Source organism: Chiloscyllium punctatum, chromosome 37 (genome assembly GCF_047496795.1).
Source record: "Chiloscyllium punctatum isolate Juve2018m chromosome 37, sChiPun1.3, whole genome shotgun sequence".
Classification (NCBI taxonomy): Eukaryota; Metazoa; Chordata; class Chondrichthyes; order Orectolobiformes; family Hemiscylliidae; genus Chiloscyllium; species Chiloscyllium punctatum.
Window position 1 is genome coordinate 2,850,348 of NC_092775.1, and position 72,089 is coordinate 2,922,436.

The following is a 72,089-nucleotide window of genomic DNA, read 5'->3' on the forward strand; positions in this document are numbered from 1 at the left end:
CTGGGAGTGATGATCATCCAGTTTCAGGGAGTGATGATCAGCCAGTTTCTGGGGGTGATGATCACAGAGTTTCTGGGAGTGATGATCAGCCAGTTTCTGGGAGTTATGATCACTCAGTTTCTGGGAGTGATGATCTGCCAGTTTCTCTAAGTGATGATCATCCAGTTTTTGTGAGTGATGATCATGCCGTTTCTGGGAGTGATCATCAACCTGTCTCCGGAAGTGATGATCACCCTGTCTCTGGGAGTGATGATTATGTAGTTTCTGGGGGTGATGATTACGCAGTTTCTGGGAGTGATGATCACACAGTTTCTGGGAGTGATGATCACGCAGTTTCTGGGAGTGATGATCACTCAGTGTCTGGGAGTGATGATCATCCAGTTTCTGGGAGTGATGATCCTGCAGTTTCTGGGTTTGATGATCATCCAGTTTTTGTGAGTGATGATTGCCTGGTTTCTGGCAGTGATCATTAACCTGTTTCTGGAAATGATGATCATGCAGTTTCTGGGAGTGATGTTCACGCAGTTTCTGGGAGTGATGATGAACCTGTTTCTGGGAGTGATGATCAGTCAGTTTCTGGGTGTGATGATCACCCAGTGTCTGGGAATGAGATCAAGTGGTTTCTGGGAGTGATGATCAGCCAGTTTCTGGGAGTGATGATCAGCCAGTTTCTGGGAGTGATGAACATGCAGTTTCTGGGTGGGATGAACGCCTGGTATCTGGGAGTGATGATCAGCCAGTTTCTGGGAGTGAGATCAGCTCGTTTCTGGGAGTGATGATCACGCAGTTTCTGGGAGTGATGGTCACTCAGTTTCTGGGAGTGATGGTCATCCACTTTCTGGGAATGATGATCAACCTGTTTCTGGGAGTGATGATCACGCAGTTTCTGGGAGTGATGATCACGCAGTTTCTGGGAGTTATGATCACTCAGTTTCTGGGAGTGATGATCAGCCAGTTTCTCTAAGTGATGATCATCCAGTTTTTGTGAGTGATGATCATGCCGTTTCTGGGAGTGATCATCAACCTGTCTCCGGAAGTGATGATCACGCAGGTTCTGGAAGTGATGATCATGCAGTTTCTGGGTGTGATGATCACTCAGTGTCTGGGAGAGATGATCACCCAATTTCAGGGATTGATGATCACCCAGTTTCTGTGAGTGATGATCATCCAGTTTCTGGGAGTGATGATCACTCTGTTTCTGGGAGTGATGTTCACGCAGTTTCTGGGAGTGATGATCAGCCAGTTTCTGGGAGTGATGATCACCCACTTTCTGTGAGTGATGAACACCCATTTTGTGGGAGTGATGATCATCCAGTTTCTGGTAGTGATGATCATCCAGTTTCAGGGAGTGATGATCACCCAGTTTCTGGGAGTGATGATCATGCAGTTTCTGGGTGTGATGATCATCCAGTTTTTGTGAGTGATGATTGCCTGGTTTCTGGCAGTGATCATCAACCTGTTTCTGGAAATGATGATCATGCAGTTTCTGGGAGTGATGTTCACACAGTTTCTGGGAGTGATGATCAACCAGTTTCTGGGAGTGATGATCAGCCAGTTTCTGGGAGTGATGATCATCCAGTTTCAGGGAGTGATGATCAGCCAGTTTCTGGGGGTGATGATCACAGAGTTTCTGGGAGTGATGATCACTCAGTTTCTGGGAGTGATGATCTGCCAGTTTCTCTAAGTGATGATCATCCAGTTTTTGTGAGTGATGATCATGCCGTTTCTGGGAGTGATCATCAACCTGTCTCCGGAAGTGATGATCACCCTGTCTCTGGGAGTGATGATTATGTAGTTTCTGGGGGTGATGATTACGCAGTTTCTGGGAGTGATGATCACGCAGTTTCTGGGAGTGATTATCAACCTGTCTCTGGGAGTGATGATCATGCAGTTTCTGGGAGTGATGATCATGCAGTTTCTGGGAGTGATGATCAACTTGTCTCTGGGAGTGATGATCATGCAGTTTCTGGGGGTGATGATCATCCAGTTTCTGGGAGTTATGATCACTCAGTTTCTGGGAGTGATGATCAGCCAGTATCTCGAAGTGATGATCATCCAGTTTTTGTGAGTGATGATCATGCCGTTTCTGGGAATGATGATCAACGTGTTTCTGGAAATGATGATCATGCAGTTTCTGGGAGTGATGTTCACGCAGTGTCTGGGAGTGATGGTCACTCAGTTTCTGGGAGTGATGGTCATCCACTTTCTGGGAATGATGATCAACCTGTTTCTGGGAGTGATGATCTCGCAGTTTCTGGGAGTGATGATCACGCAGTTTCTGGGAGTTATGATCACTCAGTTTCTGGGAGTGATGATCTGCCAGTTTCTCTAAGTGATGATCATCCAGTTTTTGTGAGTGATGATCATGCCGTTTCTGGGAGTGATCATCAACCTGTCTCCGGAAGTGATGATCACCCAGTTTCTGGGAGTGATGATCACTCAGTTTCTGGGAGTGATGATCACCCACTTTCCGGGAGTGTTGGTCACGCAGGTTCTGGAAGTGATGATCATGCAGTTTCTGGGAGTGATGATCGCCCGGTTTCTGGGTGTGATGATCAGCCAGTTTCTGGGAGTGATGATCACCCACTTTCAGGGAATCATGATCACCCGGTTTCTGGGAGTGATGATCACCCAGTTTCAGGGAGTCATGATCACCCAGTTTCTGGGAGTGATGATCATCCAGTTCCTGGGAGTGATGATCATCCAGTTTCTGAGAGTGATGATCACTCAGTTTCTGGGCGTGATGATCAACCTGTTTCTGGGAGTGATCATCACACAGTTTCTGGGAGTGAGATCAACTGGTCTCTGGGAGTGATGATCAGCCAGTTTCTGGGCGTGATGCTCATGCAGCTTCTGGGAGTGATGATCAGTCAGTTTCTGGGTGTGATGATCACCCAGTGTCTGGGAGTGATGATCAGCCAGTTTCTGTGAGTGATGAGCATGCAGTTTCTGGGTGTGATGATCAACCTGTTTCTGGGAGTGATCATCACACAGTTTCTGGGAGTGATGATCATTCAGTTTCTGTGAGTGATGATTGCCGGGTTTCTGGGAGTGATGATCAACCTGTTTCTGGGAGTGATGATCATGCAGTTTCTGGGAGTGAGATCAACTGGTTTCTGGGAGGATGATTAGTCAGTTTCTGGGAGTGATGATCAGCCAGTTTCTGGGAGTGATAATTTCCTGGTTTCTGGCAGTGATGATCACACAGTTTCTGGAAGTGATGATCACGCAGTTTCTGGGAGTGATGATCATGCAGTTTCAGGGAGTGATGATCATCCAGTTTCTGGGCTTGATGATCACGTAGTTTCTGGGAGTGATGATCATCCAGTTTCAGGGAGTGATGATCAGCCAGTTTCTGGGGTTGATGATCACCCACTTTCAGGGAGTGATGATCAGCCAGTTTGTGGGAGTGATGATCATCCAGTCTCAGGGATTGATGATGACCCAGTTTCTGGCAGTGATGATGAACCTGTTTCTGGGAGTGCTGATCACCCAGTTTGTGGGAGGGATGATCATCCAGTTTCTGGGTGTGATAATCATCCAGTTTCTGGGAGTGATGATCATCCAGTTTCTGTGAAAAATGATCATCCAGTTTCTGGGAGTGATGATCACCCTGTCTCTGGGAGTGATGATTATGTAGTTTCTGGGGGTGATGATTACGCAGTTTCTGGGAGTGATGATCACGCAGTTTCTGGGAGTGATTATCAACCTGTCTCTGGGAGTGATGATCATGCAGTTTCTGGGAGTGATGATCACTCAGTTTCTGGGAGTGATGATCATGCAGTTTCTGGGAGTGATGATCAACTTGTCTCTGGGAGTGATGATCATGCAGTTTCTGGGGGTGATGATTACGCGGTTTCTGGGAGTTATGATCACTCAGTTTCTGGGAGTGATGATCAGCCAGTATCTCGAAGTGATGATCATCCAGTTTTTGTGAGTGATGATCATGCCGTTTCTGGGAATGATGATCAACGTGTTTCTGGAAATGATGATCATGCAGTTTCTGGGAGTGATGTTCACGCAGTGTCTGGGAGTGATGGTCACTCAGTTTCTGGGAGTGATGGTCATCCACTTTCTGGGAATGATGATCAACCTGTTTCTGGGAGTGATGATCAAGCAGTTTCTGGGAGTGATGATCTGCCAGTTTCTCTAAGTGATGATCATCCAGTTTTTGTGAGTGATGATCATGCCGTTTCTGGGAGTGATCATCAACCTGTCTCCGGAAGTGATGATCACGCAGGTTCTGGAAGTGATGATCATGCAGTTTCTGAGTGTGATGATCACTCAGTGTCTGGGAGAGATGATCACCCAATTTCAGGGATTGATGATCACCCAGTTTCTGTGAGTGATGATCATCCAGTTTCTGGGAGTGATGATCACTCTGTTTCTGGGAGTGATGTTCACGCAGTTTCTGGGAGTGATGATCAGCCAGTTTCTGGGAGTGATGATCACCCACTTTCTGTGAGTGATGAACACCCATTTTGTGGGAGTGATGATCATCCAGTTTCTGGTAGTGATGATCATCCAGTTTCAGGGAGTGATGATCACCCAGTTTCTGGGAGTGATGATCATGCAGTTTCTGGGTGTGATGATCATCCAGTTTTTGTGAGTGATGATTGCCTGGTTTCTGGCAGTGATTATCAACCTGTTTCTGGAAATGATGATCATGCAGTTTCTGGGAGCGATGTTCACACAGTTTCTGGGAGTGATGATCAACCAGTTTCTGGGAGTGATGATCAGCCAGTTTCTGGGAGTGATGATCATCCAGTTTCAGGGAGTGATGATCAGCCAGTTTCTGGGGGTGATGATCACAGAGTTTCTGGGAGTGATGATCAGCCAGTTTCTGGGAGTTATGATCACTCAGTTTCTGGGAGTGATGATCTGCCAGTTTCTCTAAGTGATGATCATCCAGTTTTTGTGAGTGATGATCATGCCGTTTCTGGGAGTGATCATCAACCTGTCTCCGGAAGTGATGATCACCCTGTCTCTGGGAGTGATGATTATGTAGTTTCTGGGGGTGATGATTACGCAGTTTCTGGGAGTGATGATCACACAGTTTCTGGGAGTGATTATCAACCTGTCTCTGGGAGTGATGATCATGCAGTTTCTGGGAGTGATGATCAACTTGTCTCTGGGAGTGATGATCATGCAGTTTCTGGGGGTGATGATCATCCAGTTTCTGGGAGTTATGATCATCCAGTTTCTGGGAGTGATGATCAGCCAGTATCTCGAAGTGATGATCATCCAGTTTTTGTGAGTGATGATCATGCCGTTTCTGGGAATGATGATCAACGTGTTTCTGGAAATGATGATCATGCAGTTTCTGGGAGTGATGTTCACGCAGTGTCTGGGAGTGATGGTCACTCAGTTTCTGGGAGTGATGGTCATCCACTTTCTGGGAATGATGATCAACCTGTTTCTGGGAGTTATGATCACTCAGTTTCTGGGAGTGATGATCAGCCAGTTTCTCTAAGTGATGATCATCCAGTTTTTGTGAGTGATGATCATGCCGTTTCTGGGAGTGATCATCAACCTGTCTCTGGAAGTGATGAACACCCAGTTTCTGGGAGTGATGATCACGCAGTTTCTGGGAGTGATGATCACCCACTTTCCGGGAGTGTTGGTCACGCAGGTTCTGGAAGTGATGATCATGCAGTTTCTGGGAGTGATGATCGCCCGGTTTCTGGGTGTGATGATCAGCCAGTTTCTGGGAGTGATGATCATGCAGTTTCTGGGAGTGATGTTCACGCAGTTTCTGGGAGTGATGATCAGCCAGTTTCTGGGTGTGATGATCACTCAGTGTCTGGGAGTGATGATCATCCAGTTTCTGGGAGTGATGATCCTGCAGTTTCTGGGTTTGATGATCATCCAGTTTTTGTGAGTGATGATTGCCTGGTTTCTGGCAGTGATCATCAACCTGTTTCTGGAAATGATGATCATGCAGTTTCTGGGAATGATGATCAACGTGTTTCTGGAAATGATGATCATGCAGTTTCTGGGAGTGATGTTCACGCAGTGTCTGGGAGTGATGGTCACTCAGTTTCTGGGAGTGATGGTCATCCACTTTCTGGGAATGATGATCAACCTGTTTCTGGGAGTGATGATCACGCAGTTTCTGGGAGTGATGATCACTCAGTTTCTGGGAGTGATGATCTGCCAGTTTCTCTAAGTGATGATCATCCAGTTTTTGTGAGTGATGATCATGCCGTTTCTGGGAGTGATCATTAACCTGTCTCCGGAAGTGATGATCAGCCAGTTTCTTTGAGTGATGATCAGCCAGTTTCTGGGAGTGATGAACATGCAGTTTCTGGGTGGGATGAACGCCTGGTATCTGGGAGTGATGATCAGCCAGTTTCTGGGAGTGAGATCAGCTCGTTTCTGGGAGTGATGTTCACGCAGTGTCTGGGAGTGATGGTCACTCAGTTTCTGGGAGTGATGGTCATCCACTTTCTGGGAATGATGACCAACCTGTTTCTGGGAGTGATGATCACGCAGTTTCTGGGAGTGATGATCACTCAGTGTCTGGGAGTGATGATCATCCAGTTTCTGGGAGTGATGATCCTGCAGTTTCTGGGTTTGATGATCATCCAGTTTTTGTGAGTGATGATTGCCTGGTTTCTGGCAGTGATCATTAACCTGTTTCTGGAAATGATGATCATGCAGTTTCTGGGAGTGATGTTCACGCAGTTTCTGGGAGTGATGATGAACCTGTTTCTGGGAGTGATGATCAGTCAGTTTCTGGGTGTGATGATCACCCAGTGTCTGGGAATGAGATCAAGTGGTTTCTGGGAGTGATGATCAGCCAGTTTCTGGGAGTGATGATCAGCCAGTTTCTGGGAGTGATGAACATGCAGTTTCTGGGTGGGATGAACGCCTGGTATCTGGGAGTGATGATCAGCCAGTTTCTGGGAGTGAGATCAGCTCGTTTCTGGGAGTGATGATCACGCAGTTTCTGGGAGTGATGGTCACTCAGTTTCTGGGAGTGATGGTCATCCAGTTTCTGGGAATGATGATCAACCTGTTTCTGGGAGTGATGATCACGCAGTTTCTGGGAGTGATGATCACGCAGTTTCTGGGAGTTATGATCACTCAGTTTCTGGGAGTGATGATCAGCCAGTTTCTCTAAGTGATGATCATCCAGTTTTTGTGAGTGATGATCATGCCGTTTCTGGGAGTGATCATCAACCTGTCTCCGGAAGTGATGATCACGCAGGTTCTGGAAGTGATGATCATGCAGTTTCTGGGTGTGATGATCACTCAGTGTCTGGGAGAGATGATCACCCAATTTCAGGGATTGATGATCACCCAGTTTCTGTGAGTGATGATCATCCAGTTTCTGGGAGTGATGATCACTCTGTTTCTGGGAGTGATGTTCACGCAGTTTCTGGGAGTGATGATCAGCCAGTTTCTGGGAGTGATGATCACCCACTTTCTGTGAGTGATGAACACCCATTTTGTGGGAGTGATGATCATCCAGTTTCTGGTAGTGATGATCATCCAGTTTCTGGGAGTGATGATCACGCAGTTTCTGGGAGTGATTATCAACCTGTCTCTGGGAGTGATGATCATGCAGTTTCTGGGAGTGATGATCACTCAGTTTCTGGGAGTGATGATCATGCAGTTTCTGGGAGTGATGATCAACTTGTCTCTGGGAGTGATGATCATGCAGTTTCTGGGGGTGATGATCATCCAGTTTCTGGGAGTTATGATCATCCAGTTTCTGGGAGTGATGATCAGCCAGTATCTCGAAGTGATGATCATCCAGTTTTTGTGAGTGATGATCATGCCGTTTCTGGGAATGATGATCAACGTGTTTCTGGAAATGATGATCATGCAGTTTCTGGGAGTGATGTTCACGCAGTGTCTGGGAGTGATGGTCACTCAGTTTCTGGGAGTGATGGTCATCCACTTTCTGGGAATGATGATCAACCTGTTTCTGGGAGTGATGATCACGCAGTTTCTGGGAGTGATGATCACGCAGTTTCTGGGAGTGATGATCACTCAGTTTCTGGGAGTGATGATCACCCACTTTCCGGGAGTGTTGGTCACGCAGGTTCTGGAAGTGATGATCATGCAGTTTCTGGGAGTGATGATCGCCCGGTTTCTGGGTGTGATGATCAGCCAGTTTCTGGGAGTGATGATCACCCACTTTCAGGGAATCATGATCACCCGGTTTCTGGGAGTGATGATCACCCAGTTTCAGGGAGTCATGATCACCCAGTTTCTGGGAGTGATGATCATCCAGTTCCTGGGAGTGATGATCATCCAGTTTCTGAGAGTGATGATCACTCAGTTTCTGGGCGTGATGATCAACCTGTTTCTGGGAGTGATCATCACACAGTTTCTGGGAGTGAGATCAACTGGTCTCTGGGAGTGATGATCAGCCAGTTTCTGGGCGTGATGCTCATGCAGCTTCTGGGAGTGATGATCAGTCAGTTTCTGGGTGTGATGATCACCCAGTGTCTGGGAGTGATGATCAGCCAGTTTCTGTGAGTGATGAGCATGCAGTTTCTGGGTGTGATGATCAACCTGTTTCTGGGAGTGATCATCACACAGTTTCTGGGAGTGATGATCATTCAGTTTCTGTGAGTGATGATTGCCGGGTTTCTGGGAGTGATGATCAACCTGTTTCTGGGAGTGATGATCATGCAGTTTCTGGGAGTGAGATCAACTGGTTTCTGGGAGGATGATTAGTCAGTTTCTGGGAGTGATGATCAGCCAGTTTCTGGGAGTGATAATTTCCTGGTTTCTGGCAGTGATGATCACACAGTTTCTGGAAGTGATGATCACGCAGTTTCTGGGAGTGATGATCATGCAGTTTCAGGGAGTGATGATCATCCAGTTTCTGGGCTTGATGATCAGCCAGTTTCTGGGAGTGAGATCAGCTCATTTCTGGGAGTGATGATCACGCAGTTTCTGGGAGTGATGGTCACTCAGTTTCTGGGAGTGATGGTCATCCAGTTTCTGGGAATGATGATCAACCTGTTTCTGGGAGTGATGATCACGCAGTTTCTGGGAGTGATGATCACGCAGTTTCTGGGAGTTATGATCACTCAGTTTCTGGGAGTGATGATCAGCCAGTTTCTCTAAGTGATGATCATCCAGTTTTTGTGAGTGATGATCATGCCGTTTCTGGGAGTGATCATCAACCTGTCTCCGGAAGTGATGATCACGCAGGTTCTGGAAGTGATGATCATGCAGTTTCTGGGTGTGATGATCACTCAGTGTCTGGGAGAGATGATCACCCAATTTCAGGGATTGATGATCACCCAGTTTCTGTGAGTGATGATCATCCAGTTTCTGGGAGTGATGATCACTCTGTTTCTGGGAGTGATGTTCACGCAGTTTCTGGGAGTGATGATCAGCCAGTTTCTGGGAGTGATGATCGCCCACTTTCTGTGAGTGATGAACACCCATTTTGTGGGAGTGATGATCATCCAGTTTCTGGTAGTGATGATCATCCAGTTTCTGGGAGTGATGATCACGCAGTTTCTGGGAGTGATTATCAACCTGTCTCTGGGAGTGATGATCATGCAGTTTCTGGGAGTGATGATCACTCAGTTTCTGGGAGTGATGATCATGCAGTTTCTGGGAGTGATGATCAACTTGTCTCTGGGAGTGATGATCATGCAGTTTCTGGGGGTGATGATCATCCAGTTTCTGGGAGTTATGATCATCCAGTTTCTGGGAGTGATGATCAGCCAGTATCTCGAAGTGATGATCATCCAGTTTTTGTGAGTGATGATCATGCCGTTTCTGGGAATGATGATCAACGTGTTTCTGGAAATGATGATCATGCAGTTTCTGGGAGTGATGTTCACGCAGTGTCTGGGAGTGATGGTCACTCAGTTTCTGGGAGTGATGGTCATCCACTTTCTGGGAATGATGATCAACCTGTTTCTGGGAGTGATGATCACGCAGTTTCTGGGAGTGATGATCACGCAGTTTCTGGGAGTTATCATCACTCAGTTTCTGGGAGTGATGATCTGCCAGTTTCTCTAAGTGATGATCATCCAGTTTTTGTGAGTGATGATCATGCCGTTTCTGGGAGTGATCATCAACCTGTCTCTGGAAGTGATGAACACCCAGTTTCTGGGAGTGATGATCACGCAGTTTCTGGGAGTGATGATCACCCACTTTCCGGGAGTGTTGGTCACGCAGGTTCTGGAAGTGATGATCATGCAGTTTCTGGGAGTGATGATCGCCCGGTTTCTGGGTGTGATGATCAGCCAGTTTCTGGGAGTGATGATCATGCAGTTTCTGGGAGTGATGTTCACGCAGTTTCTGGGAGTGATGATCAGCCAGTTTCTGGGTGTGATGATCACTCAGTGTCTGGGAGTGATGATCATCCAGTTTCTGGGAGTGATGATCAACCTGTTTCTGGGAGTGATGATCACGCAGTTTCTGGGAGTGATGATCACACAGTTTCTGGGAGTTATGATCACTCAGTTTCTGGGAGTGATGATCTGCCAGTTTCTCTAAGTGATGATCATCCAGTTTTTGTGAGTGATGATCATGCCGTTTCTGGGAGTGATCATCAACCTGTCTCCGGAAGTGATGATCACGCAGGTTCTGGAAGTGATGATCATGCAGTTTCTGGGTGTGATGATCACTCAGTGTCTGGGAGAGATGATCACCCAATTTCAGGGATTGATGATCACCCAGTTTCTGTGAGTGATGATCATCCAGTTTCTGGGAGTGATGATCACTCTGTTTCTGGGAGTGATGTTCACGCAGTTTCTGGGAGTGATGATCAGCCAGTTTCTGGGAGTGATGATCACCCACTTTCTGTGAGTGATGAACACCCATTTTGTGGGAGTGATGATCATCCAGTTTCTGGTAGTGATGATCATCCAGTTTCAGGGAGTGATGATCACCCAGTTTCTGGGAGTGATGATCATGCAGTTTCTGGGTGTGATGATCATCCAGTTTTTGTGAGTGATGATTGCCTGGTTTCTGGCAGTGATCATCAACCTGTTTCTGGAAATGATGATCATGCAGTTTCTGGGAGTGATGTTCACACAGTTTCTGGGAGTGATGATCAACCAGTTTCTGGGAGTGATGATCAGCCAGTTTCTGGGAGTGATGATCATCCAGTTCCAGGGAGTGATGATCAGCCAGTTTCTGGGGGTGATGATCACAGAGTTTCTGGGAGTGATGATCACTCAGTTTCTGGGAGTGATGATCTGCCAGTTTCTCTAAGTGATGATCATCCAGTTTTTGTGAGTGATGATCATGCCGTTTCTGGGAGTGATCATCAACCTGTCTCCGGAAGTGATGATCACCCTGTCTCTGGGAGTGATGATTATGTAGTTTCTGGGGGTGATGATTACGCAGTTTCTGGGAGTGATGATCACGCAGTTTCTGGGAGTGATTATCAACCTGTCTCTGGGAGTGATGATCATGCAGTTTCTGGGAGTGATGATCATGCAGTTTCTGGGAGTGATGATCAACTTGTCTCTGGGAGTGATGATCATGCAGTTTCTGGGGGTGATGATCATCCAGTTTCTGGGAGTTATGATCACTCAGTTTCTGGGAGTGATGATCAGCCAGTATCTCGAAGTGATGATCATCCAGTTTTTGTGAGTGATGATCATGCCGTTTCTGGGAATGATGATCAACGTGTTTCTGGAAATGATGATCATGCACTTTCTGGGAGTGATGTTCACGCAGTGTCTGGGAGTGATGGTCACTCAGTTTCTGGGAGTGATGGTCATCCACTTTCTGGGAATGATGATCAACCTGTTTCTGGGAGTGATGATCTCGCAGTTTCTGGGAGTGATGATCACGCAGTTTCTGGGAGTTATGATCACTCAGTTTCTGGGAGTGATGATCTGCCAGTTTCTCTAAGTGATGATCATCCAGTTTTTGTGAGTGATGATCATGCCGTTTCTGGGAGTGATCATCAACCTGTCTCTGGAAGTGATGAACACCCAGTTTCTGGGAGTGATGATCACGCAGTTTCTGGGAGTGATGATCACCCACTTTCCGGGAGTGTTGGTCACGCAGGTTCTGGAAGTGATGATCATGCAGTTTCTGGGAGTGATGATCGCCCGGTTTCTGGGTGTGATGATCAGCCAGTTTCTGGGAGTGATGATCATGCAGTTTCTGGGAGTGATGTTCACGCAGTTTCTGGGAGTGATGATCAGCCAGTTTCTGGGTGTGATGATCACTCAGTGTCTGGGAGTGATGATCATCCAGTTTCTGGGAGTGATGATCAACCTGTTTCTGGGAGTGATGATCACGCAGTTTCTGGGAGTGATGATCACGCAGTTTCTGGGAGTTATGATCACTCAGTTTCTGGGAGTGATGATCAGCCAGTTTCTCTAAGTGATGATCATCCAGTTTTTGTGAGTGATGATCATGCCGTTTCTGGGAGTGATCATCAACCTGTCTCCGGAAGTGATGATCACGCAGGTTCTGGAAGTGATGATCATGCAGTTTCTGGGTGTGATGATCACTCAGTGTCTGGGAGAGATGATCACCCAATTTCAGGGATTGATGATCACCCAGTTTCTGTGAGTGATGATCATCCAGTTTCTGGGAGTGATGATCACTCTGTTTCTGGGAGTGATGTTCACGCAGTTTCTGGGAGTGATGATCAGCCAGTTTCTGGGAGTGATGATCACCCACTTTCTGTGAGTGATGAACACCCATTTTGTGGGAGTGATGATCATCCAGTTTCTGGTAGTGATGATCATCCAGTTTCAGGGAGTGATGATCACCCAGTTTCTGGGAGTGATGATCATGCAGTTTCTGGGTGTGATGATCATCCAGTTTTTGTGAGTGATGATTGCCTGGTTTCTGGCAGTGATCATCAACCTGTTTCTGGAAATGATGATCATGCAGTTTCTGGGAGTGATGTTCACACAGTTTCTGGGAGTGATGATCAACCAGTTTCTGGGAGTGATGATCAGCCAGTTTCTGGGAGTGATGATCATCCAGTTTCAGGGAGTGATGATCAGCCAGTTTCTGGGGGTGATGATCACAGAGTTTCTGGGAGTGATGATCACTCAGTTTCTGGGAGTGATGATCTGCCAGTTTCTCTAAGTGATGATCATCCAGTTTTTGTGAGTGATGATCATGCCGTTTCTGGGAGTGATCATCAACCTGTCTCCGGAAGTGATGATCACCCTGTCTCTGGGAGTGATGATTATGTAGTTTCTGGGGGTGATGATTACGCAGTTTCTGGGAGTGATGATCACGCAGTTTCTGGGAGTGATTATCAACCTGTCTCTGGGAGTGATGATCATGCAGTTTCTGGGAGTGATGATCATGCAGTTTCTGGGAGTGATGATCAACTTGTCTCTGGGAGTGATGATCATGCAGTTTCTGGGGGTGATGATCATCCAGTTTCTGGGAGTTATGATCACTCAGTTTCTGGGAGTGATGATCAGCCAGTATCTCGAAGTGATGATCATCCAGTTTTTGTGAGTGATGATCATGCCGTTTCTGGGAATGATGATCAACGTGTTTCTGGAAATGATGATCATGCACTTTCTGGGAGTGATGTTCACGCAGTGTCTGGGAGTGATGGTCACTCAGTTTCTGGGAGTGATGGTCATCCACTTTCTGGGAATGATGATCAACCTGTTTCTGGGAGTGATGATCTCGCAGTTTCTGGGAGTGATGATCACGCAGTTTCTGGGAGTTATGATCACTCAGTTTCTGGGAGTGATGATCTGCCAGTTTCTCTAAGTGATGATCATCCAGTTTTTGTGAGTGATGATCATGCCGTTTCTGGGAGTGATCATCAACCTGTCTCCGGAAGTGATGATCACCCAGTTTCTGGGAGTGATGATCACTCAGTTTCTGGGAGTGATGATCACCCACTTTCCGGGAGTGTTGGTCACGCAGGTTCTGGAAGTGATGATCATGCAGTTTCTGGGAGTGATGATCGCCCGGTTTCTGGGTGTGATGATCAGCCAGTTTCTGGGAGTGATGATCACCCACTTTCAGGGAATCATGATCACCCGGTTTCTGGGAGTGATGATCACCCAGTTTCAGGGAGTCATGATCACCCAGTTTCTGGGAGTGATGATCATCCAGTTCCTGGGAGTGATGATCATCCAGTTTCTGAGAGTGATGATCACTCAGTTTCTGGGCGTGATGATCAACCTGTTTCTGGGAGTGATCATCACACAGTTTCTGGGAGTGAGATCAACTGGTCTCTGGGAGTGATGATCAGCCAGTTTCTGGGCGTGATGCTCATGCAGCTTCTGGGAGTGATGATCAGTCAGTTTCTGGGTGTGATGATCACCCAGTGTCTGGGAGTGATGATCAGCCAGTTTCTGTGAGTGATGAGCATGCAGTTTCTGGGTGTGATGATCAACCTGTTTCTGGGAGTGATCATCACACAGTTTCTGGGAGTGATGATCATTCAGTTTCTGTGAGTGATGATTGCCGGGTTTCTGGGAGTGATGATCAACCTGTTTCTGGGAGTGATGATCATGCAGTTTCTGGGAGTGAGATCAACTGGTTTCTGGGAGGATGATTAGTCAGTTTCTGGGAGTGATGATCAGCCAGTTTCTGGGAGTGATAATTTCCTGGTTTCTGGCAGTGATGATCACACAGTTTCTGGAAGTGATGATCACGCAGTTTCTGGGAGTGATGATCATGCAGTTTCAGGGAGTGATGATCATCCAGTTTCTGGGCTTGATGATCACGTAGTTTCTGGGAGTGATGATCATCCAGTTTCAGGGAGTGATGATCAGCCAGTTTCTGGGAGTGATGATCACCCAGTGTCTGGGAGTGATGATCAGCCAGTTTCTGTGAGTGATGAACATGCAGTTTCTGGGTGGGATGAACGCCTGGTATCTGGGAGTGATGATCAGCCAGTTTCTGGGAGTGAGATCAGCTCGTTTCTGGGAGTGATGATCACGCAGTTTCTGGGAGTGATGGTCACTCAGTTTCTGGGAGTGATGGTCATCCACTTTCTGGGAATGATGATCAACCTGTTTCTGGGAGTGATGATCACGCAGTTTCTGGGAGTGATGATCACGCAGTTTCTGGGAGTTATGATCACTCAGTTTCTGGGAGTGATGATCAGCCAGTTTCTCTAAGTGATGATCATCCAGTTTTTGTGAGTGATGATCATGCCGTTTCTGGGAGTGATCATCAACCTGTCTCCAGAAGTGATGATCACGCAGGTTCTGGAAGTGATGATCATGCAGTTTCTGGGTGTGATGATCACTCAGTGTCTGGGAGAGATGATCACCCAATTTCAGGGATTGATGATCACCCAGTTTCTGTGAGTGATGATCATCCAGTTTCTGGGAGTGATGATCACTCTGTTTCTGGGAGTGATGTTCACGCAGTTTCTGGGAGTGATGATCAGCCAGTTTCTGGGAGTGATGATCACCCACTTTCTGTGAGTGATGAACACCCATTTTGTGGGAGTGATGATCATCCAGTTTCTGGTAGTGATGATCATCCAGTTTCTGGGAGTGATGATCACGCAGTTTCTGGGAGTGATTATCAACCTGTCTCTGGGAGTGATGATCATGCAGTTTCTGGGAGTGATGATCACTCAGTTTCTGGGAGTGATGATCATGCAGTTTCTGGGAGTGATGATCAACTTGTCTCTGGGAGTGATGATCATGCAGTTTCTGGGTGTGATGATCACTCAGTGTCTGGGAGAGATGATCACCCAATTTCAGGGATTGATGATCACCCAGTTTCTGGGAGTGATGATCAGCCAGTTTCTGGGAGTGATGATCACCCACTTTCTGTGAGTGATGAACACCCATTTTGTGGGAGTGATGATCATCCAGTTTCTGGTAGTGATGATCATCCAGTTTCAGGGAGTGATGATCACCCAGTTTCTGGGAGTGATGATCATGCAGTTTCTGGGTGTGATGATCATCCAGTTTTTGTGAGTGATGATTGCCTGGTTTCTGGCAGTGATCATCAACCTGTTTCTGGAAATGATGATCATGCAGTTTCTGGGAGTGATGTTCACACAGTTTCTGGGAGTGATGATCAACCAGTTTCTGGGAGTGATGATCAGCCAGTTTCTGGGAGTGATGATCATCCAGTTTCAGGGAGTGATGATCAGCCAGTTTCTGGGGGTGATGATCACAGAGTTTCTGGGAGTGATGATCACTCAGTTTCTGGGAGTGATGATCTGCCAGTTTCTCTAAGTGATGATCATCCAGTTTTTGTGAGTGATGATCATGCCGTTTCTGGGAGTGATCATCAACCTGTCTCCGGAAGTGATGATCACCCTGTCTCTGGGAGTGATGATTATGTAGTTTCTGGGGGTGATGATTACGCAGTTTCTGGGAGTGATGATCACGCAGTTTCTGGGAGTGATTATCAACCTGTCTCTGGGAGTGATGATCATGCAGTTTCTGGGAGTGATGATCATGCAGTTTCTGGGAGTGATGATCAACTTGTCTCTGGGAGTGATGATCATGCAGTTTCTGGGGGTGATGATCATCCAGTTTCTGGGAGTTATGATCACTCAGTTTCTGGGAGTGATGATCAGCCAGTATCTCGAAGTGATGATCATCCAGTTTTTGTGAGTGATGATCATGCCGTTTCTGGGAATGATGATCAACGTGTTTCTGGAAATGATGATCATGCACTTTCTGGGAGTGATGTTCACGCAGTGTCTGGGAGTGATGGTCACTCAGTTTCTGGGAGTGATGGTCATCCACTTTCTGGGAATGATGATCAACCTGTTTCTGGGAGTGATGATCTCGCAGTTTCTGGGAGTGATGATCACGCAGTTTCTGGGAGTTATGATCACTCAGTTTCTGGGAGTGATGATCTGCCAGTTTCTCTAAGTGATGATCATCCAGTTTTTGTGAGTGATGATCATGCCGTTTCTGGGAGTGATCATCAACCTGTCTCCGGAAGTGATGATCACCCAGTTTCTGGGAGTGATGATCACTCAGTTTCTGGGAGTGATGATCACCCACTTTCCGGGAGTGTTGGTCACGCAGGTTCTGGAAGTGATGATCATGCAGTTTCTGGGAGTGATGATCGCCCGGTTTCTGGGTGTGATGATCAGCCAGTTTCTGGGAGTGATGATCACCCACTTTCAGGGAATCATGATCACCCGGTTTCTGGGAGTGATGATCACCCAGTTTCAGGGAGTCATGATCACCCAGTTTCTGGGAGTGATGATCATCCAGTTCCTGGGAGTGATGATCATCCAGTTTCTGAGAGTGATGATCACTCAGTTTCTGGGCGTGATGATCAACCTGTTTCTGGGAGTGATCATCACACAGTTTCTGGGAGTGAGATCAACTGGTCTCTGGGAGTGATGATCAGCCAGTTTCTGGGCGTGATGCTCATGCAGCTTCTGGGAGTGATGATCAGTCAGTTTCTGGGTGTGATGATCACCCAGTGTCTGGGAGTGATGATCAGCCAGTTTCTGTGAGTGATGAGCATGCAGTTTCTGGGTGTGATGATCAACCTGTTTCTGGGAGTGATCATCACACAGTTTCTGGGAGTGATGATCATTCAGTTTCTGTGAGTGATGATTGCCGGGTTTCTGGGAGTGATGATCAACCTGTTTCTGGGAGTGATGATCATGCAGTTTCTGGGAGTGAGATCAACTGGTTTCTGGGAGGATGATTAGTCAGTTTCTGGGAGTGATGATCAGCCAGTTTCTGGGAGTGATAATTTCCTGGTTTCTGGCAGTGATGATCACACAGTTTCTGGAAGTGATGATCACGCAGTTTCTGGGAGTGATGATCATGCAGTTTCAGGGAGTGATGATCATCCAGTTTCTGGGCTTGATGATCACGTAGTTTCTGGGAGTGATGATCATCCAGTTTCAGGGAGTGATGATCAGCCAGTTTCTGGGAGTGATGATCACCCAGTGTCTGGGAGTGATGATCAGCCAGTTTCTGTGAGTGATGAACATGCAGTTTCTGGGTGGGATGAACGCCTGGTATCTGGGAGTGATGATCAGCCAGTTTCTGGGAGTGAGATCAGCTCGTTTCTGGGAGTGATGATCACGCAGTTTCTGGGAGTGATGGTCACTCAGTTTCTGGGAGTGATGGTCATCCACTTTCTGGGAATGATGATCAACCTGTTTCTGGGAGTGATGATCACGCAGTTTCTGGGAGTGATGATCACGCAGTTTCTGGGAGTTATGATCACTCAGTTTCTGGGAGTGATGATCAGCCAGTTTCTCTAAGTGATGATCATCCAGTTTTTGTGAGTGATGATCATGCCGTTTCTGGGAGTGATCATCAACCTGTCTCCAGAAGTGATGATCACGCAGGTTCTGGAAGTGATGATCATGCAGTTTCTGGGTGTGATGATCACTCAGTGTCTGGGAGAGATGATCACCCAATTTCAGGGATTGATGATCACCCAGTTTCTGTGAGTGATGATCATCCAGTTTCTGGGAGTGATGATCACTCTGTTTCTGGGAGTGATGTTCACGCAGTTTCTGGGAGTGATGATCAGCCAGTTTCTGGGAGTGATGATCACCCACTTTCTGTGAGTGATGAACACCCATTTTGTGGGAGTGATGATCATCCAGTTTCTGGTAGTGATGATCATCCAGTTTCTGGGAGTGATGATCACGCAGTTTCTGGGAGTGATTATCAACCTGTCTCTGGGAGTGATGATCATGCAGTTTCTGGGAGTGATGATCACTCAGTTTCTGGGAGTGATGATCATGCAGTTTCTGGGAGTGATGATCAACTTGTCTCTGGGAGTGATGATCATGCAGTTTCTGGGTGTGATGATCACTCAGTGTCTGGGAGAGATGATCACCCAATTTCAGGGATTGATGATCACCCAGTTTCTGTGAGTGATGATCATCCAGTTTCTGGGAGTGATGATCACTCTGTTTCTGGGAGTGATGTTCACGCAGTTTCTGGGAGTGATGATCAGCCAGTTTCTGGGAGTGATGATCACCCACTTTCTGTGAGTGATGAACACCCATTTTGTGGGAGTGATGATCATCCAGTTTCTGGTAGTGATGATCATCCAGTTTCAGGGAGTGATGATCACCCAGTTTCTGGGAGTGATGATCATGCAGTTTCTGGGTGTGATGATCATCCAGTTTTTGTGAGTGATGATTGCCTGGTTTCTGGCAGTGATCATCAACCTGTTTCTGGAAATGATGATCATGCAGTTTCTGGGAGTGATGTTCACACAGTTTCTGGGAGTGATGATCAACCAGTTTCTGGGAGTGATGATCAGCCAGTTTCTGGGAGTGATGATCATCCAGTTTCAGGGAGTGATGATCAGCCAGTTTCTGGGGGTGATGATCACAGAGTTTCTGGGAGTGATGATCACTCAGTTTCTGGGAGTGATGATCTGCCAGTTTCTCTAAGTGATGATCATCCAGTTTTTGTGAGTGATGATCATGCCGTTTCTGGGAGTGATCATCAACCTGTCTCCGGAAGTGATGATCACCCTGTCTCTGGGAGTGATGATTATGTAGTTTCTGGGGGTGATGATTACGCAGTTTCTGGGAGTGATGATCACGCAGTTTCTGGGAGTGATTATCAACCTGTCTCTGGGAGTGATGATCATGCAGTTTCTGGGAGTGATGATCATGCAGTTTCTGGGAGTGATGATCAACTTGTCTCTGGGAGTGATGATCATGCAGTTTCTGGGGGTGATGATCATCCAGTTTCTGGGAGTTATGATCACTCAGTTTCTGGGAGTGATGATCAGCCAGTATCTCGAAGTGATGATCATCCAGTTTTTGTGAGTGATGATCATGCCGTTTCTGGGAATGATGATCAACGTGTTTCTGGAAATGATGATCATGCACTTTCTGGGAGTGATGTTCACGCAGTGTCTGGGAGTGATGGTCACTCAGTTTCTGGGAGTGATGGTCATCCACTTTCTGGGAATGATGATCAACCTGTTTCTGGGAGTGATGATCTCGCAGTTTCTGGGAGTGATGATCACGCAGTTTCTGGGAGTTATGATCACTCAGTTTCTGGGAGTGATGATCTGCCAGTTTCTCTAAGTGATGATCATCCAGTTTTTGTGAGTGATGATCATGCCGTTTCTGGGAGTGATCATCAACCTGTCTCCGGAAGTGATGATCACCCAGTTTCTGGGAGTGATGATCACTCAGTGTCTGGGAGAGATGATCACCCAATTTCAGGGATTGATGATCACCCAGTTTCTGTGAGTGATGATCATCCAGTTTCTGAGAGTGATGATCACTCTGTTTCTGGGAGTGATGTTCACGCAGTTTCTGGGAGTGATGATCAGCCAGTTTCTGGGAGTGATGATCACCCACTTTCTGTGAGTGATGAACACCCATTTTGTGGGAGTGATGATCATCCAGTTTCTGGTAGTGATGATCATCCAGTTTCAGGGAGTGATGATCACCTAGTTTCTGGGAGTGATGATCATGCAGTTTCTGGGTGTGATGATCATCCAGTTTTTGTGAGTGATGATTGCCTGGTTTCTGGCAGTGATCATCAACCTGTTTCTGGAAATGATGATCATGCAGTTTCTGGGAGTGATGTTCACACAGTTTCTGGGAGTGATGATCAACCAGTTTCTGGGAGTGATGATCAGCCAGTTTCTGGGAGTGATGATCATCCAGTTTCAGGGAGTGATGATCAGCCAGTTTCTGGGGGTGATGATCACAGAGTTTCTGGGAGTGATGATCACTCAGTTTCTGGGAGTGATGATCTGCCAGTTCCTCTAAGTGATGATCATCCAGTTTTTGTGAGTGATGATCATGCCGTTTCTGGGAGTGATCATCAACCTGTCTCCGGAAGTGATGATCACCCTGTCTCTGGGAGTGATGATTATGTAGTTTCTGGGGGTGATGATTACGCAGTTTCTGGGAGTGATGATCACGCAGTTTCTGGGAGTGATTATCAACCTGTCTCTGTGAGTGATGATCATGCAGTTTCTGGGAGTGATGATCATGCAGTTTCTGGGAGTGATGATCAACTTGTCTCTGGGAGTGATGATCATGCAGTTTCTGGGGGTGATGATCATCCAGTTTCTGGGAGTTATGATCACTCAGTTTCTGGGAGTGATGATCAGCCAGTATCTCGAAGTGATGATCATCCAGTTTTTGTGAGTGATGATCATGCCGTTTCTGGGAATGATGATCAACGTGTTTCTGGAAATGATGATCATGCACTTTCTGGGAGTGATGTTCACGCAGTGTCTGGGAGTGATGGTCACTCAGTTTCTGGGAGTGATGGTCATCCACTTTCTGGGAATGATGATCAACCTGTTTCTGGGAGTGATGATCTCGCAGTTTCTGGGAGTGATGATCACGCAGTTTCTGGGAGTTATGATCACTCAGTTTCTGGGAGTGATGATCTGCCAGTTTCTCTAAGTGATGATCATCCAGTTTTTGTGAGTGATGATCATGCCGTTTCTGGGAGTGATCATCAACCTGTCTCCGGAAGTGATGATCACCCAGTTTCTGGGAGTGATGATCACTCAGTTTCTGGGAGTGATGATCACCCACTTTCCGGGAGTGTTGGTCACGCAGGTTCTGGAAGTGATGATCATGCAGTTTCTGGGAGTGATGATCGCCCGGTTTCTGGGTGTGATGATCAGCCAGTTTCTGGGAGTGATGATCACCCACTTTCAGGGAATCATGATCACCCGGTTTCTGGGAGTGATGATCACCCAGTTTCAGGGAGTCATGATCACCCAGTTTCTGGGAGTGATGATCATCCAGTTCCTGGGAGTGATGATCATCCAGTTTCTGAGAGTGATGATCACTCAGTTTCTGGGCGTGATGATCAACCTGTTTCTGGGAGTGATCATCACACAGTTTCTGGGAGTGAGATCAACTGGTCTCTGGGAGTGATGATCAGCCAGTTTCTGGGCGTGATGCTCATGCAGCTTCTGGGAGTGATGATCAGTCAGTTTCTGGGTGTGATGATCACCCAGTGTCTGGGAGTGATGATCAGCCAGTTTCTGTGAGTGATGAGCATGCAGTTTCTGGGTGTGATGATCAACCTGTTTCTGGGAGTGATCATCACACAGTTTCTGGGAGTGATGATCATTCAGTTTCTGTGAGTGATGATTGCCGGGTTTCTGGGAGTGATGATCAACCTGTTTCTGGGAGTGATGATCATGCAGTTTCTGGGAGTGAGATCAACTGGTTTCTGGGAGGATGATTAGTCAGTTTCTGGGAGTGATGATCAGCCAGTTTCTGGGAGTGATAATTTCCTGGTTTCTGGCAGTGATGATCACACAGTTTCTGGAAGTGATGATCACGCAGTTTCTGGGAGTGATGATCATGCAGTTTCAGGGAGTGATGATCATCCAGTTTCTGGGCTTGATGATCACGTAGTTTCTGGGAGTGATGATCATCCAGTTTCAGGGAGTGATGATCAGCCAGTTTCTGGGAGTGATGATCACCCAGTGTCTGGGAGTGATGATCAGCCAGTTTGTGGGAGTGATGATCATCCAGTCTCAGGGATTGATGATGACCCAGTTTCTGGCAGTGATGATGAACCTGTTTCTGGGAGTGCTGATCACCCAGTTTGTGGGAGGGATGATCATCCAGTTTCTGGGTGTGATAATCATCCAGTTTCTGGGAGTGATGATCATCCAGTTTCTGTGAAAAATGATCATCCAGTTTCTGGGAGTGATGATCACCCTGTCTCTGGGAGTGATGATTATGTAGTTTCTGGGGGTGATGATTACGCAGTTTCTGGGAGTGATGATCACGCAGTTTCTGGGAGTGATTATCAACCTGTCTCTGGGAGTGATGATCATGCAGTTTCTGGGAGTGATGATCACTCAGTTTCTGGGAGTGATGATCATGCAGTTTCTGGGAGTGATGATCAACTTGTCTCTGGGAGTGATGATCATGCAGTTTCTGGGGGTGATGATTACGCAGTTTCTGGGAGTTATGATCACTCAGTTTCTGGGAGTGATGATCAGCCAGTATCTCGAAGTGATGATCATCCAGTTTTTGTGAGTGATGATCATGCCGTTTCTGGGAATGATGATCAACGTGTTTCTGGAAATGATGATCATGCAGTTTCTGGGAGTGATGTTCACGCAGTGTCTGGGAGTGATGGTCACTCAGTTTCTGGGAGTGATGGTCATCCACTTTCTGGGAATGATGATCAACCTGTTTCTGGGAGTGATGATCAAGCAGTTTCTGGGAGTGATGATCACGCAGTTTCTGGGAGTTATGATCACTCAGTTTCTGGGAGTGATGATCTGCCAGTTTCTCTAAGTGATGATCATCCAGTTTTTGTGAGTGATGATCATGCCGTTTCTGGGAGTGATCATCAACCTGTCTCCGGAAGTGATGATCACGCAGGTTCTGGAAGTGATGATCATGCAGTTTCTGAGTGTGATGATCACTCAGTGTCTGGGAGAGATGATCACCCAATTTCAGGGATTGATGATCACCCAGTTTCTGTGAGTGATGATCATCCAGTTTCTGGGAGTGATGATCACTCTGTTTCTGGGAGTGATGTTCACGCAGTTTCTGGGAGTGATGATCAGCCAGTTTCTGGGAGTGATGATCACCCACTTTCTGTGAGTGATGAACACCCATTTTGTGGGAGTGATGATCATCCAGTTTCTGGTAGTGATGATCATCCAGTTTCAGGGAGTGATGATCACCCAGTTTCTGGGAGTGATGATCATGCAGTTTCTGGGTGTGATGATCATCCAGTTTTTGTGAGTGATGATTGCCTGGTTTCTGGCAGTGATCATCAACCTGTTTCTGGAAATGATGATCATGCAGTTTCTGGGAGTGATGTTCACACTGTTTCTGGGAGTGATGATCAACCAGTTTCTGGGAGTGATGATCAGCCAGTTTCTGGGAGTGATGATCATCCAGTTTCAGGGAGTGATGATCAGCCAGTTTCTGGGGGTGATGATCACAGAGTTTCTGGGAGTGATGATCAGCCAGTTTCTGGGAGTTATGATCACTCAGTTTCTGGGAGTGATGATCTGCCAGTTTCTGGGAGTGATAATCATCCAGTTTCTGGGAGTGATGATCATGCCGTTTCTGGGAGTGATCATCAACCTGTCTCCGGAAGTGATGATCACCCTGTCTCTGGGAGTGATGATTATGTAGTTTCTGGGGGTGATGATTACGCAGTTTCTGGGAGTGATGATCACACAGTTTCTGGGAGTGATTATCAACCTGTCTCTGGGAGTGATGATCATGCAGTTTCTGGGAGTGATGATCAACTTGTCTCTGGGAGTGATGATCATGCAGTTTCTGGGGGTGATGATCATCCAGTTTCTGGGAGTTATGATCATCCAGTTTCTGGGAGTGATGATCAGCCAGTATCTCAAAGTGATGATCATCCAGTTTTTGTGAGTGATGATCATGCCGTTTCTGGGAATGATGATCAACGTGTTTCTGGAAATGATGATCATGCAGTTTCTGGGAGTGATGTTCACGCAGTGTCTGGGAGTGATGGTCACTCAGTTTCTGGGAGTGATGGTCATCCACTTTCTGGGAATGATGATCAACCTGTTTCTGGGAGTTATGATCACTCAGTTTCTGGGAGTGATGATCAGCCAGTTTCTCTAAGTGATGATCATCCAGTTTTTGTGAGTGATGATCATGCCGTTTCTGGGAGTGATCATCAACCTGTCTCTGGAAGTGATGAACACCCAGTTTCTGGGAGTGATGATCACGCAGTTTCTGGGAGTGATGATCACCCACTTTCCGGGAGTGTTGGTCACGCAGGTTCTGGAAGTGATGATCATGCAGTTTCTGGGAGTGATGATCGCCCGGTTTCTGGGTGTGATGATCAGCCAGTTTCTGGGAGTGATGATCATGCAGTTTCTGGGAGTGATGTTCACGCAGTTTCTGGGAGTGATGATCAGCCAGTTTCTGGGTGTGATGATCACTCAGTGTCTGGGAGTGATGATCATCCAGTTTCTGGGAGTGATGATCCTGCAGTTTCTGGGTTTGATGATCATCCAGTTTTTGTGAGTGATGATTGCCTGGTTTCTGGCAGTGATCATCAACCTGTTTCTGGAAATGATGATCATGCAGTTTCTGGGAATGATGATCAACGTGTTTCTGGAAATGATGATCATGCAGTTTCTGGGAGTGATGTTCACGCAGTGTCTGGGAGTGATGGTCACTCAGTTTCTGGGAGTGATGGTCATCCACTTTCTGGGAATGATGATCAACCTGTTTCTGGGAGTGATGATCACGCAGTTTCTGGGAGTGATGATCACTCAGTTTCTGGGAGTGATGATCTGCCAGTTTCTCTAAGTGATGATCATCCAGTTTTTGTGAGTGATGATCATGCCGTTTCTGGGAGTGATCATTAACCTGTCTCCGGAAGTGATGATCAGCCAGTTTCTGGGAGTGATGATCAGCCAGTTTCTGGGAGTGATGAACATGCAGTTTCTGGGTGGGATGAACGCCTGGTATCTGGGAGTGATGATCAGCCAGTTTCTGGGAGTGAGATCAGCTCGTTTCTGGGAGTGATGTTCACGCAGTGTCTGGGAGTGATGGTCACTCAGTTTCTGGGAGTGATGGTCATCCACTTTCTGGGAATGATGATCAACCTGTTTCTGGGAGTGATGATCACGCAGTTTCTGGGAGTGATGATCACTCAGTGTCTGGGAGTGATGATCATCCAGTTTCTGGGAGTGATGATCCTGCAGTTTCTGGGTTTGATGATCATCCAGTTTTTGTGAGTGATGATTGCCTGGTTTCTGGCAGTGATCATTAACCTGTTTCTGGAAATGATGATCATGCAGTTTCTGGGAGTGATGTTCACGCAGTTTCTGGGAGTGATGATGAACCTGTTTCTGGGAGTGATGATCAGTCAGTTTCTGGGTGTGATGATCACCCAGTGTCTGGGAATGAGATCAAGTGGTTTCTGGGAGTGATGATCAGCCAGTTTCTGGGAGTGATGATCAGCCAGTTTCTGGGAGTGATGAACATGCAGTTTCTGGGTGGGATGAACGCCTGGTATCTGGGAGTGATGATCAGCCAGTTTCTGGGAGTGAGATCAGCTCGTTTCTGGGAGTGATGATCACGCAGTTTCTGGGAGTGATGGTCACTCAGTTTCTGGGAGTGATGGTCATCCAGTTTCTGGGAATGATGATCAACCTGTTTCTGGGAGTGATGATCACGCAGTTTCTGGGAGTGATGATCACGCAGTTTCTGGGAGTTATGATCACTCAGTTTCTGGGAGTGATGATCAGCCAGTTTCTCTAAGTGATGATCATCCAGTTTTTGTGAGTGATGATCATGCCGTTTCTGGGAGTGATCATCAACCTGTCTCCGGAAGTGATGATCACGCAGGTTCTGGAAGTGATGATCATGCAGTTTCTGGGTGTGATGATCACTCAGTGTCTGGGAGAGATGATCACCCAATTTCAGGGATTGATGATCACCCAGTTTCTGTGAGTGATGATCATCCAGTTTCTGGGAGTGATGATCACTCTGTTTCTGGGAGTGATGTTCACGCAGTTTCTGGGAGTGATGATCAGCCAGTTTCTGGGAGTGATGATCACCCACTTTCTGTGAGTGATGAACACCCATTTTGTGGGAGTGATGATCATCCAGTTTCTGGTAGTGATGATCATCCAGTTTCTGGGAGTGATGATCACGCAGTTTCTAGGAGTGATTATCAACCTGTCTCTGGGAGTGATGATCATGCAGTTTCTGGGAGTGATGATCACTCAGTTTCTGGGAGTGATGATCATGCAGTTTCTGGGAGTGATGATCAACTTGTCTCTGGGAGTGATGATCATGCAGTTTCTGGGGGTGATGATCATCCAGTTTCTGGGAGTTATGATCATCCAGTTTCTGGGAGTGATGATCAGCCAGTATCTCGAAGTGATGATCATCCAGTTTTTGTGAGTGATGATCATGCCGTTTCTGGGAATGATGATCAACGTGTTTCTGGAAATGATGATCATGCAGTTTCTGGGAGTGATGTTCACGCAGTGTCTGGGAGTGATGGTCACTCAGTTTCTGGGAGTGATGGTCATCCACTTTCTGGGAATGATGATCAACCTGTTTCTGGGAGTGATGATCACGCAGTTTCTGGGAGTGATGATCACGCAGTTTCTGGGAGTTATGATCACTCAGTTTCTGGGAGTGATGATCTGCCAGTTTCTCTAAGTGATGATCATCCAGTTTTTGTGAGTGATGATCATGCCGTTTCTGGGAGTGATCATCAACCTGTCTCCGGAAGTGATGATGACCCTGTCTCTGGGAGTGATGATTATGTAGTTTCTGGGGGTGATGATTACGCAGTTTCTGGGAGTGATGATCACACAGTTTCTGGGAGTGATTATCAACCTGTCTCTGGGAGTGATGATCATGCAGTTTCTGGGAGTGATGATCAACTTGTCTCTGGGAGTGATGATCATGCAGTTTCTGGGGGTGATGATCATCCAGTTTCTGGGAGTTATGATCATCCAGTTTCTGGGAGTGATGATCAGCCAGTATCTCGAAGTGATGATCATCCAGTTTTTGTGAGTGATGATCATGCCGTTTCTGGGAATGATGATCAACGTGTTTCTGGAAATGATGATCATGCAGTTTCTGGGAGTGATGTTCACGCAGTGTCTGGGAGTGATGGTCACTCAGTTTCTGGGAGTGATGGTCATCCACTTTCTGGGAATGATGATCAACCTGTTTCTGGGAGTGATGTTCACGCAGTTTCTGGGAGTGATGATCAGCCAGTTTCTGGGTGTGATGATCACTCAGTGTCTGGGAGTGATGATCATCCAGTTTCTGGGAGTGATGATCCTGCAGTTTCTGGGTTTGATGATCATCCAGTTTTTGTGAGTGATGATTGCCTGGTTTCTGGCAGTGATCATCAACCTGTTTCTGGAAATGATGATCATGCAGTTTCTGGGAATGATGATCAACGTGTTTCTGGAAATGATGATCATGCAGTTTCTGGGAGTGATGTTCACGCAGTGTCTGGGAGTGATGGTCACTCAGTTTCTGGGAGTGATGGTCATCCACTTTCTGGGAATGATGATCAACCTGTTTCTGGGAGTGATGATCACGCAGTTTCTGGGAGTGATGATCACTCAGTTTCTGGGAGTGATGATCTGCCAGTTTCTCTAAGTGATGATCATCCAGTTTTTGTGAGTGATGATCATGCCGTTTCTGGGAGTGATCATTAACCTGTCTCCGGAAGTGATGATCAGCCAGTTTCTGGGAGTGATGATCAGCCAGTTTCTGGGAGTGATGAACATGCAGTTTCTGGGTGGGATGAACGCCTGGTATCTGGGAGTGATGATCAGCCAGTTTCTGGGAGTGAGATCAGCTCGTTTCTGGGAGTGATGTTCACGCAGTGTCTGGGAGTGATGGTCACTCAGTTTCTGGGAGTGATGGTCATCCACTTTCTGGGAATGATGATCAACCTGTTTCTGGGAGTGATGATCACGCAGTTTCTGGGAGTGATGATCACTCAGTGTCTGGGAGTGATGATCATCCAGTTTCTGGGAGTGATGATCCTGCAGTTTCTGGGTTTGATGATCATCCAGTTTTTGTGAGTGATGATTGCCTGGTTTCTGGCAGTGATCATTAACCTGTTTCTGGAAATGATGATCATGCAGTTTCTGGGAGTGATGTTCACGCAGTTTCTGGGAGTGATGATGAACCTGTTTCTGGGAGTGATGATCAGTCAGTTTCTGGGTGTGATGATCACCCAGTGTCTGGGAATGAGATCAAGTGGTTTCTGGGAGTGATGATCAGCCAGTTTCTGGGAGTGATGATCAGCCAGTTTCTGGGAGTGATGAACATGCAGTTTCTGGGTGGGATGAACGCCTGGTATCTGGGAGTGATGATCAGCCAGTTTCTGGGAGTGAGATCAGCTCGTTTCTGGGAGTGATGATCACGCAGTTTCTGGGAGTGATGGTCACTCAGTTTCTGGGAGTGATGGTCATCCAGTTTCTGGGAATGATGATCAACCTGTTTCTGGGAGTGATGATCACGCAGTTTCTGGGAGTGATGATCACGCAGTTTCTGGGAGTTATGATCACTCAGTTTCTGGGAGTGATGATCAGCCAGTTTCTCTAAGTGATGATCATCCAGTTTTTGTGAGTGATGATCATGCCGTTTCTGGGAGTGATCATCAACCTGTCTCCGGAAGTGATGATCACGCAGGTTCTGGAAGTGATGATCATGCAGTTTCTGGGTGTGATGATCACTCAGTGTCTGGGAGAGATGATCACCCAATTTCAGGGATTGATGATCACCCAGTTTCTGTGAGTGATGATCATCCAGTTTCTGGGAGTGATGATCACTCTGTTTCTGGGAGTGATGTTCACGCAGTTTCTGGGAGTGATGATCAGCCAGTTTCTGGGAGTGATGATCACCCACTTTCTGTGAGTGATGAACACCCATTTTGTGGGAGTGATGATCATCCAGTTTCTGGTAGTGATGATCATCCAGTTTCTGGGAGTGATGATCACGCAGTTTCTGGGAGTGATTATCAACCTGTCTCTGGGAGTGATGATCATGCAGTTTCTGGGAGTGATGATCACTCAGTTTCTGGGAGTGATGATCATGCAGTTTCTGGGAGTGATGATCAACTTGTCTCTGGGAGTGATGATCATGCAGTTTCTGGGGGTGATGATCATCCAGTTTCTGGGAGTTATGATCATCCAGTTTCTGGGAGTGATGATCAGCCAGTATCTCGAAGTGATGATCATCCAGTTTTTCTGAGTGATGATCATGCCGTTTCTGGGAATGATGATCAACGTGTTTCTGGAAATGATGATCATGCAGTTTCTGGGAGTGATGTTCACGCAGTGTCTGGGAGTGATGGTCACTCAGTTTCTGGGAGTGATGGTCATCCACTTTCTGGGAATGATGATCAACCTGTTTCTGGGAGTGATGATCACGCAGTTTCTGGGAGTGATGATCACGCAGTTTCTGGGAGTTATGATCACTCAGTTTCTGGGAGTGATGATCTGCCAGTTTCTCTAAGTGATGATCATCCAGTTTTTGTGAGTGATGATCATGCCGTTTCTGGGAGTGATCATCAACCTGTCTCTGGAAGTGATGAACACCCAGTTTCTGGGAGTGATGATCACGCAGTTTCTGGGAGTGATGATCACCCACTTTCCGGGAGTGTTGGTCACGCAGGTTCTGGAAGTGATGATCATGCAGTTTCTGGGAGTGATGATCGCCCGGTTTCTGGGTGTGATGATCAGCCAGTTTCTGGGAGTGATGATCATGCAGTTTCTGGGAGTGATGTTCACGCAGTTTCTGGGAGTGATGATCAGCCAGTTTCTGGGTGTGATGATCACTCAGTGTCTGGGAGTGATGATCATCCAGTTTCTGGGAGTGATGATCAACCTGTTTCTGGGAGTGATGATCACGCAGTTTCTGGGAGTGATGATCACGCAGTTTCTGGGAGTTATGATCACTCAGTTTCTGGGAGTGATGATCAGCCAGTTTCTCTAAGTGATGATCATCCAGTTTTTGTGAGTGATGATCATGCCGTTTCTGGGAGTGATCATCAACCTGTCTCCGGAAGTGATGATCACGCAGGTTCTGGAAGTGATGATCATGCAGTTTCTGGGTGTGATGATCACTCAGTGTCTGGGAGAGATGATCACCCAATTTCAGGGATTGATGATCACCCAGTTTCTGTGAGTGATGATCATCCAGTTTCTGGGAGCGATGATCACTCTGTTTCTGGGAGTGATGTTCACGCAGTTTCTGGGAGTGATGATCAGCCAGTTTCTGGGAGTGATGATCACCCACTTTCTGTGAGTGATGAACACCCATTTTGTGGGAGTGATGATCATCCAGTTTCTGGTAGTGATGATCATCCAGTTTCAGGGAGTGATGATCACCCAGTTTCTGGGAGTGATGATCATGCAGTTTCTGGGTGTGATGATCATCCAGTTTTTGTGAGTGATGATTGCCTGGTTTCTGGCAGTGATCATCAACCTGTTTCTGGAAATGATGATCATGCAGTTTCTGGGAGTGATGTTCACACAGTTTCTGGGAGTGATGATCAACCAGTTTCTGGGAGTGATGATCAGCCAGTTTCTGGGAGTGATGATCATCCAGTTCCAGGGAGTGATGATCAGCCAGTTTCTGGGGGTGATGATCACAGAGTTTCTGGGAGTGATGATCACTCAGTTTCTGGGAGTGATGATCTGCCAGTTTCTCTAAGTGATGATCATCCAGTTTTTGTGAGTGATGATCATGCCGTTTCTGGGAGTGATCATCAACCTGTCTCCGGAAGTGATGATCACCCTGTCTCTGGGAGTGATGATTATGTAGTTTCTGGGGGTGATGATTACGCAGTTTCTGGGAGTGATGATCACGCAGTTTCTGGGAGTGATTATCAACCTGTCTCTGGGAGTGATGATCATGCAGTTTCTGGGAGTGATGATCATGCAGTTTCTGGGAGTGATGATCAACTTGTCTCTGGGAGTGATGATCATGCAGTTTCTGGGGGTGATGATCATCCAGTTTCTGGGAGTTATGATCACTCAGTTTCTGGGAGTGATGATCAGCCAGTATCTCGAAGTGATGATCATCCAGTTTTTGTGAGTGATGATCATGCCGTTTCTGGGAATGATGATCAACGTGTTTCTGGAAATGATGATCATGCAGTTTCTGGGAGTGATGTTCACGCAGTGTCTGGGAGTGATGGTCACTCAGTTTCTGGGAGTGATGGTCATCCACTTTCTGGGAATGATGATCAACCTGTTTCTGGGAGTGATGATCTCGCAGTTTCTGGGAGTGATGATCACGCAGTTTCTGGGAGTTATGATCACTCAGTTTCTGGGAGTGATGATCTGCCAGTTTCTCTAAGTGATGATCATCCAGTTTTTGTGAGTGATGATCATGCCGTTTCTGGGAGTGATCATCAACCTGTCTCCGGAAGTGATGATCACCCAGTTTCTGGGAGTGATGATCACTCAGTTTCTGGGAGTGATGATCACCCACTTTCCGGGAGTGTTGGTCACGCAGGTTCTGGAAGTGATGATCATGCAGTTTCTGGGAGTGATGATCACCCGGTTTCTGGGTGTGATGATCAGCCAGTTTCTGGGAGTGATGATCACCCACTTTCAGGGAATCATGATCACCCGGTTTCTGGGAGTGATGATCACCCAGTTTCAGGGAGTCATGATCACCCAGTTTCTGGGAGTGATGATCATCCAGTTCCTGGGAGTGATGATCATCCAGTTTCTGAGAGTGATGATCACTCAGTTTCTGGGCGTGATGATCAACCTGTTTCTGGGAGTGATCATCACACAGTTTCTGGGAGTGAGATCAACTGGTCTCTGGGAGTGATGATCAGCCAGTTTCTGGGCGTGATGCTCATGCAGCTTCTGGGAGTGATGATCAGTCAGTTTCTGGGTGTGATGATCACCCAGTGTCTGGGAGTGATGATCAGCCAGTTTCTGTGAGTGATGAGCATGCAGTTTCTGGGTGTGATGATCAACCTGTTTCTGGGAGTGATCATCACACAGTTTCTGGGAGTGATGATCATTCAGTTTCTGTGAGTGATGATTGCCGGGTTTCTGGGAGTGATGATCAACCTGTTTCTGGGAGTGATGATCATGCAGTTTCTGGGAGTGAGATCAACTGGTTTCTGGGAGGATGATTAGTCAGTTTCTGGGAGTGATGATCAGCCAGTTTCTGGGAGTGATAATTTCCTGGTTTCTGGCAGTGATGATCACACAGTTTCTGGAAGTGATGATCACGCAGTTTCTGGGAGTGATGATCATGCAGTTTCAGGGAGTGATGATCATCCAGTTTCTGGGCTTGATGATCACGTAGTTTCTGGGAGTGATGATCATCCAGTTTCAGGGAGTGATGATCAGCCAGTTTCTGGGGTTGATGATCACCCACTTTCAGGGAGTGATGATCAGCCAGTTTGTGGGAGTGATGATCATCCAGTTTCAGGAATTGATGATGACCCAGTTTCTGGCAGTGATGATGAACCTGTTTCTGGGAGTGATGATCACCCAGTTTGTGGGAGGGATGATCATCCAGTTTCTGGGAGTGATGGTCATCCACTTTCTGGGAGTGATGATCAACCTGTTTCTGGGAGTGATGATCAGTCAGTTTCTGGGTGTGATGATCACCCAGTGTCTGGGAATGAGATCAAGTGGTTTCTGGGAGTGATGATCAGCCAGTTTCTGGGAGTGATGATCAGCCAGTTTCTGGGAGTGATGAACATGCAGTTTCTGGGTGGGATGAACGCCTGGTATCTGGGAGTGATGATCAGCCAGTTTCTGGGAGTGAGATCAGCTCCTTTCTGGGAGTGATGATCACGCAGTTTCTGGGAGTGATGGTCACTCAGTTTCTGGGAGTGATGATCATCCAGTTTCTGTGAATAATGATCATCCAGTTTCTGGGAGTGATGATCACCCTGTCTCTGGGAGTGATGATTATGTAGTTTCTGTGGGTGATGATTACGCAGTTTCTGGGAGTGATGATCACGCAGTTTCTGGGAGTGATTATCAACCTGTCTCTGGGAGTGATGATCATGCAGTTTCTGGGAGTGATGATCACTCAGTTTCTGGGAGTGATGATCATGCAGTTTCTGGGAGTGATGATCAACTTGTCTCTGGGAGTGATGATCATGCAGTTTCTGGGAGTGATGATTACGCAGTTTCTGGGAGTTATGATCACTCAGTTTCTGGGAGTGATGATCAGCCAGTATCTCGAAGTGATGATCATCCAGTTTTTGTGAGTGATGATCATGCCGTTTCTGGGAATGATGATCAACGTGTTTCTGGAAATGATGATCATGCAGTTTCTGGGAGTGATGTTCACGCAGTGTCTGGGAGTGATGGTCACTCAGTTTCTGGGAGTGATGGTCATCCACTTTCTGGGAATGATGATCAACCTGTTTCTGGGAGTGATGATCACGCAGTTTCTGGGAGTGATGATCACGCAGTTTCTGGGAGTGATGATCACTCAGTTTCTGGGAGTGATGATCTGCCAGTTTCTCTAAGTGATGATCATCCAGTTTTTGTGAGTGATGATCATGCCGTTTCTGGGAGTGATCATCAACCTGTCTCCGGAAGTGATGATCACGCAGGTTCTGGAAGTGATGATCATGCAGTTTCTGAGTGTGATGATCACTCAGTGTCTGGGAGAGATGATCACCCAATTTCAGGGATTGATGATCACCCAGTTTCTGTGAGTGATGATCATCCAGTTTCTGGGAGTGATGATCACTCTGTTTCTGGGAGTGATGTTCACGCAGTTTCTGGGAGTGATGATCAGCCAGTTTCTGGGAGTGATGATCACCCACTTTCTGTGAGTGATGAACACCCATTTTGTGGGAGTGATGATCATCCAGTTTCTGGTAGTGATGATCATCCAGTTTCAGGGAGTGATGATCACCCAGTTTCTGGGAGTGATGATCATGCAGTTTCTGGGTGTGATGATCATCCAGTTTTTGTGAGTGATGATTGCCTGGTTTCTGGCAGTGATCATCAACCTGTTTCTGGAAATGATGATCATGCAGTTTCTGGGAGTGATGTTCACACAGTTTCTGGGAGTGATGATCAACCAGTTTCTGGGAGTGATGATCAGCCAGTTTCTGGGAGTGATGATCATCCAGTTTCAGGGAGTGATGATCAGCCAGTTTCTGGGGGTGATGATCACAGAGTTTCTGGGAGTGATGATCAGCCAGTTTCTGGGAGTTATGATCACTCAGTTTCTGGGAGTGATGATCTGCCAGTTTCTGGGAGTGATAATCATCCAGTTTCTGGGAGTGATGATCATGCCGTTTCTGGGAGTGATCATCAACCTGTCTCCGGAAGTGATGATCACCCTGTCTCTGGGAGTGATGATTATGTAGTTTCTGGGGGTGATGATTACGCAGTTTCTGGGAGTGATGATCACACAGTTTCTGGGAGTGATTATCAACCTGTCTCTGGGAGTGATGATCATGCAGTTTCTGGGAGTGATGATCACTCAGTTTCTGGGAGTGATGATCATGCAGTTTCTGGGAGTGATGATCAACTTGTCTCTGGGAGTGATGATCATGCAGTTTCTGGGGGTGATGATCATCCAGTTTCTGGGAGTTATGATCATCCAGTTTCTGGGAGTGATGATCAGCCAGTATCTCGAAGTGATGATCATCCAGTTTTTGTGAGTGATGATCATGCCGTTTCTGGGAATGATGATCAACGTGTTTCTGGAAATGATGATCATGCAGTTTCTGGGAGTGATGTTCACGCAGTGTCTGGGAGTGATGGTCACTCAGTTTCTGGGAGTGATGGTCATCCACTTTCTGGGAATGATGATCAACCTGTTTCTGGGAGTGATGATCACGCAGTTTCTGGGAGTGATGATCACGCAGTTTCTGGGAGTTATCATCACTCAGTTTCTGGGAGTGATGATCTGCCAGTTTCTCTAAGTGATGATCATCCAGTTTTTGTGAGTGATGATCATGCCATTTCTGGGAGTGATCATCAACCTGTCTCTGGAAGTGATGAACACCCAGTTTCTGGGAGTGATGATCACGCAGTTTCTGGGAGTGATGATCACCCACTTTCCGGGAGTGTTGGTCACGCAGGTTCTGGAAGTGATGATCATGCAGTTTCTGGGAGTGATGATCGCCCGGTTTCTGGGTGTGATGATCAGCCAGTTTATGGGAGTGATGTTCACGCAGTTTCTGGGAGTGATGATCAGCCAGTTTCTGGGTGTGATGATCACTCAGTGTCTGGGAGTGATGATCATCCAGTTTCTGGGAGTGATGATCCTGCAGTTTCTGGGTTTGATGATCATCCAGTTTTTGTGAGTGATGATTGCCTGGTTTCTGGCAGTGATCATCAACCTGTTTCTGGAAATGATGATCATGCAGTTTCTGGGAATGATGATCAACGTGTTTCTGGAAATGATGATCATGCAGTTTCTGGGAGTGATGTTCACGCAGTGTCTGGGAGTGATGGTCACTCAGTTTCTGGGAGTGATGGTCATCCACTTTCTGGGAATGATGATCAACCTGTTTCTGGGAGTGATGATCACGCAGTTTCTGGGAGTGATGATCACTCAGTTTCTGGGAGTGATGATCTGCCAGTTTCTCTAAGTGATGATCATCCAGTTTTTGTGAGTGATGATCATGCCGTTTCTGGGAGTGATCATTAACCTGTCTCCGGAAGTGATGATCAGCCAGTTTCTGGGAGTGATGATCAGCCAGTTTCTGGGAGTGATGAACATGCAGTTTCTGGGTGGGATGAACGCCTGGTATCTGGGAGTGATGATCAGCCAGTTTCTGGGAGTGAGATCAGCTCGTTTCTGGGAGTGATGTTCACGCAGTGTCTGGGAGTGATGGTCACTCAGTTTCTGGGAGTGATGGTCATCCACTTTCTGGGAATGATGATCAACCTGTTTCTGGGAGTGATGATCACGCAGTTTCTGGGAGTGATGATCACTCAGTGTCTGGGAGTGATGATCATCCAGTTTCTGGGAGTGATGATCCTGCAGTTTCTGGGTTTGATGATCATCCAGTTTTTGTGAGTGATGATTGCCTGGTTTCTGGCAGTGATCATTAACCTGTTTCTGGAAATGATGATCATGCAGTTTCTGGGAGTGATGTTCACGCAGTTTCTGGGAGTGATGATGAACCTGTTTCTGGGAGTGATGATCAGTCAGTTTCTGGGTGTGATGATCACCCAGTGTCTGGGAATGAGATCAAGTGGTTTCTGGGAGTGATGATCAGCCAGTTTCTGGGAGTGATGATCAGCCAGTTTCTGGGAGTGATGAACATGCAGTTTCTGGGTGGGATGAACGCCTGGTATCTGGGAGTGATGATCAGCCAGTTTCTGGGAGTGAGATCAGCTCGTTTCTGGGAGTGATGATCACGCAGTTTCTGGGAGTGATGGTCACTCAGTTTCTGGGAGTGATGGTCATCCAGTTTCTGGGAATGATGATCAACCTGTTTCTGGGAGTGATGATCACGCAGTTTCTGGGAGTGATGATCACGCAGTTTCTGGGAGTTATGATCACTCAGTTTCTGGGAGTGATGATCAGCCAGTTTCTCTAAGTGATGATCATCCAGTTTTTGTGAGTGATGATCATGCCGTTTCTGGGAGTGATCATCAACCTGTCTCCGGAAGTGATGATCACGCAGGTTCTGGAAGTGATGATCATGCAGTTTCTGGGTGTGATGATCACTCAGTGTCTGGGAGAGATGATCACCCAATTTCAGGGATTGATGATCACCCAGTTTCTGTGAGTGATGATCATCCAGTTTCTGGGAGTGATGATCACTCTGTTTCTGGGAGTGATGTTCACGCAGTTTCTGGGAGTGATGATCAGCCAGTTTCTGGGAGTGATGATCACCCACTTTCTGTGAGTGATGAACACCCATTTTGTGGGAGTGATGATCATCCAGTTTCTGGTAGTGATGATCATCCAGTTTCTGGGAGTGATGATCACGCAGTTTCTGGGAGTGATTATCAACCTGTCTCTGGGAGTGATGATCATGCAGTTTCTGGGAGTGATGATCACTCAGTTTCTGGGAGTGATGATCATGCAGTTTCTGGGAGTGATGATCAACTTGTCTCTGGGAGTGATGATCATGCAGTTTCTGGGGGTGATGATCATCCAGTTTCTGGGAGTTATGATCATCCAGTTTCTGGGAGTGATGATCAGCCAGTATCTCGAAGTGATGATCATCCAGTTTTTCTGAGTGATGATCATGCCGTTTCTGGGAATGATGATCAACGTGTTTCTGGAAATGATGATCATGCAGTTTCTGGGAGTGATGTTCACGCAGTGTCTGGGAGTGATGGTCACTCAGTTTCTGGGAGTGATGGTCATCCACTTTCTGGGAATGATGATCAACCTGTTTCTGGGAGTGATGATCACGCAGTTTCTGGGAGTGATGATCACGCAGTTTCTGGGAGTTATCATCACTCAGTTTCTGGGAGTGATGATCTGCCAGTTTCTCTAAGTGATGATCATCCAGTTTTTGTGAGTGATGATCATGCCGTTTCTGGGAGTGATCATCAACCTGTCTCTGGAAGTGATGAACACCCAGTTTCTGGGAGTGATGATCACGCAGTTTCTGGGAGTGATGATCACCCACTTTCCGGGAGTGTTGGTCACGCAGGTTCTGGAAGTGATGATCATGCAGTTTCTGGGAGTGATGATCGCCCGGTTTCTGGGTGTGATGATCAGCCAGTTTCTGGGAGTGATGATCATGCAGTTTCTGGGAGTGATGTTCACGCAGTTTCTGGGAGTGATGATCAGCCAGTTTCTGGGTGTGATGATCACTCAGTGTCTGGGAGTGATGATCATCCAGTTTCTGGGAGTGATGATCAACCTGTTTCTGGGAGTGATGATCACGCAGTTTCTGGGAGTGATGATCACGCAGTTTCTGGGAGTTATGATCACTCAGTTTCTGGGAGTGATGATCAGCCAGTTTCTCTAAGTGATGATCATCCAGTTTTTGTGAGTGATGATCATGCCGTTTCTGGGAGTGATCATCAACCTGTCTCCGGAAGTGATGATCACGCAGGTTCTGGAAGTGATGATCATGCAGTTTCTGGGTGTGATGATCACTCAGTGTCTGGGAGAGATGATCACCCAATTTCAGGGATTGATGATCACCCAGTTTCTGTGAGTGATGATCATCCAGTTTCTGGGAGTGATGATCACTCTGTTTCTGGGAGTGATGTTCACGCAGTTTCTGGGAGTGATGATCAGCCAGTTTCTGGGAGTGATGATCACCCACTTTCTGTGAGTGATGAACACCCATTTTGTGGGAGTGATGATCATCCAGTTTCTGGTAGTGATGATCATCCAGTTTCAGGGAGTGATGATCACCCAGTTTCTGGGAGTGATGATCATGCAGTTTCTGGGTGTGATGATCATCCAGTTTTTGTGAGTGATGATTGCCTGGTTTCTGGCAGTGATCATCAACCTGTTTCTGGAAATGATGATCATGCAGTTTCTGGGAGTGATGTTCACACAGTTTCTGGGAGTGATGATCAACCAGTTTCTGGGAGTGATGATCAGCCAGTTTCTGGGAGTGATGATCATCCAGTTCCAGGGAGTGATGATCAGCCAGTTTCTGGGGGTGATGATCACAGAGTTTCTGGGAGTGATGATCACTCAGTTTCTGGGAGTGATGATCTGCCAGTTTCTCTAAGTGATGATCATCCAGTTTTTGTGAGTGATGATCATGCCGTTTCTGGGAGTGATCATCAACCTGTCTCCGGAAGTGATGATCACCCTGTCTCTGGGAGTGATGATTATGTAGTTTCTGGGGGTGATGATTACGCAGTTTCTGGGAGTGATGATCACGCAGTTTCTGGGAGTGATTATCAACCTGTCTCTGGGAGTGATGATCATGCAGTTTCTGGGAGTGATGATCAACTTGTCTCTGGGAGTGATGATCATGCAGTTTCTGGGGGTGATGATCATCCAGTTTCTGGGAGTTATGATCACTCAGTTTCTGGGAGTGATGATCAGCCAGTATCTCGAAGTGATGATCATCCAGTTTTTGTGAGTGATGATCATGCCGTTTCTGGGAATGATGATCAACGTGTTTCTGGAAATGATGATCATGCAGTTTCTGGGAGTGATGTTCACGCAGTGTCTGGGAGTGATGGTCACTCAGTTTCTGGGAGTGATGGTCATCCACTTTCTGGGAATGATGATCAACCTGTTTCTGGGAGTGATGATCTCGCAGTTTCTGGGAGTGATGATCACGCAGTTTCTGGGAGTTATGATCACTCAGTTTCTGGGAGTGATGATCTGCCAGTTTCTCTAAGTGATGATCATCCAGTTTTTGTGAGTGATGATCATGCCGTTTCTGGGAGTGATCATCAACCTGTCTCCGGAAGTGATGATCACCCAGTTTCTGGGAGTGATGATCACTCAGTTTCTGGGAGTGATGATCACCCACTTTCCGGGAGTGTTGGTCACGCAGGTTCTGGAAGTGATGATCATGCAGTTTCTGGGAGTGATGATCACCCGGTTTCTGGGTGTGATGATCAGCCAGTTTCTGGGAGTGATGATCACCCACTTTCAGGGAATCATGATCACCCGGTTTCTGGGAGTGATGATCACCCAGTTTCAGGGAGTCATGATCACCCAGTTTCTGGGAGTGATGATCATCCAGTTCCTGGGAGTGATGATCATCCAGTTTCTGAGAGTGATGATCACTCAGTTTCTGGGCGTGATGATCAACCTGTTTCTGGGAGTGATCATCACACAGTTTCTGGGAGTGAGATCAACTGGTCTCTGGGAGTGATGATCAGCCAGTTTCTGGGCGTGATGCTCATGCAGCTTCTGGGAGTGATGATCAGTCAGTTTCTGGGTGTGATGATCACCCAGTGTCTGGGAGTGATGATCAGCCAGTTTCTGTGAGTGATGAGCATGCAGTTTCTGGGTGTGATGATCAACCTGTTTCTGGGAGTGATCATCACACAGTTTCTGGGAGTGATGATCATTCAGTTTCTGTGAGTGATGATTGCCGGGTTTCTGGGAGTGATGATCAACCTGTTTCTGGGAGTGATGATCATGCAGTTTCTGGGAGTGAGATCAACTGGTTTCTGGGAGGATGATTAGTCAGTTTCTGGGAGTGATGATCAGCCAGTTTCTGGGAGTGATAATTTCCTGGTTTCTGGCAGTGATGATCACACAGTTTCTGGAAGTGATGATCACGCAGTTTCTGGGAGTGATGATCATGCAGTTTCAGGGAGTGATGATCATCCAGTTTCTGGGCTTGATGATCACGTAGTTTCTGGGAGTGATGATCATCCAGTTTCAGGGAGTGATGATCAGCCAGTTTCTGGGGTTGATGATCACCCACTTTCAGGGAGTGATGATCAGCCAGTTTGTGGGAGTGATGATCATCCAGTTTCAGGAATTGATGATGACCCAGTTTCTGGCAGTGATGATGAACCTGTTTCTGGGAGTGATGATCACCCAGTTTGTGGGAGGGATGATCATCCAGTTTCTGGGAGTGATGGTCATCCACTTTCTGGGAGTGATGATCAACCTGTTTCTGGGAGTGATGATCAGTCAGTTTCTGGGTGTGATGATCACCCAGTGTCTGGGAATGAGATCAAGTGGTTTCTGGGAGTGATGATCAGCCAGTTTCTGGGAGTGATGATCAGCCAGTTTCTGGGAGTGATGAACATGCAGTTTCTGGGTGGGATGAACGCCTGGTATCTGGGAGTGATGATCAGCCAGTTTCTGGGAGTGAGATCAGCTCGTTTCTGGGAGTGATGATCACGCAGTTTCTGGGAGTGATGGTCACTCAGTTTCTGGGAGTGATGATCATCCAGTTTCTGTGAATAATGATCATCCAGTTTCTGGGAGTGATGATCACCCTGTCTCTGGGAGTGATGATTATGTAGTTTCTGTGGGTGATGATTACGCAGTTTCTGGGAGTGATGATCACACAGTTTCTGGGAGTGATTATCAACCTGTCTCTGGGAGTGATGATCATGCAGTTTCTGGGAGTGATGATCACTCAGTTTCTGGGAGTGATGATCATGCAGTTTCTGGGAGTGATGATCAACTTGTCTCTGGGAGTGATGATCATGCAGTTTCTGGGAGTGATGATTACGCAGTTTCTGGGAGTTATGATCACTCAGTTTCTGGGAGTGATGATCAGCCAGTATCTCGAAGTGATGATCATCCAGTTTTTGTGAGTGATGATCATGCCGTTTCTGGGAATGATGATCAACGTGTTTCTGGAAATGATGATCATGCAGTTTCTGGGAGTGATGTTCACGCAGTGTCTGGGAGTGATGGTCACTCAGTTTCTGGGAGTGATGGTCATCCACTTTCTGGGAATGATGATCAACCTGTTTCTGGGAGTGATGATCACGCAGTTTCTGGGAGTGATGATCACGCAGTTTCTGGGAGTGATGATCACTCAGTTTCTGGGAGTGATGATCTGCCAGTTTCTCTAAGTGATGATCATCCAGTTTTTGTGAGTGATGATCATGCCGTTTCTGGGAGTGATCATCAACCTGTCTCCGGAAGTGATGATCACGCAGGTTCTGGAAGTGATGATCATGCAGTTTCTGAGTGTGATGATCACTCAGTGTCTGGGAGAGATGATCACCCAATTTCAGGGATTGATGATCACCCAGTTTCTGTGAGTGATGATCATCCAGTTTCTGGGAGTGATGATCACTCTGTTTCTGGGAGTGATGTTCACGCAGTTTCTGGGAGTGATGATCAGCCAGTTTCTGGGAGTGATGATCACCCACTTTCTGTGAGTGATGAACACCCATTTTGTGGGAGTGATGATCATCCAGTTTCTGGTAGTGATGATCATCCAGTTTCAGGGAGTGATGATCACCCAGTTTCTGGGAGTGATGATCATGCAGTTTCTGGGTGTGATGATCATCCAGTTTTTGTGAGTGATGATTGCCTGGTTTCTGGCAGTGATCATCAACCTGTTTCTGGAAATGATGATCATGCAGTTTCTGGGAGTGATGTTCACACAGTTTCTGGGAGTGATGATCAACCAGTTTCTGGGAGTGATGATCAGCCAGTTTCTGGGAGTGATGATCATCCAGTTTCAGGGAGTGATGATCAGCCAGTTTCTGGGGGTGATGATCACAGAGTTTCTGGGAGTGATGATCAGCCAGTTTCTGGGAGTTATGATCACTCAGTTTCTGGGAGTGATGATCTGCCAGTTTCTGGGAGTGATAATCATCCAGTTTCTGGGAGTGATGATCATGCCGTTTCTGGGAGTGATCATCAACCTGTCTCCGGAAGTGATGATCACCCTGTCTCTGGGAGTGATGATTATGTAGTTTCTGGGGGTGATGATTACGCAGTTTCTGGGAGTGATGATCACACAGTTTCTGGGAGTGATTATCAACCTGTCTCTGGGAGTGATGATCATGCAGTTTCTGGGAGTGATGATCACTCAGTTTCTGGGAGTGATGATCATGCAGTTTCTGGGAGTGATGATCAACTTGTCTCTGGGAGTGATGATCATGCAGTTTCTGGGGGTGATGATCATCCAGTTTCTGGGAGTTATGATCATCCAGTTTCTGGGAGTGATGATCAGCCAGTATCTCGAAGTGATGATCATCCAGTTTTTGTGAGTGATGATCATGCCGTTTCTGGGAATGATGATCAACGTGTTTCTGGAAATGATGATCATGCAGTTTCTGGGAGTGATGTTCACGCAGTGTCTGGGAGTGATGGTCACTCAGTTTCTGGGAGTGATGGTCATCCACTTTCTGGGAATGATGATCAACCTGTTTCTGGGAGTGATGATCACGCAGTTTCTGGGAGTGATGATCACGCAGTTTCTGGGAGTTATCATCACTCAGTTTCTGGGAGTGATGATCTGCCAGTTTCTCTAAGTGATGATCATCCAGTTTTTGTGAGTGATGATCATGCCGTTTCTGGGAGTGATCATCAACCTGTCTCTGGAAGTGATGAACACCCAGTTTCTGGGAGTGATGATCACGCAGTTTCTGGGAGTGATGATCACCCACTTTCCGGGAGTGTTGGTCACGCAGGTTCTGGAAGTGATGATCATGCAGTTTCTGGGAGTGATGATCGCCCGGTTTCTGGGTGTGATGATCAGCCAGTTTCTGGGAGTGATGATCATGCAGTTTCTGGGAGTGATGTTCACGCAGTTTCTGGGAGTGATGATCAGCCAGTTTCTGGGTGTGATGATCACTCAGTGTCTGGGAGTGATGATCATCCAGTTTCTGGGAGTGATGATCCTGCAGTTTCTGGGTTTGATGATCATCCAGTTTTTGTGAGTGATGATTGCCTGGTTTCTGGCAGTGATCATTAACCTGTTTCTGGAAATGATGATCATGCAGTTTCTGGGAGTGATGTTCACGCAGTTTCTGGGAGTGATGATGAACCTGTTTCTGGGAGTGATAATCAGTCAGTTTCTGGGTGTGATGATCACCCAGTGTCTGGGAATGAGATCAAGTGGTTTCTGGGAGTGATGATCAGCCAGTTTCTGGGAGTGATGATCAGCCAGTTTCTGGGAGTGATGATCAGCCAGTTTCTGGGAGTGATGATCACCCAGTGTCTGGGAGTGATGATCAGCCAGTTTCTGTGAGTGATGAACATGCAGTTTCTGGGTGGGATGAACGCCTGGTATCTGGGAGTGATGATCAGCCAGTTTCTGGGAGTGAGATCAGCTCGTTTCTGGGAGTGATGATCACGCAGTTTCTGGGAGTGATGGTCACTCAGTTTCTGGGAGTGATGGTCATCCACTTTCTGGGAATGATGATCAACCTGTTTCTGGGAGTGATGATCACGCAGTTTCTGGGAGTGATGATCACGCAGTTTCTGGGAGTTATGATCACTCAGTTTCTGGGAGTGATGATCAGCCAGTTTCTCTAAGTGATGATCATCCAGTTTTTGTGAGTGATGATCATGCCGTTTCTGGGAGTGATCATCAACCTGTCTCCGGAAGTGATGATCACGCAGGTTCTGGAAGTGATGATCATGCAGTTTCTGGGTGTGATGATCACTCAGTGTCTGGGAGAGATGATCACCCAATTTCAGGGATTGATGATCACCCAGTTTCTGTGAGTGATGATCATCCAGTTTCTGGGAGTGATGATCACTCTGTTTCTGGGAGTGATGTTCACGCAGTTTCTGGGAGTGATGATCAGCCAGTTTCTGGGAGTGATGATCACCCACTTTCTGTGAGTGATGAACACCCATTTTGTGGGAGTGATGATCATCCAGTTTCTGGTAGTGATGATCATCCAGTTTCAGGGAGTGATGATCACCCAGTTTCTGGGAGTGATGATCATGCAGTTTCTGGGTGTGATGATCATCCAGTTTTTGTGAGTGATGATTGCCTGGTTTCTGGCAGTGATCATCAACCTGTTTCTGGAAATGATGATCATGCAGTTTCTGGGAGTGATGTTCACACAGTTTCTGGGAGTGATGATCAACCAGTTTCTGGGAGTGATGATCAGCCAGTTTCTGGGAGTGATGATCATCCAGTTTCAGGGAGTGATGATCAGCCAGTTTCTGGGGGTGATGATCACAGAGTTTCTGGGAGTGATGATCACTCAGTTTCTGGGAGTGATGATCTGCCAGTTTCTCTAAGTGATGATCATCCAGTTTTTGTGAGTGATGATCATGCCGTTTCTGGGAGTGATCATCAACCTGTCTCCGGAAGTGATGATCACCCTGTCTCTGGGAGTGATGATTATGTAGTTTCTGGGGGTGATGATTATGCAGTTTCTGGGAGTGATGATCACGCAGTTTCTGGGAGTGATTATCAACCTGTCTCTGGGAGTGATGATCATGCAGCTTCTGGGAGTGATGATCACTCAGTTTCTGGGAGTGATGATCATGCAGTTTCTGGGAGTGATGATCAACTTGTCTCTGGGAGTGATGATCATGCAGTTTCTGGGGGTGATGATCATCCAGTTTCTGGGAGTTATGATCACTCAGTTTCTGGGAGTGATGATCAGCCAGTATCTCGAAGTGATGATCATCCAGTTTTTGTGAGTGATGATCATGCCGTTTCTGGGAATGATGATCAACGTGTTTCTGGAAATGATGATCATGCAGTTTCTGGGAGTGATGTTCACGCAGTGTCTGGGAGTGATGGTCACTCAGTTTCTGGGAGTGATGGTCATCCACTTTCTGGGAATGATGATCAACCTGTTTCTGGGAGTGATGATCTCGCAGTTTCTGGGAGTGATGATCACGCAGTTTCTGGGAGTTATGATCACTCAGTTTCTGGGAGTGATGATCTGCCAGTTTCTCTAAGTGATGATCATCCAGTTTTTGTGAGTGATGATCATGCCGTTTCTGGGAGTGATCATCAACCTGTCTCCGGAAGTGATGATCACCCAGTTTCTGGGAGTGATGATCACTCAGTTTCTGGGAGTGATGATCACCCACTTTCCGGGAGTGTTGGTCACGCAGGTTCTGGAAGTGATGATCATGCAGTTTCTGGGAGTGATGATCGCCCGGTTTCTGGGTGTGATGATCAGCCAGTTTCTGGGAGTGATGATCACCCAGTTTCTGGGAGTGATGTTCACGCAGTTTCTGGGAGTGATGATCAGCCAGTTTCTGGGTGTGATGATCACTCAGTGTCTGGGAGTGATGATCATCCAGTTTCTGGGAGTGATGATCCTGCAGTTTCTGGGTTTGATGATCATCCAGTTTTTGTGAGTGATGATTGCCTGGTTTCTGGCAGTGATCATCAACCTGTTTCTGGAAATGATGATCATGCAGTTTCTGGGAATGATGATCAACGTGTTTCTGGAAATGATGATCATGCAGTTTCTGGGAGTGATGTTCATGCAGTTTCTGGGAGTGATGATGAACCTGTTTCTGGGAGTGATGATCAGTCAGTTTCTGGGTGTGATGATCACCCAGTGTCTGGGAATGAGATCAAGTGGTTTCTGGGAGTGATGATCAGCCAGTTTCTGGGAGTGATGATCAGCCAGTTTCTGGGAGTGATGAACATGCAGTTTCTGGGTGGGATGAACGCCTGGTATCTGGGAGTGATGATCAGCCAGTTTCTGGGAGTGAGATCAGCTCGTTTCTGGGAGTGATGATCACGCAGTTTCTGGGAGTGATGGTCACTCAGTTTCTGGGAGTGATGGTCATCCACTTTCTGGGAATGATGATCAACCTGTTTCTGGGAGTGATGATCACGCAGTTTCTGGGAGTGATGATCACGCAGTTTCTGGGAGTTATGATCACTCAGTTTCTGGGAGTGATGATCAGCCAGTTTCTCTAAGTGATGATCATCCAGTTTTTGTGAGTGATGATCATGCCGTTTCTGGGAGTGATCATCAACCTGTCTCCGGAAGTGATGATCACGCAGGTTCTGGAAGTGATGATCATGCAGTTTCTGGGTGTGATGATCACTCAGTGTCTGGGAGAGATGATCACCCAATTTCAGGGATTGATGATCACCCAGTTTCTGTGAGTGATGATCATCCAGTTTCTGGGAGTGATGATCACTCTGTTTCTGGGAGTGATGTTCACGCAGTTTCTGGGAGTGATGATCAGCCAGTTTCTGGGAGTGATGATCACCCACTTTCTGTGAGTGATGAACACCCATTTTGTGGGAGTGATGATCATCCAGTTTCTGGTAGTGATGATCATCCAGTTTCAGGGAGTGATGATCACCCAGTTTCTGGGAGTGATGATCATGCAGTTTCTGGGTGTGATGTTCATCCAGTTTTTGTAAGTGATGATTGCCTGATTTCTGGCAGTGATCATCAACCTGTTTCTGGAAATGATGATCATGCAGTTTCTGGGAGTGATGTTCACGCAGTTTCTGGGAGTGATGATCAACCAGTTTCTGGGAGTGATGATCAGCCAGTTTCTGGGAGTGATGATCATCCACTTTCAGGGAGTGATGATCAGCCAGTTTCTGGGAGTGATGATCACCCACTTTCTGTGAATAATGAACACCCATTTTGTGGGAGTGATGATCATCCAGTTTCTGGTAGTGATGATCATCCAGTTTCAGGGAGTGATGATCAACCTGTTTCTGGAAATGATGATCATGCAGTTTCTGGGAGTGATGTTCACGCAGTTATGGGAGTGATGATGAACCTGTTTCTGGGAGTGATGATCAGTCAGTTTCTGGGTGTGATGATCACCCAGTGTCTGGGAGTGAGATCAAGTGGTTTCTGGGAGTGATGATCAGCCAGTTTCTGGGAGTGATGATCAGCCAGTTTCTGGGAGTGATGATCAGCCAGTTTCTGTGAGTGATGAACATGCAGTTTCTGGGTGGGATGAACGCCTGGTATCTGGGAGTGATGATCAGCCAGTTTCTGGGAGTAAGATCAGCTCGTTTCTGGGAGTGATGATCACGCAGTTTCTGGGAGTGATGATGACTCAGTTTCTGGGAGAGATGGTCATCCACTTTCTGGGAGTGATGATCATCCACTTTCTGGGAGTGATGGTCATCCACTTTCTGGGAGTGATGATCAACCTGTTTCTGGGAGTGATGATAATGCAGTTTCTTGGAGTGAGATCAACTGGCTTCTGGGAGTGATGATCAGTCAGTTTCTGGGAGTGAGATCAGATCGTTTCCGGGAGTGATGATCACTCAGTTTCTGGGAGTGATGATCACTCAGTTTCTGGGAGTGATGATCATCCAGTTTCTGGGAGTGATGATCATCCAGTTTCTGGGAGTGATGATCACACAGTTTCTGGGAGTGATGATCACGCAGGTTCTAGGAGTGATGATCAGCCTGTTTCTGGGAGTGACGATCACACAGTTTCTGGGAGTGATGATCAACCTGTTTCTGGGAGTGATGGTCATGCAGTTTCTGGGAGTGATGTTCACGCAGATTCTGGGAGTGATGATTATGCAGTTTTTGGGAGTGATGATCACTCAGTTTAAGTGGTGTGATGATCACCCAGTTTCTGGGAGTGATGACCCTGCAGTTTCTGGGTTTGATGATCATCCAGTTTTTGTGAGTGATGATTGCCTGGTGTCTGGCAGTGATCATCAACCTGTTTCTGGAAATGATGATCATGCAGTTTCTGGGAATGATGATCAACGTGTTTCTGGAAATTATGATCATGCAGTTTCTGGGAGTGATGTTCACGCAGTGTCTGGGAGTGATGGTCATTCAGTTTCTGGGAGTGATGGTCATCCACTTTCTGGAAATGATGATCAACCTGTTTCTGGGAGTGATGATCACGTAGTTTCTGGGAGTGATGATCACTCAGTTTCTGGGAGTGATGATCTGCCAGTTTCTCTAAGTGATGATCATCCAGTTTTTGTGAGTGATGATCATGCCGTTTCTGGGAGTGATCATCAACCTGTCTCCGGAAGTGGTGAACACCCAGTTTCTGGGAGTGATGATCACGCAGTTTCTGGGAGTGATGATCACCCACTTTCCGGGAGTGTTGGTCACGCAGGTTCTGGAAGTGATGATCATGCAGTTTCTGGGAGTGATGATCGCCCGGTTTCTGGGTGTGATGATCAGCCAGTTTCTGGGAGTGATGATCACCCAGTTTCTGGGAGTGATGTTCACGCAGTTTCTGGGAGTGATGATCAGCCAGTTTCTGGGTGTGATGATCACTCAGTGTCTGGGAGTGATGATCATCCAGTTTCTGGGAGTGATGATCCTGCAGTTTCTGGGTTTGATGATCATCCAGTTTTTGTGAGTGATGATTGCCTGGTTTCTGGCAGTGATCATCAACCTGTTTCTGGAAATGATGATCATGCAGTTTCTGGGAGTGATGTTCACGCAGTTTCTGGGAGTGATGATGAACCTGTTTCTGGGAGTGATGATCAGTCAGTTTCTGGGTGTGATGATCACCCAGTGTCTGGGAATGAGATCAAGTGGTTTCTGGGAGTGATGATCAGCCAGTTTCTGGGAGTGATGATCACCCAGTTTCTGGGAGTGATGATCAGCCAGTTTCTGTGAATAATGAACACCCATTTTGTGGGAGTGATGATCAGCCAGTTTCTGGGAGTGATGAACATGCAGTTTCTGGGTGGGATGAACGCCTGGTATCTGGGAGTGATGATCAGCCAGTTTCTGGGAGTGAGATCAGCTCGTTTCTGGGAGTGACGATCACGCAGTTTCTGGGAGTGATGGTCACTCAGTTTCTGGGAGTGATGGTCATCCACTTTCTGGGAATGATGATCAACCTGTTTCTGGGAGTGATGATCACGCAGTTTCTGGGAGTGATGATCACGCAGTTTCTGGGAGTTATGATCACTCAGTTTCTGGGAGTGATGATCAGCCAGTTTCTCTAAGTGATGATCATCCAGTTTTTGTGAGTGATGATTATGCCGTTTCTGGGAGTGATCATCAACCTGTCTCCGGAAGTGATGATCACGCAGGTTCTGGAAGTAATGATCATGCAGTTTCTGGGTGTGATGATCACTCAGTGTCTGGGAGAGATGATCACCCAATTTCAGGGATTGATGATCACCCAGTTTCTGTGAGTGATGTTCATCCAGTTTCTGGGAGTGATAATCACTCTTTTTCTGGGAGTGATGTTCACGCAGTTTCTGGGAGTGATGATCAGCCAGTTTCTGGGAGTGATGATCACCCACTTTCTGTGAGTGATGAACACCCATTTTGTGGGAGTGATGATCATCCAGTTTCTGGTAGTGATGATCATCCAGTTTCAGGGAGTGATGATCACTCAGTTTCTGGGAGTGATGATCATGCAGTTTCTGGGTGTGATGATCATCCAGTTTTTGTGAGTGATGATTGCCTGGTTTCTGGCAGTGATCATCAACCTGTTTCTGGAAATGATGATCATGCAGTTTCTGGGAGTGATGTTCACGCAGTTTCTGGGAGTGATGATCAACCAGTTTCTGGGAGTGATGATCAGCCAGTTTCTGGGAGTGATGATCATCCACTTTCAGGGAGTGATGATCAGCCAGTTTCTGGGAGTGATGATCACCCACTTTCTGTGAATAATGAACACCCATTTTGTGGGAGTGATGATCATCCAGTTTCTGGTAGTGATGATCATCCAGTTTGAGGGAGTGATGATCAACCTGTTTCTGGAAATGATGATCATGCAGTTTCTGGGAGTGATGTTCACGCAGTTTTGGGAGTGATGATGAACCTGTTTCTGGGAGTGATGATCAGTCAGTTTCTGGGTGTGATGATCACCCAGTGTCTGGGAGTGAGATCAAGTGGTTTCTGGGAGTGATGATCAGCCAGTTTCTGGGAGTGATGATCAGCCAGTTTCTGGGAGTGATGATCAGCCAGTTTCTGTGAGTGATGAACATGCAGTTTCTGGGTTGGATGAACGCCTGGTATCTGGGAGTGATGATCAGCCAGTTTCTGGGAGTAAGATCAGCTCGTTTCTGGAAGTGATGATCACGCAGTTTCTGGGAGTGATGATCACTCAGTTTCTGGGAGTGATGGTCATCCACTTTCTGGGAGTGATGATCATCCACTTTCTGGGAGTGATGGTCATCCACTTTCTGGGAGTGATGATCAACCTGTTTCTGGGAGTGCTGATAATGCAGTTTCTTGGAGTGAGATCAACTGGCTTCTGGGAGTGATGATCAGTCAGTTTCTGGGAGTGGGATCAGATCGTTTCCGGGAGTGATGATCACTCAGTTTCTGGGAGTGATGATCACTCAGTTTCTGGCAGTGATGATCATCCAGTTTCTGGGAGTGATGATCATCCAGTTTCTGGGAGTGATGATCACACAGTTTCTGGGAGTGATGATCACGCAGGTTCTAGGAGTGATGATCATGCAGTTTCTGGGAGTGACGATCACACAGTTTCTGGGAGTGATGATCAACCTGTTTCTGGGAGTGATGGTCATGCAGTTTCTGGGAGTGATGTTCACGCAGATTCTGGGAGTGATGATTATGCAGTTTTTGGGAGTGATGATCACTCAGTTTAAGTGGAGTGATGATCACCCAGTTTCTGGGAGTGATGATCAGCCAGTTTCTGGGAGTGAGATCAGCTCGTTTCTGGGAGTGATGATCACGCAGTTTCTGGGAGTGATGGTCACTCAGTTTCTGGGAGTGATGGTCATCCACTTTCTGGGAGTGATGATCAACCTGTTTCTGGGAGTGATGATCATGCAGTTTCTGGGAGTGAGATCAACTGGCTTCTGGGAGTGATGATCAGAGAGTTTCTGGGAGTGATGATCACGCAGGTTCAGGGAGTGATGATCAACCTGTTTCTGGGAGTGATGGTCATGCAGTTTCTGGGAGTGATGTTCACACAGATTCTGGGAGTGATGATCACGCAGATTCTGGGAGTGATGTTCACACAGTTTTGGGAGTGATGATGAACCTGTTTCTGGGAGTGATGATCAGTCAGTTTCTGGGTGTGATGATCACCCAGTGTCTGGGAGTGAGATCAAGTGTTTTCTGTGAGCGATGATCAGCCAGTTTCTGGGAGTGATGATCAGCCAGTTTCTGGGAGTGATGATCAGCCAGTTTCTGGGAGTGATGATCAGCCAGTTTCTGGGAGTGAGATCAGCTCGTTTCTGGGAGTGATGATCACGCAGTTTCTGGGAGTGATGGTCATGCAGTTTCTGGGAGTGATGTTCACGCAGATTCTGGGAGTGATGATTATGCAGTTTTTGGGAGTGATGATCACTCAGTTTAAGTGGTGTGATGATCACCCAGTTTCTGGGAGTGATGATCAGCCAGTTTCTGGGAGTGAGATCAGCTCGTTTCTGGGAGTGATGATCACGCAGTTTCTGGGAGTGATGGTCACTCAGTTTCTGGGAGTGATGGTCATCCACTTTCTGGGAGTGATGATCAGCCAGTTTCTGGGAGTGATGATCAGCCACTTTCTGGGAGTGATGATCAACCTGTTTCTGGGAGTGATGATCATGCAGTTTCTGTGAGTGAGATCAACTGGCTTCTGGGAGTGATGATCAGAGAGTTTCTGGGAGTGATGATCACGCAGGTTCTGGGAGTGATGATCAACCTGTTTCTGGGAGTGATGGTCATGCAGTTTCTGGGAGTGATGTTCACGCAGATTCTGGGAGTGATGATCACGCAGATTCTGGGAGTGATGTTCACGCAGTTTTGGGAGTGATGATGAACCTGTTTCTGGGAGTGATGATCAGTCAGTTTCTGGGTGTGATGATCACCCAGTGTCTGGGAGTGAGATCAAGTGTTTTCTGTGAGCGATGATCAGCCAGTTTCTGGGAGTGATGATCAGCCAGTTTCTGGGAGTGAGGATCAGCCAGTTTCTGTGAGTGATGATCAGCCAGTTTCTGTGAGTGATGAACATGCAGTTTCTGGGTGGGATGAACGCCTGGTATCTGGGAGTGATGATCAGCCAGTTTCTGGGAGTAAGATCAGCTCGTTTCTGGGAGTGATGATCACGCAGTTTCTGGGAGTGATGATGACTCAGTTTCTGGGAGTGATGGTCATCCACTTTCTGGGAGTGATGGTCATCCACTTTCTGGGAGTGATGATCACACAGTTTCTGGGAGTGATGATCACGCAGGTTCTAGGAGTGATGATCAGCCAGTTTCTGGGAGTGACGATCACACAGTTTCTGGGAGTGAGATCAACTGGCTTCTGGGAGTGATGATCAGTCAGTTTCTGGGAGTGAGATCAGATCGTTTCCGGGAGTGATGATCACTCAGTTTCTGGGAGTGATGATCACTCAGTTTCTGGGAGTGATGATCATCCAGTTTCTGGGAGTGATGATCATCCAGTTTCTGGGAATGATGATCACACAGTTTCTGGGAGTGATGATCACGCAGGTTCTAGGAGTGATGATCAGCCAGTTTCTGGGAGTGACGATCACACAGTTTCTGGGAGTGATGATCAACCTGTTTCTGGGAGTGATGATCATGCAGTTTCTGGGAGTGATGTTCACGCAGATTCTGGGAGTGATGATTATGCAGTTTTTGGGAGTGATGATCACTCAGTTTAAGTGGAGTGATGATCACCCAGTTTCTGGGAGTGATGATCAGCCAGTTTCTGGGAGTGAGATCAGCTCGTTTCTGGGAGTGATGATCACGCAGTTTCTGGGAGTGATGGTCACTCAGTTTCTGGGAGTTATGGTCATCCACTTTCTGGGAGTGATGATCAACCTGTTTCTGGGAGTGATGATCATGGAGTTTCTGGGAGTGAGATCAACTGGCTTCTGGGAGTGATGATCACTCAGTTTCTGGGAGTGATGATCATCCAGTTTCTTGGAGTGATGATCATCCAGTTTCTGGGAGTGATGATCACACAGTTTCTGGGAGTGATGATCACGCAGGTTCTGGGAGTGATGGTCAGCCAGTTTCTGGGAGTGACGATCACACAGTTTCTGGGAGTGATGATCAACCTGTTTCTGGGAGTGATGGTCATGCAGTTTCTGGGAGTGATGTACACGCAGATTCTGGGAGTGATGATCACGCAGTTTCTGGGAGTGATGATCACCCAGTTTCTGGGAGTGATGATTGCCTGGTTTCTGGCAGTGATGATCAACCTGTTTCTGGAAGTGATGATCATGCAGTTTCTGGGAGTGATGTTCACGCAGTTTCTGGGAGTGATGATCACTCAGTTTCTGGGAGCGATGATCAGCCAGTTTCTGGGAATGATGATCATCCAGTTTCTGGGTGTGATGATCATCCAGTTTCTGGGTGTGATGATCATCCAGTTTCAGGGAGTGATGATCAGCCAGTATCTGGGAGTGATGATCATGCCATTTCTGGGAGTGATGATCAACCTGTCTCTGGAAGTGATGATCACCCAGTTTCTGGGAGTGATGATCACGCTGTTTCTGGGAGTGATGATCACTCAGTTTCTGGGAGTGATGGTCATGCAGTTTCTGGGAGTGATGATCAGCCAGTTTCTGTGCATGATGATCATCCAGTTTCTGGGAGTGATGATCAGCCAGTTTCTGGGAGTGATACTCAGCTAGTTTCTGGGAGTGATGATCACCCACTTTCAGGGAGTCATGATCAACCTGTTTCTGGAAGTGATGATCATGCAGCTTCTGGAGGGATGATCACGCAGTTTCTGGGAGTGATGTTCACGCAGTTTCTGGGAGTGATGTTCATGCAGTTTGTGGGAGTGATGATCACACAGATTCTGGGACTGATGATCATGCAGTTTTTGGGAATAATGATCATCCAGTTTCTGGGTGTGATGATCATCCAGTTTCAGAGAGTGATGATCTCCCACTTTCAGGGAGTGATGATCACCCAGTTTCTGGGAGTGATGATCATCCAGTTTCAGGGACTGATGATCAGCCAGTTTCTGTGAGTGATGATTGCCGGGTTTCTGGCAGTGATGATGAACCTGTTTCTGGGAGTGATGATCATGCATTTTCTGGGAGTGATGATCAACCTGTCTCTGGGAGTGTTGATCACACAGTTTCTGGGAGTGATGATCTGCCAGTTTCTCTAAGTGATGATCATCCAGTTTTTGTGAGTGATGACCATGTCATTTTTGGGACTGATGATCAACCTGTCTCTGGAAGTGATGATCACTCAGTTTCTGGGAGTGATGATCACCCACTTTCAGGGAGTGTTGATCATGCAGATTCTGGAAGTGATGATCATGCAGGTTCTGGGAGTGATGATCGCCCGGTTTCTGGGTGTGATGATCACCCAGTTTCTGGGAGTGATGATCATCCAGTTTCAGAAAGTGATGATCACCCAGTTTCTGTGAGAGATGATCATCCAGTTTCAGGGAGTGATGATCAGCCAGTTTCTGGGAGTGATGATCACCCACTTTCTGTGAGTGATGAACACCCATTTTGTGGGAGTGATGATCACGCAGTTTCTGGGAGTGATGGTCATCCACTTTCTGGGAGTGATGGTCATCCACTTTCTGGGAGTGATGATCAACCTGTTTCTGGGAGTGAGATCAACTGGCTTCTGGGAGTGATGATCAGTCAGTTTCTGGGAGTGAGATCAGATCGTTTCCGGGAGTGATGATCACTCAGTTTCTGGGAGTGATGATCACTCAGTTTCTGGGAGTGATGATCATCCAGTTTCTGGGAGTGATGATCATCCAGTTTCTGGGAGTGATGATCACACAGTTTCTGGGAGTGATGATCACGCAGGTTCTAGGAGTGATGATCAGCCAGTTTCTGGGAGTGACGATCACACAGTTTCTGGGAGTGATGATCAACCTGTTTCTGGGAGTGATGGTCATGCAGTTTCTGGGAGTGATGTTCACGCAGATTCTGGGAGTGATGATTATGCAGTTTTTGGGAGTGATGATCACTCAGTTTAAGTGGAGTGATGTTCACCCAGTTTCTGGGAGTGATGATCAGCCAGTTTCTGGGAGTGGGATCAGCTCGTTTCTGGGAGTGATGATCACGCAGTTTCTGGGAGTGATGATCATGCAGTTTCTGGGTGTGATGATCATCCAGTTTTTGTGAGTGATGATTGCCTGGTTTCTGGCAGTGATCATCAACCTGTTTCTGGAAATGATGATCATGCAGTTTCTGGGAGTGATGTTCACGCAGTTTCTGGGAGTGATGATCAACCAGTTTCTGGGAGTGATGATCAGCCAGTTTCTGGGAGTGATGATCATCCAGTTTCTGGGAGTGATGATCACACAGTTTCTGGGAGTGTTGATCACGCAGGTTCTGGGAGTGATGGTCAGCCAGTTTCTGGGAGTGACGATCACACAGTTTCTGGGAGTGATGATCAACCTGTTTCTGGGAGTGATGGTCATGCAGTTTCTGGGAGTGATGTACACGCAGATTCTGGGAGTGATGATCACGCAGTTTCTGGGAGTGATGATCACCCAGTTTCTGGGAGTGATGATCTGCCAGTTTCTGTGCGTAATGATCATCCAGTTTCCGTGAGTGATGATTGCCTGGTTTCTGGCAGTGATGATCAACCTGTTTCTGGAAGTGATGATCATGCAGTTTCTGGGAGTGATGTTCACGCAGTTTCTGGGAGTGATGATCACTCAGTTTCTGGGAGCGATGATCAGCCAGTTTCTGGGAATGATGATCATCCAGTTTCTGGGTGTGATGATCATCCAGTTTCTGGGTGTGATGATCATCCAGTTTCAGGGAGTGATGATCAGCCAGTATCTGGGAGTGATGATCATGCCATTTCTGGGAGTGATGATCAACCTGTCTCTGGAAGTGATGATCACCCAGTTTCTGGGAGTGATGATCACGCTGTTTCTGGGAGTGATGATCACTCAGTTTCTGGGAGTGATGGTCATGCAGTTTCTGGGAGTGATGATCAGCCAGTTTCTGTGCATGATGATCATCCAGTTTCTGGGAGTGATGATCAGCCAGTTTCTGGGAGTGATACTCAGCTAGTTTCTGGGAGTGATGATCACCCACTTTCAGGGAGTCATGATCAACCTGTTTCTGGAAGTGATGATCATGCAGCTTCTGGAGGGATGATCACGCAGTTTCTGGGAGTGATGTTCACGCAGTTTCTGGGAGTGATGTTCATGCAGTTTGTGGGAGTGATGATCACACAGATTCTGGGACTGATGATCATGCAGTTTTTGGGAATAATGATCATCCAGTTTCTGGGTGTGATGATCATCCAGTTTCAGAGAGTGATGATCTCCCACTTTCAGGGAGTGATGATCACCCAGTTTCTGGGAGTGATGATCATCCAGTTTCAGGGACTGATGATCAGCCAGTTTCTGTGAGTGATGATTGCCGGGTTTCTGGCAGTGATGATGAACCTGTTTCTGGGAGTGATGATCATGCATTTTCTGGGAGTGATGATCAACCTGTCTCTGGGAGTGATGATCATGCAGTTTCTGGGGGTGATGATCACACAGTTTCTGGGAGTGATGATCAACCTGTTTCTGGGAGTGTTGATCACACAGTTTCTGGGAGTGATGATCTGCCAGTTTCTCTAAGTGATGATCATCCAGTTTTTGTGAGTGATGACCATGTCATTTTTGGGACTGATGATCAACCTGTCTCTGGAAGTGATGATCACTCAGTTTCTGGGAGTGATGATCACCCACTTTCAGGGAGTGTTGATCATGCAGATTCTGGAAGTGATGATCATGCAGGTTCTGGGAGTGATGATCGCCCGGTTTCTGGGTGTGATGATCACCCAGTTTCTGGGAGTGATGATCATCCAGTTTCAGAAAGTGATGATCACCCAGTTTCTGTGAGAGATGATCATCCAGTTTCAGGGAGTGATGATCAGCCAGTTTCTGGGAGTGATGATCACCCACTTTCTGTGAGTGATGAACACCCATTTTGTGGGAGTGATGATCACGCAGTTTCTGGGAGTGATGGTCATCCACTTTCTGGGAGTGATGGTCATCCACTTTCTGGGAGTGATGATCAACCTGTTTCTGGGAGTGAGATCAACTGGCTTCTGGGAGTGATGATCAGTCAGTTTCTGGGAGTGAGATCAGATCGTTTCCGGGAGTGATGATCACTCAGTTTCTGGGAGTGATGATCACTCAGTTTCTGGGAGTGATGATCATCCAGTTTCTGGGAGTGATGATCATCCAGTTTCTGGGAGTGATGATCACACAGTTTCTGGGAGTGATGATCATGCAGGTTCTAGGAGTGATGATCAGCCAGTTTCTGGGAGTGACGATCACACAGTTTCTGGGAGTGATGATCAACCTGTTTCTGGGAGTGATGGTCATGCAGTTTCTGGGAGTGATGTTCACGCAGATTCTGGGAGTGATGATTATGCAGTTTTTGGGAGTGATGATCACTCAGTTTAAGTGGAGTGATGTTCACCCAGTTTCTGGGAGTGATGATCAGCCAGTTTCTGGGAGTGGGATCAGCTCGTTTCTGGGAGTGATGATCACGCAGTTTCTGGGAGTGATGATCATGCAGTTTCTGGGTGTGATGATCATCCAGTTTTTGTGAGTGATGATTGCCTGGTTTCTGGCAGTGATCATCAACCTGTTTCTGGAAATGATGATCATGCAGTTTCTGGGAGTGATGTTCACGCAGTTTCTGGGAGTGATGATCAACCAGTTTCTGGGAGTGATGATCAGCCAGTTTCTGGGAGTGATGATCATCCAGTTTCAGGGAGTGATGATCAGCCAGTTTCTGGGAGTGATGATCACCCACTTTCTGTGAATAATGAACACCCATTTTGTGGGAGTGATGATCATCCAGTTTCTGGTAGTGATGATCATCCAGTTTCAGGGAGTGATGATCAACCTGTTTCTGGAAATGATGATCATGCAGTTTCTGGGAGTGATGTTCACGCAGTTTTGGGAGTGATGATGAACCTGTTTCTGGGAGTGATGATCAGTCAGTTTCTGGGTGTGATGATCACCCAGTGTCTGGGAGTGAGATCAAGTGGTTTCTGGGAGTGATGATCAGCCAGTTTCTGGGAGTGAAGATCACCCAGTTTCTGGGAGTGATGATCAGCCAGTTTCTGGGAGTGATGATCAGCCAGTTTCTGTGAGTGATGAACATGCAGTTTCTGGGTGGGATGTTCACGCAGTGTCTGGGAGTGATGTTCACTCAGTTTCTGGGAGTGATGGTCATCCAGTTTCTGGGAGTGATGATCCTGCAGTTTCTGGGTTTGATGATCATCCAGTTTTTGTGAGTGATGATTGCCTGGTTTCTGGCAGTGATCATCAACCTGTTTCTGGAAATGATGATCATGCAGTTTCTGGGAATGATGATCAACGTGTTTCTGGAAATGATGATCATGCAGTTTCTGGGAGTGATGTTCACGCAGTGTCTGGGAGTGATGGTCACTCAGTTTCTGGGAGTGATGGTCATCCACTTTCTGGGAATGATGATTAACCTGTTTCTGGGAGTGATGATCACGCAGTTTCTGGGAGTGATGATCACGCAGTTTCTGGGAGTTATGATCACTCAGTTTCTGGGAGTGATGATCTGCCAGTTTCTCTACGTGATGATCATCCAGTTTTTGTGAGTGATGATCATGCCGTTTCTGGGAGTGATCATCAACCTGTCTCTGGAAGTGATGAACACCCAGTTTCTGGGAGTGATGATCACGCAGTTTCTGGGAGTGATGATCACCCACTTTCCGGGAGTGTTGGTCACGCAGGTTCTGGAAGTGATGATCATGCAGTTTCTGGGAGTGATGATCGCCCGGTTTCTGGGTGTGATGATCAGCCAGTTTCTGGGAGTGATGATCAGCCAGTTTCTGGGTGTGATGATCACTCAGTGTCTGGGAGTGATGATCATCCAGTTTCTGGGAGTGATGATCCTGCAGTTTCTGGGTTTGATGATCATCCAGTTTTTGTGAGTGATGATTGCCTGGTTTCTGGCAGTGATCATCAACCTGTTTCTGGAAATGATGATCATGCAGTTTCTGGGAATGATGATCAACGTGTTTCTGGAAATTATGATCATGCAGTTTCTGGGAGTGATGTTCACGCAGTGTCTGGGAGTGATGGTCACTCAGTTTCTGGGAGTGATGGTCATCCACTTTCTGGGAATGATGATCAACCTGTTTCTGGGAGTGATGATCACGCAGTTTCTGGGAGTGATGATCACTCAGTTTCTGGGAGTGATGATCTGCCAGTTTCTCTAAGTGATGATCATCCAGTTTTTGTGAGTGATGATCATGCCGTTTCTGGGAGTGATCATCAACCTGTCTCCGGAAGTGATGAACACCCAGTTTCTGGGAGTGATGATCACGCAGTTTCTGGGAGTGATGATCACCCACTTTCCGGGAGTGTTGGTCACGCAGGTTCTGGAAGTGATGATCATGCAGTTTCTGGGAGTGATGATCGCCTGGTTTCTGGGTGTGATGATCAGCCAGTTTCTGGGAGTGATGATCACCCAGTTTCTGGGAGTGATGTTCACGCAGTTTCTGGGAGTGATGATCAGCCAGTTTCTGGGTGTGATGATCACTCAGTGTCTGGGAGTGATGATCATCCAGTTTCTGGGAGTGATGATCCTGCAGTTTCTGGGTTTGATGATCATCCAGTTTTTGTGAGTGATGATTGCCTGGTTTCTGGCAGTGATCATCAACCTGTTTCTGGAAATGATGATCATGCAGTTTCTGGGAGTGATGTTCACACAGTTTCTGGGAGTGATGATGAACCTGTTTCTGGGAGTGATGATCAGTCAGTTTCTGGGTGTGATGATCACCCAGTGTCTGGGAATGAGATCAAGTGGTTTCTGGGAGTGATGATCAGCCAGTTTCTGGGAGTGATGATCAGCCAGTTTCTGGGAGTGATGAACATGCAGTTTCTGGGTGGGATGAACGCCTGGTATCTGGGTGTGATGATCAGCCAGTTTCTGGGAGTGAGATCAGCTCGTTTCTGGGAGTGATGATCACGCAGTTTCTGGGAGTGATGGTCACTCAGTTTCTGGGAGTGATGGTCATCCACTTTCTGGGAATGATGATCAACCTGTTTCTGGGAGTGATGATCACGCAGTTTCTGGGAGTGATGATCATGCAGTTTCTGGGAGTTATGATAACTCAGTTTCTGGGAGTGATGATCAGCCAGTTTCTCTAAGTGATGATCATCCAGTTTTTGTGAGTGATGATCATGCCGTTTCTGGGAGTGATCATCAACCTGTCTCCAGAAGTGATGATCACGCAGGTTCTGGAAGTGATGATCATGCAGTTTCTGGGTGTGATGATCACTCAGTGTCTGGGAGAGATGATCACCCAATTTCAGGGTTTGATGATCACCCAGTTTCTGTGAGTGATGATCATCCAGTTTCTGGGAGTGATGATCATCCAGTTTCTGGGAGTGATGTTCACGCAGTTTCTGGGAGTGATGATCAGCCAGTTTCTGGGAGTGATGATCACCCACTTTCTGTGAGTGATGAACACCCATTTTGTGGGAGTGATGATCATCCAGTTTCTGGTAGTGATGATCATCCAGTTTCAGGGAGTGATGATCACCCAGTTTCTGGGAGTGATGATCATGCAGTTTCTGGGTGTGATGATCATCCAGTTTTTGTGAGTGATGATTGCCTGGTTTCTGGCAGTGATCATCAACCTGTTTCTGGAAATGATGATCATGCAGTTTCTGGGAGTGATGTTCACGCAGTTTCTGGGAGTGATGATCAACCAGTTTCTGGGAGTGATGATCAGCCAGTTTCTGGGAGTGATGATCATCCAGTTTCAGGGAGTGATGATCAACCTGTTTCTGGAAATGATGATCATGCAGTTTCTGGGAGTGATGTTCACGCAGTTTTGGGAGTGATGATGAACCTGTTTCTGGGAGTGATGATCAGTCAGTTTCTGGGTGTGATGATCACCCAGTGTCTGGGAGTGAGATCAAGTGGTTTCTGGGAGTGATGATCAGCCAGTTTCTGGGAGTGATGATCAGCCAGTTTCTGGGAGTGATGATCAGCCAGTTTCTGTGAGTGATGAACATGCAGTTTCTGGGTGGGATGAACGCCTGGTATCTGGGAGTGATGATCAGCCAGTTTCTGGGAGTAAGATCAGCTCGTTTCTGGGAGTGATGATAACGCAGTTTCTGGGAGTGATGATCACTCAGTTTCTGGGAGTGATGGTCATCCACTTTCTGGGAGTGATGATCATCCACTTTCTGGGAGTGATGGTCATCCACTTTCTGGGAGTGATGATCAACCTGTTTCTGGGAGTGATGATAATGCAGTTTCTTGGAGTGAGATCAACTGGCTTCTGGGAGTGATGATCAGTCAGTTTCTGGGAGTGAGATCAGATCGTTTCCGGGAGTGATGATCACTCAGTTTCTGGGAGTGATGATCACTCAGTTTCTGGGAGTGATGATCATCCAGTTTCTGGGAGTGATGATCATCCAGTTTCTGGGAGTGATGATCACACAGTTTCTGGGAGTGATGATCACGCAGGTTCTAGGAGTGATGATCATGCAGTTTCTGGGAGTGACGATCACACAGTTTCTGGGAGTGATGATCAACCTGTTTCTGGGAGTGATGGTCATGCAGTTTCTGGGAGTGATGTTCACGCAGATTCTGGGAGTGATGATTATGCAGTTTTTGGGAGTGATGATCACTCAGTTTAAGTGGTGTGATGATCACCCAGTTTCTGGGAGTGATGATCAGCCAGTTTCTGGGAGTGAGATCAGCTCGTTTCTGGGAGTGATGATCACGCAGTTTCTGGGAGTGATGGTCACTCAGTTTCTGGGAGTGATGGTCATCCACTTTCTGGGAGTGATGATCAACCTGTTTCTGGGAGTGATGATCATGCAGTTTCTGGGAGTGAGATCAACTGGCTTCTGGGAGTGATGATCAGAGATTTTCTGGGAGTGATGATCACGCAGGTTCTGGGAGTGATGATCAACCTGTTTCTGGGAGAGATGGTCATGCAGTTTCTGGGAGTGATGTTCACGCAGATTCTGGGAGTGATGATCACGCAGATTCTGGGAGTGATGTTCACGCAGTTTTGGGAGTGATGATGAACCTGTTTCTGGGAGTGATGATCAGTCAGTTTCTGGGTGTGATGATCACCCAGTGTCTGGGAGTGAGATCAAGTGTTTTCTGTGAGCGATGATCAGCCAGTTTCTGGGAGTGATGATCAGCCAGTTTCTGGGAGTGATGATCAGCCAGTTTCTGGGAGTGATGATCAGCCAGTTTCTGTGAGTGATGAACATGCAGTTTCTGGGTGGGATGAACGCCTGGTATCTGGGAGTGATGATCAGCCAGTTTCTGGGAGTAAGATCAGCTCGTTTCTGGGAGTGATGATCACGCAGTTTCTGGGAGTGATGATGACTCAGTTTCTGGGAGTGATGGTCATCCACTTTCTGGGAGTGATGGTCATCCACTTTCTGGGAGTGATGATCAACCTGTTTCTGGGAGTGATGATCATGCAGTTTCTGGGAGTGAGATCAACTGGCTTCTGGGAGTGATGATCAGTCAGTTTCTGGGAGTGAGATCAGATCGTTTCCGGGAGTGATGATCACTCAGTTTCTGGGAGTGATGATCACTCAGTTTCTGGGAGTGATGATCATCCAGTTTCTGGGAGTGATGATCATCCAGTTTCTGGGAATGATGATCACACAGTTTCTGGGAGTGATGATCACGCAGGTTCTAGGAGTGATGATCAGCCAGTTTCTGGGAGTGACGATCACACAGTTTCTGGGAGTGATGATCAACCTGTTTCTGGGAGTGATGGTCATGCAGTTTCTGGGAGTGATGTTCACGCAGATTCTGGGAGTGATGATTATGCAGTTTTTGGGAGTGATGATCACTCAGTTTAAGTGGAGTGATGATCACCCAGTTTCTGGGAGTGATGATCAGCCAGTTTCTGGGAGTGAGATCAGCTCGTTTCTGGGAGTGATGATCACGCAGTTTCTGGGAGTGATGGTCACTCAGTTTCTGGGAGTGATGGTCATCCACTTTCTGGGAGTGATGATCAACCTGTTTCTGGGAGTGATGATCATGCAGTTTCTGGGAGTGAGATCAACTGGCTTCTGGGAGTGATGATCAGAGATTTTCTGGGAGTGATGATCACGCAGGTTCTGGGAGTGATGATCAACCTGTTTCTGGGAGTGATGGTCATGCAGTTTCTGGGAGTGATGTTCACGCAGATTCTGGGAGTGATGATCACGCAGATTCTGGGAGTGATGTTCACGCAGTTTTGGGAGTGATGATGAACCTGTTTCTGGGAGTGATGATCAGTCAGTTTCTGGGTGTGATGATCACCCAGTGTCTGGGAGTGAGATCAAGTGTTTTCTGTGAGCGATGATCAGCCAGTTTCTGGGAGTGATGATCAGCCAGTTTCTGGGAGTGATGATCAGCCAGTTTCTGTGAGTGATGATCAGCCAGTTTCTGTGAGTGATGAACATGCAGTTTCTGGGTGGGATGAACGCCTGGTATCTGGGAGTGATGATCAGCCAGTTTCTGGGAGTAAGATCAGCTCGTTTCTGGGAGTGATGATCACGCAGTTTCTGGGAGTGATGATGACTCAGTTTCTTGGAGTGATGGTCATCCACTTTCTGGGAGTGATGGTCATCCACTTTCTGGGAGTGATGATCAACCTGTTTCTGGGAGTGATGATCATGCAGTTTCTGGGAGTGAGATCAACTGGCTTCTGGGAGTGATGATCAGTCAGTTTCTGGGAGTGAGATCAGATCGTTTCCGGGAGTGATGATCACTCAGTTTCTGGGAGTGATGATCACTCAGTTTCTGGGAGTGATGATCATCCAGTTTCTGGGAGTGATGAACATCCAGTTTCTGGGAATGATGATCACACAGTTTCTGGGAGTGATGATCACGCAGGTTCTAGGAGTGATGATCAGCCAGTTTCTGGGAGTGACGATCACACAGTTTATGGGAGTGATGATCAACCTGTTTCTGGGAGTGATGGTCATGCAGTTTCTGGGAGTGATGTTCACGCAGATTCTGGGAGTGATGATTATGCAGTTTTTGGGAGTGATGATCACTCAGTTTAAGTGGAGTGATGATCACCCAGTTTCTGGGAGTGATGATCAGCCAGTTTCTGGGAGTGAGATCAGCTCGTTTCTGGGAGTGATGATCACGCAGTTTCTGGGAGTGATGGTCACTCAGTTTCTGGGAGTGATGGTCATCCACTTTCTGGGATTGATGATCAGCCAGTTTCTGGGAGTGATGATCAGCCACTTTCTGGGAGTGATGATCAACCTGTTTCTGGGAGTGATGATCATGCAGTTTCTGGGAGTGAGATCAACTGGCTTCTGGGAGTGATGATCAGAGAGTTTCTGGGAGTGATGATCACACAGGTTCTGGGAGTGATGATCAACCTGTTTCTGGGAGTGATGGTCATGCAGTTTCTGGGAGTGATGTTCACGCAGATTCTGGGAGTGATGATCACGCAGATTCTGGGAGTGATGTTCACGCAGTTTTGGGAGTGATGATGAACCTGTTTCTGGGAGTGATGATCAGTCAGTTTCTGGGTGTGATGATCACCCAGTGTCTGGGAGTGAGATCAAGTGTTTTCTGTGAGCGATGATCAGCCAGTTTCTGGGAGTGATGATCAGCCAGTTTCTGGGAGTGATGATCAGCCAGTTTCTGGGAGTGATGATCAGCCAGTTTCTGTGAGTGATGAACATGCAGTTTCTGGGTGGGATGAACGCTTGGTATCTGGGAGTGATGATCAGCCAGTTTCTGGGAGTAAGATCAGCTCGTTTCTGGGAGTGATGATCACGCAGTTTCTGGGAGTGATAATGACTCAGTTTCTGGGAGTGATGGTCATCCACTTTCTGGGAGTGATGATCAACCTGTTTCTGGGAGTGATGATCATGCAGTTTCTGGGAGTGAGATCAACTGGCTTCTGGGAGTGATGATCACTCAGTTTCTGGGAGTGATGATCATCCAGTTTCTGGGAGTGATGATCATCCAGTTTCTGGGAGTGATGATCACACAGTTTCTGGGAGTGATGATCACGCAGGTTCTGGGAGTGATGGTCAGCCAGTTTCTGGGAGTGACGATCACACAGTTTCTGGGAGTGATGATCAACCTGTTTCTGGGAGTGATGGTCATGCAGTTTCTGGGAGTGATGTACACGCAGATTCTGGGAGTGATGATCACGCAGTTTCTGGGAGTGATGATCACCCAGTTTCTGGGAGTGATGATCAGCCAGTTTCTGTGTGTAATGATCATCCAGTTTCCGTGAGTGATGATTGCCTGGTTTCTGGCAGTGATGATCAACCTGTTTCTGGAAGTGATGATCATGCAGTTTCTGGGAGTGATGTTCACGCAGTTTCTGGGAGTGATGATCACACAGTTTCTGGGAGCGATGATCAGCCAGTTTCTGGGAATGATGATCATCCAGTTTCTGGGTGTGATGATCATCCAGTTTCTGGGTGTGATGATCATCCAGTTTCAGGGAGTGATGATCAGCCAGTATCTGGGAGTGATGATCATGCCATTTCTGGGAGTGATGATCAACCTGTCTCTGGAAGTGATGATCACCCAGTTTCTGGGAGTGATGATCACGCTGTTTCTGGGAGTGATGATCACTCAGTTTCTGGGAGTGATGTTCACGCAGATTCTGGGAGTGATGATCACGCAGTTTCTGGGAGTGATGATCACCCAGTTTCTGGGAGTGATGATCAGCCAGTTTCTGGGAGTGATACTCAGCTAGTTTCTGGGAGTGATGATCACCCACTTTCAGGGAGTCATGATCAACCTGTTTCTGGAAGTGATGATCATGCAGCTTCTGGAGGGATGATCACGCAGTTTCTGGGAGTGATGTTCACGCAGTTTCTGGGAGTGATGTTCATGCAGTTTGTGGGAGTGATGATCACACAGATTCTGGGACTGATGATCATGCAGTTTTTGGGAATAATGATCATCCAGTTTCTGGGTGTGATGATCATCCAGTTTCAGAGAGTGATGATCTCCCACTTTCAGGGAGTGATGATCACCCAGTTTCTGGGAGTGATGATCATCCAGTTTCAGGGACTGATGATCAGCCAGTTTCTGTGAGTGATGATTGCCGGGTTTCTGGCAGTGATGATGAACCTGTTTCTGGGAGTGATGATCATGCATTTTCTGGGAGTGATGATCAACCTGTCTCTGGGAGTGATGATCATGCAGTTTCTGGGGGTGATGATCACGTAGTTTCTGGGAGTGATGATCAACCTGTTTCTGGGAGTGTTGATCACACATTTTCTGGGAGTGATGATCTGCCAGTTTCTCTAAGTGATGATCATCCAGTTTTTGTGAGTGATGACCATGCCATTTTTGGGACTGATGATCAACCTGTCTCTGGAAGTGATGATCACTCAGTTTCTGGGAGTGATGATCACCCACTTTCAGGGAGTGTTGATCATGCAGATTCTGGAAGTGATGATCATGCAGGTTCTGGGAGTGATGATCGCCCGGTTTCTGGGTGTGATGATCACCCAGTTTCTGGGAGTGATGATCATCCAGTTTCAGAAAGTGATGATCACCCAGTTTCTGTGAGAGATGATCATCCAGTTTCAGGGAGTGATGATCAGCCAGTTTCTGGGAGTGATGATCACCCACTTTCTGTGAGTGATGAACACCCATTTTGTGGGAGTGATGTTCACGCAGTTTCTGGGAGTGATGTTCATGCAGTTTGTGGGAGTGAAGATCACACAGATTCTGGGACTGATGATCATGCAGTTTTTGGGAATAATGATCATCCAGTTTCTGGGTGTGATGATCATCCAGTTTCAGAGAGTGATGATCTCCCACTTTCAGGGAGTGATGATCACCCAGTTTCTGGGAGTGATGATCATCCAGTTTCAGGGACTGATGATCAGCCAGTTTCTGTGAGTGATGATTGCCGGGTTTCTGGCAGTGATGATGAACCTGTTTCTGGGAGTGATGATCATGCATTTTCTGGGAGTGATGATCAACCTGTCTCTGGGAGTGATGATCATGCAGTTTCTGGGGGTGATGATCACGTAGTTTCTGGGAGTGATGATCAACCTATTTCTGGGAGTGTTGATCACACAGTTTCTGGGAGTGATGATCTGCCAGTTTCTCTAAGTGATGATCATCCAGTTTTTGTGAGTGATGACCATGCCATTTTTGGGACTGATGATCAACCTGTCTCTGGAAGTGATGATCATGCAGATTCTGGAAGTGATGATCATGCAGGTTCTGGGAGTGATGATCGCCCGGTTTCTGGGTGTGATGATCACCCAGTTTCTGGGAGTGATGATCATCCAGTTTCAGAAATTGATGATCACCCAGTTTCTGTGAGAGATGATCATCCAGTTTCAGGGAGTGATGATCAGCCAGTTTCTGGGAGTGATGATCACCCACTTTCTGTGAGTGATGAACACCCATTTTGTGGGAGTGATGATCACGCAGTTTCTGGGAGTGATGGTCATCCACTTTCTGGGAGTGATGGTCATCCACTTTCTGGGAGTGATGATCAACCTGTTTCTGGGAGTGAGATCAACTGGCTTCTGGGAGTGATGATCAGTCAGTTTCTGGGAGTGAGATCAGATCGTTTCCGGGAGTGATGATCACTCAGTTTCTGGGAGTGATGATCACTCAGTTTCTGGGAGTGATGATCATCCAGTTTCTGGGAGTGATGATCATCCAGTTTCTGGGAGTGATGATCACACAGTTTCTGGGAGTGATGATCACGCAGGTTCTAGGAGTGATGATCAGCCAGTTTCTGGGAGTGACGATCACACAGTTTCTGGGAGTGATGATCAACCTGTTTCTGGGAGTGATGGTAATGCAGTTTCTGGGAGTGATGTTCACGCAGATTCTGGGAGTGATGATTATGCAGTTTTTGGGAGTGATGATCACTCAGTTTAAGTGGAGTGATGATCACCCAGTTTCTGGGAGTGATGATCAGCCAGTTTCTGGGAGTGAGATCAGCTCGTTTCTGGGAGTGATGATCACGCAGTTTCTGGGAGTGATGGTCACTCAGTTTCTGGGAGTGATGGTCATCCACTTTCTGGGAGTGATGATCAACCTGTTTCTGGGAGTGATGATCATGCAGTTTCTGGGAGTGAGATCAACTGGCTTCTGGGAGTGATGATCACAGAGTTTCTGGGAGTGATGATCACGCAGGTTCTGGGAGTGATGATCACTCAGTTTCTGGGAGTGATGATCACTCAGTTTCTGGGAGTGATGATCAACCTGTTTCTGGGAGAGATGGTCATGCAGTTTCTGGGAGTGATGATCATGCAGTTTCTGGGAGTGATGATCACTCAGTTTAAGTGGTGTGATGATCACCCAGTTTCTGAGAGTGATGTTCAGCCAGTTTCTGTGCGTGATGATCATCCAGTTTCCGTGAGTGATAATTACCTGGTTTCTGGCAGTGATGATCAACCTGTTTCTGGAAGTGATGATCATGCAGTTTCTGGGAGTGATGTTCACGCAGTTTCTGGGAGTGATGATCACCCAGTTTCTGGGGGTGATGGTCATGCAGATTCTGGGATTGATGATCATGCAGTTTCTGGGAATGATGATCACCCAGTTTCTGGGAGTGATGATCATCCAGTTTCAGGGACTGATGATCAGCCAGTTTCTGGGAGTGATGATCACGCAGATTCTGGGAGTGATGATCATGCAGTTTCTGGGAATGATGATCATCCAGTTTCAGGGACTGATGATCAACCTGTTTCTGGGAGTGATGATCACGCAGATTCTGGGAGTAATGATCACGCAGATTCTGGGACTGATGATCACCCAGTTTCTGGGTGTGATGATCTCCCAGTTTCAGGGAGTGACGATCAGCCTGTTTCTGGGAGTGATGATCACCCACTTTCAGGGAGTCATGATCACCCAGTTTCTGGGAGTGATGATCACCCAGTTTCTGAGAGTGATGATCACTCAGTTTCTGGGCGTGATGATCAACCTGTTTCTGGGAGTGATTATCACACAGTTTCTAGGAGTGAGATCAACTGGTCTCTGGGAGTGATGATCAGCCAGTTTCTGGGCGTGATGCTCATGCAGATTCTGGGAGTGATGATCAGTCAGTTTCTGGGTGTGATGATCACCCAGTGTCTGGGAGTGATGATCAGCCAGTTTCTGGGAGTGATGATCAGCCAGTTTCTGGGAGTGATGATCAGCCAGTTTCTGGGAGTGAGATCAGCTCGTTTCTGGGAGTGATGATCACAGAGTTTCTGGGAGTGATGATCACGCAGGTTCTGGGAGTGATGATCAGCCAGTTTCTGGGAGTGACGATCACACAGTTTCTGGTAGTGATGATCAACCTGTTTCTGGGAGTGATGGTCATGCAGTTTCTGGGAGTGATGTTCACTCAGATTATGGGAGTGATGATCAGCCAGTTTCTGTGCATGATGATCATCCAGTTTCTGGGAGTGATGATCAGCCAGTTTCTGGGAGTGATACTCAGCTCGTTTCTGGGAGTGATGATCACGCAGTTTCTGGGAGTGATGATGACTCAGTTTCTGGGAGTGATGGTCATCCACTTTCTGGGAGTGATGGTCATCCACTTTCTGGGAGTGATGATCAACCTGTTTCTGGGAGTGATGATCATGCAGTTTCTGGGAGTGAGATCAACTGGCTTCTGGGAGTGATGATCAGTCAGTTTCTGGGAGTGAGATCAGATCGTTTCCGGGAGTGATGATCACTCAGTTTCTGGGAGTGATGATCACTCAGTTTCTGGGAGTGATGATCATCCAGTTTCTGGGAGTGATGATCATCCAGTTTCTGGGAATGATGATCACACAGTTTCTGGGAGTGATGATCACGCAGGTTCTAGGAGTGATGATCAGCCAGTTTCTGGGAGTGACGATCACACAGTTTCTGGGAGTGATGATCAACCTGTTTCTGGGAGTGATGGTCATGCAGTTTCTGGGAGTGATGTTCACGCAGATTCTGGGAGTGATGATTATGCAGTTTTTGGGAGTGATGATCACTCAGTTTAAGTGGAGTGATGATCACCCAGTTTCTGGGAGTGATGATCAGCCAGTTTCTGGGAGTGAGATCAGCTCGTTTCTGGGAGTGATGATCACGCAGTTTCTGGGAGTGATGGTCACTCAGTTTCTGGGAGTGATGGTCATCCACTTTCTGGGAGTGATGATCAACCTGTTTCTGGGAGTGATGATCATGCAGTTTCTGGGAGTGAGATCAACTGGCTTCTGGGAGTGATGATCAGAGAGTTTCTGGGAGTGATGATCACGCAGGTTCTGGGAGTGATGATCAACCTGTTTCTGGGAGTGATGGTCATGCAGTTTCTGGGAGTGATGTTCACGCAGATTCTGGGAGTGATGATCACGCAGATTCTGGGAGTGATGTTCACGCAGTTTTGGGAGTGATGATGAACCTGTTTCTGGGAGTGATGATCATCCAGTTTCCGTGAGTGATGATTGCCTGGTTTCTGGCAGTGATGATCAACCTGTTTCTGGAAGTGATGATCATGCAGTTTCTGGGAGTGATGTTCACGCAGTTTCTGGGAGTGATGATCACACAGTTTCTGGGAGCGATGATCAGCCAGTTTCTGGGAATGATGATCATCCAGTTTCTGGGTGTGATGATCATCCAGTTTCTGGGTGTGATGATCATCCAGTTTCAGGGAGTGATGATCAGCCAGTATCTGGGAGTGATGATCATGCCATTTCTGGGAGTGATGATCAACCTGTCTCTGGAAGTGATGATCACCCAGTTTCTGGGAGTGATGATCACGCTGTTTCTGGGAGTGATGATCACTCAGTTTCTGGGAGTGATGTTCACGCAGATTCTGGGAGTGATGATCACGCAGTTTCTGGGAGTGATGATCACCCAGTTTCTGGGAGTGATGATCAGCCAGTTTCTGGGAGTGATACTCAGCTAGTTTCTGGGAGTGATGATCACCCACTTTCAGGGAGTCATGATCAACCTGTTTCTGGAAGTGATGATCATGCAGCTTCTGGAGGGATGATCACGCAGTTTCTGGGAGTGATGTTCACGCAGTTTCTGGGAGTGATGTTCATGCAGTTTGTGGGAGTGATGATCACACAGATTCTGGGACTGATGATCATGCAGTTTTTGGGAATAATGATCATCCAGTTTCTGGGTGTGATGATCATCCAGTTTCAGAGAGTGATGATCTCCCACTTTCAGGGAGTGATGATCACCCAGTTTCTGGGAGTGATGATCATCCAGTTTCAGGGACTGATGATCAGCCAGTTTCTGTGAGTGATGATTGCCGGGTTTCTGGCAGTGATGATGAACCTGTTTCTGGGAGTGATGATCATGCATTTTCTGGGAGTGATGATCAACCTGTCTCTGGGAGTGATGATCATGCAGTTTCTGGGGGTGATGATCACGTAGTTTCTGGGAGTGATGATCAACCTGTTTCTGGGAGTGTTGATCACACATTTTCTGGGAGTGATGATCTGCCAGTTTCTCTAAGTGATGATCATCCAGTTTTTGTGAGTGATGACCATGCCATTTTTGGGACTGATGATCAACCTGTCTCTGGAAGTGATGATCACTCAGTTTCTGGGAG